This window comes from Glandiceps talaboti, chromosome 3 (assembly GCF_964340395.1).
Source record: "Glandiceps talaboti chromosome 3, keGlaTala1.1, whole genome shotgun sequence".
Classification (NCBI taxonomy): domain Eukaryota; kingdom Metazoa; phylum Hemichordata; class Enteropneusta; family Spengelidae; genus Glandiceps; species Glandiceps talaboti.
This window is the reverse complement of record NC_135551.1, coordinates 26481923-26554011: the sequence shown is the minus strand read 5'-3', so window position 1 is coordinate 26554011 and position 72089 is coordinate 26481923.

Genomic DNA, 72089 nt, shown 5'->3' with positions numbered 1-72089 from the left:
AAAGAACGAGCGAGCGAACAAATGAATGGATGAATGATTGAATGAAAATTTAGTTTCATATTCTTTAAAAATATAGCCATTACTCAAGGTGAACATGTCCTCGGCTCATAAACAGTTGAAAATAGCTATCATTCCAAGGAAAACATTTCTCTACAGTATTGCAGTTGAATTTATCTATCACTTTTTCAATGATTGTTTTAACCCTCGTAGAAGCTATGATTTGACTTAACATAATTCTATATTTGTATAATTTGAACATCTGAACTGTTCTTTAAAGCCTCACTAGCTGCTCTGGAACTTCAAAAAAATTGTTAGGTAAAATAACTTACGCTTAATATTGTACACTGAACAGTAGTGCATCAACTGTCGATAAACATATTTTTGTAGCTGTATACAAGATAAATCAAATCAAATTTATTTGTGGGTCCGCATCTAAAAATCAGCGTCCTCAACGGCGACTACGATTTCAACCTGTTTCTGTACTTGTTATGGATAACATTGACCACTGATTAATATGTACACTATGTCTAATTATTGGTACAGATTTTTCCGGGAATTGGAAAATTATGTTCCAGTTATATCATTACAGTTTTTAATACGGTGACAGATTCAAAACCAAGCTGTTGCTCAAGATTTACACTTGTCACTACACTACCCACAGATAATATTGACCACTAATTAACAGATATAATGTCTTTTTATATAAATAAGGACGACAATTTAGTGAATATACATTTGCTTATTTGATGAACAAAAATACCTCAGTTGCAGCTAGTGTCGGTTTAATATATGGACTCATTCTATATTTACTAGTATCAGTCAAAGTGGTACATGTAATTGTTGATGTATAATGACATATGCATGTAACGTCCTTTATGGCCTATTTCATGACAGTGGACGGCAAAATTGATGCTGGAGTCAATTGTCAGGAAATAGGTCTTTGAGAACATTATTTGTCTATAACATTATACTCCGATAATTACCAATTTGACGGAAAACTAGTAAATGCAGATTGGGTCCAATTATTACAGAGTAGTTCAAATGTTGTATTCCCCGACAGTTGACGACTCCAGCATCAACTTTGAATCCCCACTTCAACGCCGATGACAGACACAGCTGTTATAATTTTAGTGATACACGGTGAATGCACGTCGAGGTGTCACCCCTAGGTCAAATACAATGACCCATGAGCATTAAATGATGAACCTCCACCACATTGAACGCATCCTTGCAATAGGTGCTCCCATATTGATCAATTAACTCGAGATGCATTTTCCCGGCTTTTGGAGCATACACTAACTATCTCAAATATTCGAGCCTGTCTTAAGTGCAATGTCATCAAGGAATGTCTCACAGAAGCACATTTGGATTGAACTAAGGTACTTTTAGACTACTAGATAATAGCTTTATATGTCTTGTTGTTCGTTTTCTATGACAGCCTCAATAATTTGTAGTAATCACTTTGATATATGCTAGTGATTATAACGAAAACATTATCCAAATAATCCAAGTAAAGAAAGAGGTGATCGACACGCAAATTACCTTGTCCAGAAACCTCCTCATTCAAAAGGGATACAAATCAACGTTTTAATTACAAATTGCATAAGAAGACATTTCAAGCAAACTGAATATTATTAGTTAAAAATACATCAAGTAAGAAGAAAAGAACAATTATTACAGCCAACTTAAGAATAGTGAAACCAAGATCAGTTCATTGAAAACGAATCATGGTTTTCAAAAATGAATAAAAAAAGGAAAGAAGGTAAAAATGATAAAGAAAAAAGTAGTTAGCGTTTAATACCTGTTTGTATTCAATGTTTTAAATAAGAGTATTGATAGTTGTTTACCATTAGATGATTTCATATTCCAAAATGACAGTAGCAATGATATATTCTGGTGAAACATATCTTTCTCTACTTCAACGGTCAAAACACATCTCAGCGTATTGTTAAACCCTTGCACATCTATGCAATACAGTAACAGTATTGGGAAATCGTACTGCGGTGGTGCGTATACTCACAGAACTATTCTACGAATGGCATTCTGTTAGCCTTCCGGCTATTTACAAAATACCTTTCTGACACTCCCACGGGCTTAACACTTAATTCAAGCTATCTGGAACGTTCTGTCTTTTTGGGCATCCCAAGATAATATGATTATTCAGATTGGCTTCCGCATATTTTATGCCCGGAACTGCTTCATTGCGATGTCTGTTAGGTAACATATTATCGGGCAAGCCAAAGTCATAGATCTTTTCAGTTGTAACGTCAATGAAATATGGGAGTCATGTAGTGTCTGTACTGTTTAATTTCAAAGTATTTAAAATAGAAACATTTTAGCAGGTTCCAATAAATGTGAAATTAGGCCGATGTCAGCTGTCAAATTATATATTGTGTGTTACACAGGTCGTTCACACTGACACGTGCACTGTAACTACCAACAACATGTGTTCTTAGTACTTGAACAGGGTCAAGAACTTATTAATACTATGTTTTTTTAGACCCGGTGAATGTGTTTAAGAAAACCTGTGTACATGTCTTGCTGGAAGTGAAGACACGATTCGTATATTTGTAGATAGAACTAAATTTGCTCTCATTGAAAGATAAACCTATTGGTTGCATATACATCAGGGAGTTGTCATGCCATGTTGATTAATGTCACTTACATTGGCAATCTCCAGTATTGATAACACTGTTCCGTTTCTCATTAAATATTCAACACACTGTAAGCAAGTGCCTTTCTAAAACTTGTGAATTGCCACACCAAAAACAGAATGTATTCAAATTAATCATCCCCTTCCCCATACTTTGTGGTAAAACATTAGAGTAAATTATACTGAACTAATGTAAAGTTAATTGTTAATTATTGTGTTGCAACATACAGTAAATAGATCAATGTACATGGAAGTGGTTTACATCGATTTTCCTTCAAGAATGAGACATCATTCATCTTTATTGTCACTTTAAGATAACACTATACTTATACTCCATGTCTGAAATGAGAGGGATGTCATGCGCATTTACAGCCCCTTTTCAAGTTTCCATTTTGTATACGTCTAACCAGTACAGATTGACATTAAAATCGTACCTAGTTAAAATCATTAACATTCCCTCGTCATCTGTTTTTGTAGACATGTTGTTGATGCACGTTATTCATTTCTTATGAAAGTGATAGAAATAAAAGTGCAATATAATGCACTGGGAATCTGCATTTGTTTACAAACATGTTAAGGTGGAAAGAGAGTGGTGCAAGGACTGTGAAGAAAGATAAAGGTTATGGAACGTGTTTTCTTGTATATGTGTGTACACCACGCCACATAGCCCTCAAAATGTCGGTATAAGACTCCCAGGTGATTGACGATTTCGCTAGTAATTAATATACACCATGAGACTTTTATATTCTACTTCATTGATAACTTACAATATTTTACTAATATGAAATAGGTAAAATATGACATATTGCATATGAGAAGAAATGCTTACTAAATTAGCAAGGTGATCACTAGAAGTAATTTGCGTAAACGGCGACAATCATTACTATTGTTGTCAACGTTGTAAGTGTAAACCATGAACACATGTCTCAGCAAACCTCCTGAGAAAAACACGAACATTACGATGTTATTCTGTACAGATGTTACAGTGGCTGTAAGGTACGGAGAGAGAGAGAGAGAGAGAGAGAGAGAGAGAGAGAGAGAGAGAGAGAGAGAGAGAGAGAGAGAGAGAGAGAGAGAGAGAGAGAGAGAGAGAGAGAGAGAGAGAGAGAGAGAGAGAGAGAGAGAGAGAGAGAGAGAGAGAGAGAGAGAGAGAGAGAGAGAGAGAGAGAGAGAGAGAGAGAGAGAGAGAGAGAGAGAGAGAGAGAGAGAGACTGACTCTTCCGGATATGTAAGTATGGCAACTCTTTGTTGTAATATCAAACGAGTTAAATTAGTGACAGATCTATACCTTGCCCCGTATGGGCTCTGAAATTACGATATTCGATAGTTACGGTATATGGACAAACGATGTTCTGCTCTAAGAGTAAGATTGCGAGGTAATCAAAAACATATACATGTATATTTTCAACAACTCATTTACACAAAACTTTACAAACCTAAAAGCAGGGAAAGTTCATTCGATCATGACAACTTCACTCAAGAATATGTTCCAGAATCCTGTATACAAAACAGCCTAGTATGTTGAACATACTTCTTTTGGGCTTGGTGGAACTCCGCTGGCGACGCACCTAGTAGAAAGCATATGAGCTGACGTGTAGTGTTTGATGCTGTCATCTTCACGATTTGGGCGAAGCTTACAACAGTAGAACGCACGCTTGAATGCCTGTCTGTAAGTCGAACTCAAAATGTTATAAATAAATGGATTTACAGTCGAGTTTATTTCCAAGGCGTAGGAACTGATGTTGCTCAAACACACAACAGAATGAGAAAGAGAAATCGGGCCAGATGACGACTCTTCTATTACTAGGGCGAATGTTTGAATAACTACTGGTAGGCAGCACATAAAATGTGTGACGGCTGTAGCTAAACAGACACGGACGACTTGTCTCTCTTTGCGGCGGGCTACTGCAGAATGTGATGAGTTTTTCGCCGCCATGATGATTAACGTGTACATAATAAACACTACTATCATAAGGGTAAATACCGACAGAAGGAACAGAACTCGTCCAACCACTGCACGTGTATCTGTTGGAGCTAAGCAATCCACTACGGATTCTATTGAAAAGAGTGATGACAAAAACCAGATACAGAATATAATGAAACAAATAACGCGGCCGTTATGAATAATACTGTTTCTGTATATCATGGGTTTACACATCGCGAGGTAACGTTCTATGCTTAACACGGCGACTGTGAACAAGGAGACGTACTGGTAAAGCCGTGAAAAGAACATCAATGTGCAATATTCTTGGATACTGAGTGACTCCAAACCACCGTTGAAGTAGTTTATCCATATAGAACAGTGCCACATGAGATGATAGAGATCAGCTACCGCTAGGTTTACAAAGTATGCATTTAAGACTGTTCGCATCGTCTGAATCTGTCCCACGACGTACATGAAGGAAAGGTTAGCGATGATGCCGATAAAAGAGATGGTTAGCCCGATTGAATATTGTACATGCGGATCTATAAAACATACCCCAGTGTCGTTATTGTAATCTTGCAACGGGGATACGTTATATGAGGAGGCATTGCTTTGTAGAGATTCCATTGTAGCAATAGACAGGGATTCACTTTAGGCGATCCACGAGACGAGTTAGAAATGTTGTGTCAGAGTTCGTCCACAAAATACACGGAGATAAGAAACGATGAGTTGTATTGGTAATGTTCAGTAAGCGTTCTTTCCACAAATCCGCTGTCGTTGAACTAACGATAAACCAATCGCTAAAAAACAACTAACCACACTATGCAGTTGTGGTCAGCAGTCAATCTCGTATATATATCCCCGTGACGACACAACTCAACGCTTCCTAGTAACAATGCGCAAAGACTTTTCCTCTAGGTGTATTTATAACAAGTAGTTGTCATGACAACGAGTAGTACATGGCATATCAATCATGAACATGAATATTGATGGAAGGCTCCATTTTACAGCATAGATTAAACATCGAATTTGAATAGACCTCGTCATATCGTACACAGATACTAGAAAACCTAATCTGTTTAGCAGCTGTAGTAATGATAATGTTGGATATCAGTTGCTATTTCCAAAAATAAAACAAACGAACGGGTCAGAATGTATGCATGAAATTCATACAAAATTATACATGTCCTACAAGATTGTCGGACATTTTGAACACTGATTGCTAAGTAAGCAGCTGTGGTAAAGTTAAAATATAACTTTCGTCTAAACAATATGATCCGTCACTATAGCAGTAAAAATAGTTTGAAATCAGTTTCCTAAAATACTGATTTCAAACTATTTTTACACGTATTGTTTGTTCACTTCTGATTGATTATGAACCTTCACTTTTCAAAATAAATATCTGTTGGTCTCCCAGTATTGTTAATACATAATTGCGAGTGATGTCTCCGACGTGCATTCCCGATAACGTAACGTCTCTAGTTTGCATTGATATGTACACGATGACATGTTTGAAATGCACATAGGTCTATCGTCACTAAGATATATCCAATCGACCTCAAAACATCAACATTTAGAACTTGCGTTATGTTGGATGACAGTATTTGTGAAAGATAATTTATTATATTCTCAGAACGGTGGTGGATATGGAGAGGTGGCAGCTTGATTAATTGACACACTGTGACTGACAGATATAATATTCATCATACACTACATTACAAATTACATGTTTAATAACACGTAGTTTTATCGTTCTCTTCTACACAAATGATTTTTTATTTTGCACCACATTGTCCTTTCATTTCCACACGTGTACTATATTAAACACTAGGTGTATTGTCGATCCCGGAGTACTATCAATACATCATTGTCATAAACAATTACAATTTTTATTTGTTCACCTTAAAAAAAGGTGTCCTAAAAAATAAAGGTGATGTAGAATATTTACGATGGACACCTTACAGTGCTTGTCGTATGTTCAACGTGTCCCAGCTCCTACTTGGTCATATCGTCTATATCAACCGACTCGTTATATTTAACGCAAATTTCCTACTCACACAAATTGTAATTGTCACTATGAAAAGATAAGGACACTGCAGCTTTTGTCGGTGCCGGATAGATAAATGAATCTTTATCTACAACCCTTGAGTAAATGACATTTTCTATGTAGGTGGGTGACTGAAATCTCACCTCACTACGATGTTACCCTTGTTGTGACCAGACAGTTACCATCATGCCGTAAATCAAGCGTTAGTACACGTTCAACTGTATTGATGAGCAGATGTAGACTACAAAAAGCTATAGCACAGAGGGAAATAGCATACACCTTTTTCGGGAATAGTCAGAGGATAGTAGGCATTCAGTTGTTATGCTGTAAACTATAATGCCATCACAGAGTGTTAGCTGCAATGAAATTAAAGGTTTATGATAATGATACTAGTAAAGTAGAAAATGGAGGAAGATAAATAACACCCAAAGTAGCCTATATATTCAATCTGACGTCGTTTAGAAATTACAAAAGCGTGGATTTACGAGGAGAGAAAATACGGACAGAAAAACAAAAAAAGAACGGAAAGAGAACAGTGTTTGAGTTGATCCAATAGAAAGTTAGACAGATCGAGATAGTGCGCCTTTTATATTGAAAAAAACAATGCTATCGAATGTAAATACATAAACATTTATTCTAAAAATATTACTTAAAATATCAACGGATCGCTTGAGTTCGAACTATTGAAACGTCTCCTGCTGAAAGTATTCAAAGTACATTCAGTATCATTGGATTGTAATCTAATGAGTTACCATGTCTGATACACAAGAAAGAAAGTTATAAACAAAGGAAAACATTTGATTCGTGAAACTTTAACTGGTGACCGGGACTTCAATCACACTTATTACAAAAAGTAGAGGATTCTGTTTTAAGCAGATATATAAGCACTGTATATATATATATATATATATATATATATATATATATATATATATATATATATATATATATATATATATATATATATATATATATATATATATATATATATATATATATATATATATATATATATACATAAACATGAAAGAAGACGAGTCTGATATTACATAGTGGAATTACACTACGGACCGTTTCACCCGAAGGATCGTCAGGTGTAATAGTGTGGTTTAATAGTATTCGTTAGCTATACATCCTGCATTATGTACATAACTTGTGTGTGTTCACTGATGGCTGTGTGTACACAAAAAGATTGACAACAAAGGTTACGTATTATTAAGTAAGAACTTGTTAGCGTGCCGGCATTTACTGATTAATTCAGTTCTGCTGTTCAAGTTCGTTGATTTGTCGGCAGTTATAATAAAATATTTTTCCCAGAGGCATAGTTGACATCGTTTGGTAACGTTAGAGTATGAGGAAGCCTGCTTGAGAACTGACCAGTGTACGTCGTAATTAATGTTGCTGTCTTTTAGGTGCCAAATGTATTTACTGAGTGCAGTGTCTTTCTTCTTGTGATCAAGTTTAAATGAAGACTTGTGGTTGTTAAACCTGCTTTTGAATTCTGTGTCACTAACGCCTATGTATGATTTGTGATCTTGATTAGTGGTGACTGTTGCTTTGTAAACAACGCTTTTTATGAGGCATTTTCCTGCGAGAGGGCACTCCTTTGGTTTTCTGCAGTTACAGGCCTCATAAAAAGCGTTGTTTACAAAGCAACAGTCACCACTAATCAAGATCACAAATCATACATAGGCGTTAGTGACACAGAATTCAAAAGCAGGTTTAACAACCACAAGTCTTCATTTAAACTTGATCACAAGAAGAAAGACACTGCACTCAGTAAATACATTTGGCACCTAAAAGACAGCAACATTAATTACGACGTACACTGGTCAGTTCTCAAGCAGGCTTCCTCATACTCTAACGTTACCAAACGATGTCAACTATGCCTCTGGGAAAAATATTTTATTATAACTGCCGACATATCAACGAACTTGAACAGCAGAACTGAATTAATCAGTAAATGCCGGCACGCTAACAAGTTCTTACTTAATAATACGTAACCTTTGTTGTCAATCTTTTTGTGTACACACAGCCATCAGTGAACACACACAAGTTATGTACATAATGCAGGATGTATAGCTAACGAATACTATTAAACCACACTATTACACCTGACGATCCTTCGGGTGAAACGGTCCGTAGTGTAATTCCACTATGTAATATCAGACTCGTCTTCTTTCATGTTTATGTATGATAGCTCTCCAAGGTGATCGAGCACTCTACTTGGCGAAAGAAGAATGAAATTATATGTATTTATATATATATATATATATATATATATATATATATATATATATATATATATATATATATATATATATATATATATATATATATATATATATATAAACCCAGTATATGTAATATGTCTATACTGGTCAGGAGTAAACAGTGCTCAATACATATGTTGTAAGGGTATATATAACACAGTATTGGTAACGGCTCCTGTGTATCATACTTGATACTGTGAACCGAAATAGCTTATGCAAATGTATATATATAATATCATAACTAGGCAAAGCCCATAAGCTCGCGCAGGGTAGATTCATTTGTGACCGGCTGCCTGGGCCAGGGTTCGTACACTTGATTTGGGTCATTTCCCAGGGGTGTTGATCATCAAAATTTATTTTATTGAATGACATCTAATTCTCCGACACAGACGAGAAGTAAAGAAAGTCAACACTCTTGTTGGTTTCAAAAACCATCATAGCCGGCCATGATATTAATATTGTTCATTTTCAATCAGCCAACTTATCATAGACCCTCCACCAACGTTGGTCTTTGGACAAATGTTTTGTTGACATGTTGCCGAACATCACGATTTCTGAATTCAACTCGATGATTTAGGAATGTTACTGTACCAACAAACATAGGAAAGCAGTTATTCTTTTTAGAACATGTAAAATCAATTATCGACAATATAAATGTCAAAACCACACTTCCACAACCCGGAAATTCAACTGCGCTATGTCATCAGTGGTCCGTATCACGTACTGCCGTGTGTCAAACTTCCAAATAGTGTAACAGTTTCTCCTAGTGGTACAGCGATGCCTCGATACTCGTTACAATGTTATGATAATCGTGCCAACAGGCCTACTGTTACAATATTGCAATGCATGGCGATGTTATGTCGCCTATGATATATATATATATATATATATATATATATATATATATATATATATATATATATATATATAAGCTCTTTTGATTCAAGGACTACTCTTAGTTAAGTTATTTCTTTAAATACATATTTAATTAAATAAAAATTATAACTTGGACGTCACTGCTTTGTTAGAGAGATACATTTTGTAACCAAGAGTGAACCAGCTCAGAAGAGTTAGCGAAATCTGGCCTGGCATTGAACTCATCTACGATAGAAGGCAAATTACTCTACTACTTATTTGTATTGCTGGAGTGAAGAGAATTGATAGTCCTATTGATTAATTAAAAAGCCTGGTTAAAATAAATCAAATACAGTGCTTAATGTTGTCAAACATACAATCATTGTGTGTCTATGCTACAAACAGTATTATCTAGTCTTAAGGGTTCTAAAGTATCTTCTGTCGGGGTTAGACATGCATGGAAAAGGGGCATTTTAAGAGAGATGCATTGTAAACTAGGGAATAGTAATACATCCGAACCCCTTTACCTTACAAATAGCTTAATTAAGGAATCGATTGTTATACATGCTTTAATTATAACCTTCTTTCTTCTACCTGTGATTAATACGTCTATATACACTAGGTTGATTATAATGCAGCGGTGCCTGCTCATAAGTCTTTTACTTTGTTAAACTTTACAATTCCCTACTATAGCTAAAAGTATCGTAATCATGTATAACATGCATACTAGCTCTGTCTGTCTGTCTGTCTGTCTGTCTGTCTGTCTGTCTGTCTGTCTGTCTGTCTGTCTGTCACATGTCTGTGTGTCTGTCTGTCTGTCTCTCCCTCTTTATATATAGTATTTTATTTGCCACAAACTCAAAATCATATCAATATAACAAAAGAGAAAAAGTAAAAAAGACAGTGGAATAAATATTACACATAAACTGATGGATGAATACAGAGTTTATGGCTGGACCACAAAAATAGTTTGAAACAAACTAGTCAAGTTTGTGGCCCATACTACAATTGATTAAACAAAATAATCAAAGCAAAAACAAAAACAAATTTGAAATTAAAACAAAAACAAACAAAAAACAAACAAAACGCGTTCATCAAAAAATATATAACTGGCATTAAATGCAATGTAAGGTAGAAAAAGCTGAATTAATTTTGTAACAAATACTGTTTTAACTGAGATTTAAAAGTAGTCCTGGATTGTATTTTTTTCAATTCTTCAGGTAAGGAGTTCCAATGTTTTGCAGCTGCATACTGAAAATTGTGTTGCGTCAAAGTAAGATTTACTTTTGGAATGTAAAAGTTATCTCTCGCTGTATTCCGAGTGTGATACGTATTTGGTGGTGTGTTAAAGTAGTCGTTAACTGTTTGCGGGAAGTGACCGGCCCTCAAATCAAAAATAAATAAAGAAGTATTAAATTTGCATTGCTGGTGGACATTTAGAATTCCTAGTTGCTGAAAAAGAGGGGAGGAGGGAGCATCAATATTTGAAAAAGTTATAAAGCGAATAACTTTCTTTTGAAGGTTTAAGATAGGCTTGAGAAATGTATTGTATGTATTGCCCCATATCTCTATACAATATGAGATATGGGGCAAGATCATAGAGTTATACAACAGAAGAAGAGTAGATTTAGGTACGTAATAGCGAATTTTGGAAATTATGCCAATAATTGGAGAAATTGCTTTCCTAACTTTTTCAATGTGTGATGTCCAAAGCATATTTTGATCTAAACACACGCCGAGATAATTGGTTGACGTTACTTGTGAAATTTGTGAGCCATTGATGCCCAGACTTCCCTCCATTTTCACCAATCTTTGCGAAGTCTTAATAATCATGAAATTAGTTTTTTCTACATTGATAGTGAGCCTATTGGCGTCGCACCAGTCACATACTTTCCTGAAGTCGAAATGGAGTTGATCAAGCTGAATTATATTTGAGGGATTGTTGATAAATTGAAACAAGTTTGTGTCGTCGGCAAATAATCGAAATTCAAATGCATCAGTAGCGTTCACAATATCATTGATGTAAATCAGAAAGAGAAGGGGGCCTAAAATTGAGATAACTTTTAAACCAAAGTAAAGGCAAGCCTCTGACACCATAGTGACTCAGTTTCTGAAGAAGAATACTATGGTCTATTGTGTCAAAGGCTTTCCGCAAATCAATGAAAATACCACATGTCAGATAACCATTGTCCAGCTTATTAGCAATACCAGTGATCAGGTCAACCAGGGCAAGCTTAGTACTGTGTTTTTTCCTGAAACCAAACTGAGTTTTGATGAGGATGTTGTATTTTTCAAGATATTTAACAAGTTGATGATTGACAATAGATTCAAACACTTTACTGATTACGGGCAAAATTGAAATGGGGCGATAATTGCCAACATCGCATGGCGAACCTTTTTTTATAAATAGGTATTACCTTGGCAATCTTAAGAAGACTTGGAAAAATACCATTGTTGAGAGAACAGTTAATTATATGTGTGAGAGGGCATGCAATAATGTGAGCAGCGTGTATAACTAAGAGGGGATTAATTGTGTCCTGACCGGTAGCTTTGCGGGGATCAAGCTTGAATATTTCTCCCAGGACGTCTTCTTCAGACACGGGGTGAAAGAAAAAGGAGTTGAGGTAGTTCCCATCCAGGTATTGTCTAAAGTCTTTGTTGCTTGTAATCTTTTGAGCAAGATTGGGCCCAATACTAGTGAAATAATTATTGAATTCTTGAGCAATATCTCTTGTATCTGTTAAGCATGTGTTTCCAGGGTTGTTTGTAGTTAATTTATCGGGAGTACATTTGGTATGTGTTTTGTTCAACATCTCTTTAATAATAAGCCAAGTTTTGTTGGTGTTGCCAGAGGCATTTGAAATTTTATTGGTGTAGTAGTTTTTCTTAGCCAACCTAAGGAGCTTCGTCAATGTATTCCTGTACCTAGTATACTTATTTTTAATTTGGTTATTCCTTGGGTGATTTTTCATTTTCGAGAAAAGTTTATGTTTTGTATGTATGGATGCAAATAAGCCCTTTGTGATCCAGGGTCTTTTAATTGACTTTTGTGTTCTTGTAGATGTTTTTATTCGAAGATGTCTTCTGATAACAGTATGAAATAAATCATTAAAAATATTGTATGCTTCAGACGGGTCTTCGCACATGTGGACTGGTTGCCAGGATACATTGCTTAGGTCAGCTAAAAAGGCCTCTTTGTTGTAATTCCTGAAATCGTAGGTGTGTGTTTTGGTAACGTTTTCAAAAACGTGATGCAGACTTTTAATAATGCCGAAAATTGGATAGTGGTCTGAAATGTCTGTTTCAATTGTACCGGACTCAATAAAGTGGTCAGTAATATTTGTCACCAGGTGATCTATTACCGTGTGTGAGGTGTTAGTAACTCTGGTAGGGGTGTTAATTAATTGTGTCATATTGTATGTATTCAGGAGAGAATTGTAATGAGTAACGGGTGGGCTATCTAAAGATGTGTCAATATTCATATCGCCAAGGAGAATACAATCACGCCCGTTCACTGACACCTGATCAAGGCATGCTTCTAAACTGTCAATGAATTCATTAAAAGGTGTGTTGGGTCTTCTGTAGATAACGCCTATAACAATCTTTTTGTTGTTGATCATAGTTTCCCCAAAGATGGATTCGCAGTGATTAATTTTACATGTGTTAATGCGAGAGAAGGACAACGAGTTGTGAAAATACAGAGCGACTCCACCACCTTGTGAGGCTTCACGATTACAAGTAACGAAAGTATAGGAAGGCAAATCATAAAGACAGCAATTTGAATCGGGATGTAACCATGTTTCCGTTAGAGCTATAAAAGGAAAATTTTGATCTAACATGCTTAGAAAGTTAACAAAGCTATCGAAGTTTTTTGTAAGGGATCTGACATTGCAATGTAGGAAAGAACATGAACTGTGTAAAAGATTTCTATCAGAATTGAACTGGTTGACTGTGCAAGACTTGCAGCTGTATTTAACTATGAGTTCTTCGTTCATCATGAAATGGCTGACATACTTAGAGAATAAGTAATCGAAAAATAGTTACCCACTACTTTGAATATCTTCAATGAGACAAGTCTGATGATATTGTATTCAATAAAGAAATACATGTAATACGAGTATATTTAGTTAGACGATACGATCGAGATCTCTTATAGTTGCTACGATGATTGCTGGGTCGCCGACATTTTTCCGCACGTAGATTTTGCCATTGTGCGTCCAAATGAATTTCCAGTGTTTTTCGTTGCGTAGCTGATTTACCTGGAAGAAGAGTTGCTTATTAGTTGGTGTTAAGTTCTCGTTGATGTAAATACGATTGTTGCTTGTGACGCCAATGTTACGGGTAGTCTTGCCTTTAAGGTTTTTTCTTGATGAATACAGCTTATTTCGGAGGGAACGACGAACGAACTTGACGATGATTGTGGCTGGTTTACGCTGGCCATTACTTTGCCGGCTAGGTCTTTGAGGAAGACGATGTGATATATCAATATCATCAGGCGAAACATTGACACCGACGATCTCAGCTACTTTAACCACGATATTATCTGTGTCTTCATTTCCATCCTCAGGTATACCTGATATTTCTAAGGTGTTTCTTCTGTCTGTCTGTCTGTCTGTCTGTCTGTCTGTCTGTCTGTCTGTCTGTCTGTTTCTGTCTCTCTCCTGTATACCATCGATACAGTTGCACATCTGATGAGAATGTATTCCATAATTTTGACATCCTCATAAACCCATTCAATCGTATCTAAATCAATACAGACAACTAAAACACTACTTAGGAAACTTGCAATTCTGTAAAGAATGTGTTGGAATGAACCGGAAAGAAAATAACATTTAATTTTCTCGCTTGGAATAACAGAATATATAATATCTATGAGGCATTTCTCTATTCCAACTTAGATAAATGTCATGGAAATCTATTGCTTGAAGTAGAACTATCCACAACATATTGTAGATGTAAATAATAAGTAAATTTCAAATCATTACGCCTATTCATTTTAAGGAAACACAGATAAAATTAAAGACAGTCATCTTGATTTTTGACTTTTGTGTTTCAGTTTTTTGTTGCGTTTCGTATTTTCAAGGTCATATAAAAATAATTCACATTTGTTGGGAAAGTAGGACTCTTTATTATCCGCACGAATGATAATTTAGTACCAAAGATCGATATACAGCTGCAGAACAAAATCAAACAAAACGATAACAGTTTGGATAATGGTTTGTCTGTGATTGATTGATGTAATGCCTTATATTTTCAAATAAATATATAGGCAGGTAGTGATGGTATAGCTCGGATGAAATATGTTTTTTTCACTTAGCAATCATTTTTCAACAGTGATGTAAATTCTTTATTGTATCACTACAGGGAAAATGTATTATAGCATCTTACTATAGAAACACAGTTTCATGACCCTTATGGCTACACTAATAGAATAGTGCTATATATAAGGACCCTGGCATTAAATCATGAACATTTCAGAAAGATGTGAGTAAAATTTCTTTCTTTAATTGTCAAAGATGCTGTTATAGTAATGCTACAAATGAATGTACGTTGTAATTGACAGGGGCATCGCATTGCATTTTAGTAACTTTCGCATGTCAAAAGAATCATCAGAATTTCGAAAAAAAATACGTTTCGTCATATTTGTTTTGGGGTTGAAGGTTCAATTTGGATAACTGTTTGTGTAAATGAAATGTAACTCTGGATATACTCGTATTTATATATCTGCTAAAGTATCAAGTCATCAGGTATGCACATTCCTCAGATCAGAGATTTACTCTTTTTAGAGGAAAAGCTTCAGACTTATATACACTATCCATCGATTGCATATCATTCTCTTTGACGCAGAAGAACACATTTTGCTGGAAGTGAAATATATTCATTGTTGTAAAACTGACAGAAAAGCTACCACACTTTGGAGAGTTAAAATTCACGATGTTAAAATCAGGTTTTAAGTGTGAAAACGCTATTGCTGTGAAAAAATCGACAAATGTTTCCTTCCTAAAAAAGTGGACTTCCATGATAACATATTCAAATAAGTATTTATGAATAAATGTTTTTGACTGTTTTCTGTCGAACATCTGAAATGGGACAGAACATGTTTATTAATCTCTGTGCACCCAATACAAGTAATAAAACACACACACACACACACATACATACATACACACACAAACAAACACAAGAACGATGCAAACCTTTCCCTAGATCAGCATATAAACAAAGACATCTCGCGTAAACGCAATATATTGTTCATAAAAAGACCATTAATCACAGCCTACTAATTTGCTCTAATTCCAATGCTGATGATATACCCTTAACACTTATGACAAGTCGAGGTTCGAAATATCAGTAAGTACTTGTGTTTCAAATACCGTACTACTTCCCGTAAATATCATAGCCAATTGTTTCCATTTGCAACATTCCCAATTGAATATATGCCATAGGTAACTTGATCTCCTTGCATCAAATGCCGAGAGAATAAAATAGCTTTATCTAGACTTTATAACATATTCAAAATTTGTAGACAACCATCCCTTGTTGCTCATTAACAAGGTTGTATCCAATGTCAATTACTGAGTGAATTAGTTTGATAATGCCAAACGCATCTGCAATATTAGGGAACCAAGTTATTGTCTTTCCCATTACAACTCGTGACTGAAGGCTGTTCCATGAAATACAAGATGAAATTTTCCTGTACTGCCAACAGGAACGAAGTAATTGTAGGTGAAACTTTCAGAATTTGGACAACGTGTCACGGGAATATCTAGTAGACATCCGAGTAAAATTGATTTCTACTTTAAAATCGATTTTAAAGTAGAAATGTATTTTGTTATCGTTCGACACAAGGTTTGCGCTTTCTCAGTCTCCATTCAGATATGTTTCAAAAAACGGTAACGTGTTTGAAATAAAAGTTATGGAAACCTAAAAACGACCCGATTATTTTTTTTTAAATTACCACTCTAATTTAGACAAATATAACCTAGGAAAGAATGCGTCTTAGAGACCAATTTTTCTGATAATCAATTGTAACAAGGTTGAATTAACCAAGACTGTGCCATACAAAAGCTTATCTCTCGTTTCTTTTCAAATGAAAAAATAAATGTTGAATTCACCATCTTCTTTTTAAGAAATTTGACCAGCAAACGTTTATTTAATATAGACTGTATTCGCGGGTCATTTTATATTGTTAAATGGTTGGTATTGATATCAATTTAAATACAGTTTAAATACTTTATATGGTAAACCCTTGATTTAAACTGAGAAAAGAATAGGTTTTCTGAGCAATATAACAGTAATAATTTGAAATATATTTCCGATGCACGTCCTTTCTTAATCATGTTAACTTTAAAATGTGGTATTAGCTATATGTTATACACATAGATTATACTTCTAATGTATATTGACTCAGGATAAACAAGGTTGTTGTCACTGCAGAAAGTAAACCCATGTCCTATATTCTGTTTCAAAAGTAAATACTACATAGTCATGTAAACAGCATATGGTATTGATTGTCGAAGGTTTCATAAAGTAAATGTACAGGTACTGTCACTTTTGGAAAATATATGTAGAAAGTGTATTTAAATCCGACGCGTCATGGACTGTATTGTCAAAATATGGGTATTGAATTACATGTAAAAAGTGGAATAGTTGTCTTGAAACGTGATATTTATGGTATGTATGTATGTATGTATGTATGTATGTATGTATGTATGTATGTATGTATGTATGTATGTATGTATGTATGTATGTATGTATGTATGTATGTATGTATGTATGTATGTATGTATGTATGTATGTATGGTATGTATGTATGTATGTATGTATGTATGTATGTATGTATGTATGTATGTATGGTATGTATGTATGTATGTATGGTATGTATGTATGTATGTATGTATGTATGTATGTATGTATGTATGTATGTATGTATGTATGGTATGTATGTATGTATGTATGGTATGTATGTATGTATGTATGTATGTATGTATGTATGTATGTATGTATGTATGGTATGTATGTATGTATGTATGTATGTATGGTATGTATGTATGTATGTATGGTATGTATGTATGTATGTATGGTATGTATGGTATGTATGTATGTATGTATGTATGTATGGTATGTATGTATGTATGTATGTATGTATGGTATGTATGTATGTATGTATGGTATGTATGGTATGTATGTATGTATGTATGTATGTATGTATGGTATGTATGTATGTATGTATGTATGTATGGTATGTATGTATGTATGTATGGTATGTATGTATGTATGTATGGTATGTATGGTATGTATGTATGTATGTATGTATGTATGTATGTATGTATGTATGTATGGTATGTATGTATGTATGTATGTATGTATGTATGTATGTGTAGGCAGGTAGGTAGGCGGAGACCTGTGTGTTTGTAGTAAAAGTGAATGTATAATTACAATGGATATGTCATGATACAGTGTGGCCTAATTAACTCTCAATCCTTACACTTAATGCATTACAGGGTATCCTAAATGTCGGTACAACATTACAGTCAGGTGATCATTGCTTCTTGAAAACTACATTCATGTTGCGATGAAGGAAAGCAAGAAATTAAAATTCACTGTATCCATGTAATGATGACTGACAAAGTGTACTAATGAATTTGTTAATATACAGACAAATGTATACAAAATCTTTACCTGTTCGAGAAATTGTACATTTGATTCGGAACCCGTATTTTTTTCTTATATCACATGGTTGATATTATATACTAAAATGCTAAAGTTGTTTAAATTGACTCTTAGAGAACTCAAGTGGTGATTATTATGATAGCGAATCTGTAAAGCTGCGATAGGTCTTCTAATTATAATGTTTGTTTGATTCATGATACCTCATTATACATAGTGTTGTGATTTGTAGCGTAGTTTTCTGATACTATATTATTCATCCGGATGTATTCTTTCCAACTTCTAGAAAGTAAAAGAAACAATAATTCCGGATGTGATGCGGTTATATTGTAATATTTTCAATGTTGGTCTTTCAGATAAGATAAGAATTCAACAATATCGGCAAGATGAAAGATTATAATCTTGGCGGCAAGTGATGATATAATGATTTCAACCTTTGTTGTAACTTCCTGGTTTATACAACATCGGAATATATTAAGTCATTCAAAACAACACTTGCTTACCTTTGCCTTTTGAGCCATTTTAGTTCTCATCCTACAAAAATGATTTTACTTTGAATGGATCTGCTTTGTACCTTACAAATACAAATATTTCTAAAACAGGTCTTCAAATTGAGATACAGTAGAATTTTCGCTGTAAATAAATGGCACTAAAATAAAGTGTCAACGTGACAACACAACACTATTATTTCCTCACTACATACTAGCTTTGTATTCATAGCACTAAATACTACTACATACTGATTTGAAATTGATTGTGCTGTCCAAAACAGTTATCAATTTTGGCGGCTCTAGTTAAAGGGGGGGGGGTAGAGTGGGATGGTTGGGGTTGGGGGTCTTAGGCCTAACTAAAAGAATGTAGATTCTTTTCCTACATTGAACTATTGATCTTGCCTCTTATTCATTGGATGCAGACATGACCTTATTCATAGGGGCTGGCGTGACCCCTATAGTACATTCTACTAGTTTGATTTATGTAGCCGGAGGAATACCTGATATGATCATCTGATATAAAAGGTAATGAGGAAGTAGAGTGTAGTAGCGAATAGATATGCTTTGATTAGAATGATCCTTTAGATATACATACTGATGTGGCAAATGACAAAACGTGTAAAATCTGTTTGACCTTGACTTATACAGGTTGTAACGCACAAATCAGTCTGACTGTTTGACTTTATTTTTCACGCCTTGTAATAACTTATTGTAGTTTGACCTCAATATTATATATTATGCCAGCGAGTGCAATATCACAATTTAGAGTGCCTACACAAAGGTTGCCACCCTTTACCAAACTTTTGATGATGCCCTCGCCGAAAATAGTTCCGGGCAACAGTCTCCGCGCGGACAATACTCTATTTAAATAAGGTAATGTGTTTCGATTCTGACCAATGACAGCTCATAGTGCACGAATGTTGCGGCGTAATAAGGTTAGCTAATATTTGTGCATTGTTACGAGAAGTTACTTTTTCTCTTCAAAGTCGGTCATATATTTCTAGGTCTGATATTTACAGGCATGATGATGAATCCCAAAAAACGCGGTGTAATAAAGTGTTCATTTACTTAGATGTAACATCAAAATAAAGAGCAATTTACATGAAGATCGCATTCCTTACAGACCCCTAGACATTTACGGAAACGTAGTTATACAAAGTCGACCGAAACTTTACAAATCACTTGTAGTTCTAGGGTCATAATCTTGAATCCAGTCCACAGAGAAAACAGTAACCGAATTACCCACGATAATGTAAAATGCCTGAACATACGATCTATTGGGAACATTTGGAAAGCAGTATATATCATTAGTGATTGAAAATTACATTGTCCATATTACTATGCCATTACCCAGGAGTTGAGAATTAAGGCAATTTGATAAAGCAGAAGAGGAAGACAGAACAGATTGTATCAATAAGTCAAACTCACATTATTATAAACCAGTTCACATGGGCTGTTCACTTTGAACGCGATATCTGGTGATCTGTATCTTCTGCTAATCTTTAGGCTCTCTTTTGTCCGTGACTGCTTCATTGTCATTGGTTGGAAACAAAATAACACTTATTTTCTGCATTAAATAACATATTGCAATTTTCAGTTTGTAAACAAAAATAAAGATGAACGGAATATCTGGTGATCTATATCTTCTGCTAATCTCTAAGCTCTTTTTTGTTTGTGTTAGCTGGAAACAAAATAATACTTATTGTCCGCACTTAATAACATATTGCAACTTTCAGTGAATAAACAAAAAAGCATGATGAACGCGATATCTGTATCTGTATCTTCTATTAATCTCTAGGATGTCATTGTTTGTGACTGTTTATTTTGCTAGCTGGAAACAAAATAATACTTATTGCAACTTTCAATGAGTAAACAAAAAATAAATAAAACACTTGTTAGTCTCTCATTTTATTCATTGTAGTCAATGATTGTTTGACATTCTAGGGATGCCATTGGCAGGATACATTCGTACTCTCTATCTGGCATAATGATTTGATAGCATACTGCGCCGTCATTCACTGTATGATTTGACTCGATTGTGCATTGAATATCAGAGAACTCAATATAAAAATATAAAAATATATAATTGTTTATAGAAGATAAATAACAAATATGGAAGCAAATTCTATTTTCTTATGTTTTGGGCTTCATATCATTACCACGCCTGTTTTTTTACTTATATTTACTTTAAGTCTCATATTATAGCCCATATTTAATACACCAGGGATATCAATTTAATTACAAGGACCTCTTGTATAATGTAACATCGCAATAGAGATTGAAGCCGCTAGCCTTTTCGTAAAATGTAATCTGAAAATATCCTTCCGAGTGTGATATTTGAGTACACATATAAATGGATACAATATATTGACGAATCTAGACCTTCGAGGCTAATGTATTAATTGGTTATGTAAATCATACTAGACGTAGAAGAAGCTGTTCTTAAATGATATGTAAGGAATAGACTTTATTTAGTATGCATGCCATATCATTAAAGTTGCACGTTTTCTTTGGCACAACATAATGATTCTCTAATTGGGTAACATGTTACAAGTTATGTCGTTTGAATAAAATGTACTGATTTACGGCTGTTTCAAAATCAATGCTTTACTTTATCTGCTCGGGGCAAACATTGAAAGTTCGGTAAGAAATTTAAAAGTAATCATATTGTTTAGAAAACAAGTTAATCAGCAAGTCCCTATTGTGTTAATCTTCATTTGTAAAGTCATCATTGTGTAACTATATGTACTTTCATTTTGCACACTATATGTTACGGACACAGCATATTATGGACACTACATGTTTTAGACACGACAGATCACCACGTCACTAGGGATTAGAGTCTGAGGCGCATATACTAGATTCAAGTGTCTTTTATACATACTAGGTATGGGCACCCAACGTTTCCTATTACATATACCAAAGCGACTTTACTATACCTGGCATGGTAGTGGCTACTGTACCAGTTTTACTGACATTACCATTTTTGTGTGATCTGCCAGGGTAATATTTTGGGACCATTCGATGTTCACCATACACTAGGTTCGAAAGTTGTTTTGTTTCATTACCTTTCTGTATCAATTTATAAAAATAACCATAGTTTCTTCTGAACTCTTGCCTAACCTTATATGTGGCATCGTACCATCTCATGGGTACTACATTCATAAATCCGATAATGATAGGCCTATAATGATAAACTCTGATCATGAAAACTATTCTCCACTTGGTTATGGATTATAGAAATAGACACATTTAGAAAATGTCTCTACGACCATAACGAGTGATATACTACCGCAAAAACCCATACATGTTGAGTGTACCAATATAATGTTCAAAATGAGCATTTTCGGACTTATGTTTGTTGGCTACACAGTGTGGTGTCGTAAACAAACGAGGATGACACCTATCCGTCTTGTAGAATTAACTATTATATCATAGGGGAAACCGAATAAAATTTATTACTAAGTTATGTTTAATTTGTGGAGATATAGCCATAAGAATGCATAAGTAGAAATAAAGCAATGTGCAAAATATCCGTTAGTATAATTTAGGATTAGGATAGGATATGATCCTATTAATTCTGGCTATAATCAAAGTATATTACATTGTGTATAATCAGGTGATCTAGTCTCGTGATTAGCAATGGTACAAAATAGACAGATTAGTGATAGTCTACCTTGTTTTTGAACATGATTAAGCTTGTTGACATTATCTATTTGGACTTTGCCAGGGCATTTGATAAAGTGCCATACAGCAGGTTTATCAAGAAACTACAACTTGCAAGGACAAAGTATAGAAGGAGACATTGCTGGAGGATTACAGAATGGCTTGACAGCAGAAGACAACGTATTGTGCGATACATGGTAAAGGTTCAGACAGGAAACCAGTAATCAGTGGAGCGCCGTACGGATCTGTTCTTCGGCCTGTATTGTTTCTTATTTTTATTAATTACATGGCAATCGACTCTACAGAAGGATCTCAAACACATCAGTGACTGGTCAGATAAATGGATGATGCAATTCAATATTCGTACATGCAAAGTTATGCAAGATGTTGAAGAAGCAAAGGATGTTGGTGTCATGATACATAACAGTTTAAAACCAAGTAAGCAGTGTTCTGAAGCTGTTCTAAGAGCAGCCAGGATCATTGGCGTGATTAAAAGAAGGCTCACACTCCATACTAAGGAAATGATTATGTATTTATACAAGTAATTTGTCACAACACATATAGATTATGCATCTCAAACCTGGGCTCCACGGTTGAAAAAAAAACTTTTCTTCCGACGAAAACGTTCAACAATGTGTTATTAAGTTAATAACAAAATGTCATGGCAAAATATACACTGAAAGGCTTGATTTGCTTAGACTTACAACATGGAAACTCGGCGCATCATATCAGAAGGGACATGATGCAGGTTTTCAAGGTATTGAACAACACTGATAACTGCTCAGTTACAGTGACAAGGGGTTTGTATACAAGAATAACAGGACACAATGATAAACTTCAATACTACGCCCTCAATTAGGTAACACATTTTTGGCATGTGGAAATATTGGAATTAGAATCTTGACATTGCCGTGTTATGCAACATTCATATTGTATGACGCTGTCTTCATTTTTTTCAATGTTTGATTTAACCCTTAATATATCTAATATTTGTAGTTAACGTGCAAACAGTTGAACAAAGCCATATTTTTCCAAATGCACGAGAAATAATGTTTGGTGAATTTAACTTCTTACGATGATAGTGTATATTAATACACAACTGTCGTTGTTGTAGAAGAGTAACAGTGCAATGCATAGCAGTGTTTTGAAACTTCTGTGTAGGAATCGAGAGATATACAGTCTCGGGCATTAACTTTGGAAATGTTTTGCAAACGTTTTCATTGTTTGTAGGGATAAGAGGTTCATAACATGTTTCATTGAAAGATGTTTCAAGCAAACTACACCCATTTATATGGCTGCTAATAGTGTCACGTTAGCACATGTGTAGTAGGCACATACCCAAGTTGAAGTTTTGGAACCTGATTATATACCCCAGAATGTTTGCCTTTTGTTATTAAATGAATTATTTGTATATTGTGTACAAAACTATAATAGACGTGACGCCATGTTACTGATATTGAACTTTCTGTTACCAATATGCATTGTGACCTTGAACTTCAATTTAGTATCCGTGAAGGGTTACCTCATGTATAGCACAAACTGTATATACTATTGAAGCCAAGTGTGCTTAAACTTCCAAAATCATTATCAACCAGAATTTTCATGCTATGAATGAAATGTCGCATTTGCTACTGCTCATGCCATGTTCTACTACTGTATATAAATGTGTACACCTATATTATCTGGCTAAAACATTTCAATCAATAAATAGAGTCTTTCATCTTGATTGTCACAAGTTGATATTAACCTAACAGTGTATAATATTCTACTTAATACATAAAGCTTGACAACACTGTATTTTACCTACTTAGCTCCAGTGACAGTCGAATGAACTGATAGAACCTTTTAAACTAAACTAGATATATCCGTACTTTAATCTAAGAAATTGTATCAATTTAAAAGGTCTGTCGTCAATAAGTCGCGAAGTTTATTAAACACGTTATTCTCGCTTCAACCGGAGGAAAAGAAAACATCTCCTTGAAAGTGAAACTATTGAAATATTGCATCCACAAGACTCTTTCACACCGTCTTGAAATTACATTTCAGGGGGCAGATCACAAACATGTCGAAGCCGATACGTAATCTTGATTGGATCTTGAATTGAATCCATTCTTATTAACAAGTGTGTGTAATCAACACGCCAGTTCCACACTCCCAGTCAAATGAACACTTGTAAGCCGTCAATACCCTTGAACAAGTCACAAAATTCTAGAAGACGAATTAAATTTATTGAAGCGTCTCAAAAGTGTGCTTAATGAAGAGTCGAAATGGGGAATCCATTCCTCCGTCTACGTGAGATGCTCAAAGCAACAACAAATCGATACCGTGTCTATCTTGCATTATTTTATGTATTCCGCCTACGATTCCTCTCAAACTTTGTCCATCATGTCATATCTTTCTAGGTCATCATATTCCCACTTTGCACACAATAGTCATTTCTTCAAAACATGCAGCTATACAATTTATCAAGTTAGTAAATGACATGCATAATACAAACGACTTGCGAGGAATGCCATCGATAACAGGATAATATTGATCCTGCGACCCTTTTCTCCTGAATTTTGCCTTGTACTGCTATAAAACTATATTTGCTATTAAAGCTAAGAAATGCATCAAACGTTAATCTTAGCCAATGGCTATACACAGTGTAATACAGTTCTACCCTGTGTTGCTATGAAGAATTGATCTATCGCTAATGGGAAATATATCAAATTTGCATACATATATCATGATATTACATCAATTGTGCCCACTTGGGTATCGTTTGCAATTAAGTCCAGATGCTAGGGGGGAAACAGTAGAATAAAAAGATATCTATCTTATATATTTTGGTAATCCCTATACAGCAGAAAACCGTAAAGAATACAGATTCAAACCAGGTGTGGGTGATATTGTCTTAGCTAGTAATGAACGTAGTGATTTGAGAAAGTTATTGATGGGCTTCATTTCGTTCATATCGCAGTCTACTTAGCCCATATATGTCTACATAATTGTTGCATGTTGTATACAATTTCCTTACACCTTGAATATTGAATGACGATAACGATATATAACTAATCATATGATCCTTAATAATTCTTATTCTATCGATCTGACAACATTCAACATTTTTGATGGCTTCAAAACACACATTCAGAAAATAACGTCTATACAATTAACCTGTGTTTTGAAAATAATAGTTCACGTTTTTGATAACATGGTTTGATATTTACTAATGCTACACATTTGAGAAATTGTTTTTGAAACAAGTTCTTCTGAATACATGACCAGACATAAGGATTTCTAAATATTCACCAATTACCGAGTTTACGCATTAATACACTTTTTCAGTATAAGATATAGTTTTATTACGTGTATTATGTGTTTCAAACTGTCTAATTCATCAACTGCCTTAGTCTTTCTTTAAGACTTACTAGCAACAAATTAGGTAGTAGAAGAGCGAGCAATTCAGCCTGATATAAATACAGTATTCTGCAGCTTACTTTTTACTTGCTGTTTAGAAACCATATACATTTACGAAACTTGCCACTGAATTGCTCGCTAACGAAGGCGTCATTTACAATAGAATCACGCCGATCATACCTTCAGGGAAATGAAATACACATACAATATTAATACGACGCCAAAATCATACCTTGGGAAACCCTATTCCTAACAACTTTGATACCAAAATTAACACAATTGAAATGTTACCTATTAGCATGCCTTAGAGAGATCTTTCAGCAAACAGTTGATACCTTGATGAAAATGTGTACCATTAGTATTTCTGAAAGAGCGAATCTTTGCGTCTACTACAAAACACACACTATAGAATTTAAAAATAAATAAATGTTACAGATTTTTACTATCCAAATGACTGTCATTCATATAATTTTCGCCTACATTTCGTTCCTGAAGAGACGATTATATCAGTAACATCAAAAGATGAATTTATGATATTGTTCATGATTTGAAACGCAGGTAGCCGAGGGGGAGTAATGAAAAATTGCATACACATCAGAATACATGATAATTACCGAATTGTATGAAATGGGTTTCTTTGTGTGTGTTGCTGTTCGTGATCAAACGCGATGAGATTGCAATTTTCGTTATTATATTTCAGAGGGCGGGGTGATCAAATATATATATATGTAAATATATAATATGGTGTTATCGTGGATGTAATATGGTAACTATGTATATATATATATATATAAATATATAAATATATATATATATATATATATATACATATATATATAGATACGCACATAGTATATATATATATATATATATATATATATATATATATATATATATATATATATATATATATATATATATATATATATGTTATATATATATATATATATGTTACACACAATCCGTGAAAATGCCCAATTCATTAAATGTGCATATAACTTTGCCCAGTTCATGAAATAGTCAACCTTATGCAAATGAGAGTATAGGTTATGATCTAAAAGGAGCGAAATTAAATTTTTTGGGAAGAGTTTTGAACTGGGGTGTTAATTATCGAACTCTATTAAAAACACAAGCTACACTGAATTATTATAAAATAAGAATTGTGAAGTGATGAGTTTGTAAACACATGACAATAAAGTTGTTTGATTCTTATTCTTTTTTGTGTGTGTCCTATAAAAGATGCTCATTTCATGTACTGGGCATATCTTACCATACCCACTTCATAACCTGGGCAACACGATTAACTATTTCATAAACTGGGCACAGTTACCTACCCACTTCATGAATTGGGCAATTTCACAGATTGAGTGTAACACACACACACACACACACACACACACATTCACATATATATATATTATATATAAATATATATATATATATATATATATATATATATATATATATATATATATATATATATATATATATATATATTGCTTACAAAACAAAACCATTGGATATGTACGATTTTTTTTGAATTGCCTAGGATAGTCAATTACCGTTCCAATTAATATATCATGATTAGTTTATATTTTTTATATTGAAAATGCTTATCTCTCTCTCGAGGCACATTTAATAAAAACAATCTGGGGAGAAGGCTTGCGTGATACGATCATATATCTTGACAAAGGAGAACATTTCGCTAATAATTACAGCATTCAGGTATAGGTATCACATAAGATTAATCTCCATCGGTGACAAATGAATGACGTATGATTGGTGATCACGTTACCTCACATGTGACGAAAGTATTAGCTAGAAGGTATGGGATAATATCACCCTTTATAACTTTATGTAATTACCTATATGGACCAGTCATTATTCATAGAATTTGAATAGTTAACGTATATGGGGTTTGAATGGCATTGATGTCACGACCGATCTCTAGTGACAAAAAAACCGTTAAATTCCTTGAAAGCTATTTCTCAGGGGATATGACATTTCCTGTGTTAACAGGCGGATTTACAACTATGTACCATAAGTGGAGGACGAGTGTTTGAAGGATTATTTAATCATAGTTACACTTTCTCAACAGATTCAAAATACGCAGCGGCAATTTTCAAACATCTCAGTACTTACTGCTGTTGTTGAAAGACTTGAAAAATCTTGCCTTATTCTACTATTTTAGCATTGTTCAATGTTTCAGTTCGGGCGCTTTACTATTATGTAGTTGTTCACGATTCGTTAATAGTGTATACTCTCTTGGGCACCATTATCAAAATGATAGCATGGTTCCAAATACCGTTTTTTTATAACACTACCTTCTAACGACTGTGTAAATAGCAGATTGAAGGAGCAGTTTATAGTGTGCAAATTAAAACAATGTCATTTTACACCAGAATTGGAACTTATGCATACGTACAATAACAACAGAAAGAATTATTTTTCACTGCGTGACATCATCAAAAAACTGTAGTGTTTTCACAGCAATATGGCAACATAACTGGTTTACCCACCTGCCACAATATCATCAGTGACAAAGTCGAATGAACACAGAAAGAAATCGGAAATGAATAAATAAATGTACGTCATTCAGGTCACGTAGTCACCGTATCACTAATAATGACAGGTTAAAATATATGTTAACAAACCAACATTTCTAGTAGTTGATGACTGGAAGAAAGATTTGTCGAGTTTGATACTACGTTCTAATGCCTAATTTTAGAGTTCGATAATGGCTTTTAGATGTGATTTTGGATGTATTAAAATTACAATTTACTCTCCATATCATTCACCAGTAATGTCATTTAGTCATCGATAGCATTGGCGTTCATCAGATAAAAACTACTCAATCATGTTCCTTCACAAGTAAATATGTATGTATGAAATGAATCGTCCCTAGAACAGAATATAACACAGTAAGTCATGGTCAAGAGTATTCTCTTTTCCATTCTGTGTATTAAGATAGACAGTGCCTTGATGACGAATTTCACTGGAAATAAAATTTCTTAGAATCTCTCTCTTCTTTGCCAAAGGGAAGCTTTCGTAGTTTTTGTCCCTCGTTTAAAATAATAAGAGAAAATTGCAGTCAATCGTTCGGTTTTAAAAAGTAATCTTTTATTTTCCAATAGAGAGAATATAATATTCGGCTATGTACCATAATGGATTCTGAAATGGCTAAATTTTGATAACATTTGACCTCTATTACAAAAATATGTACGGTTACTCTTCATTGTTATTATACCAAAGCATACTTATGCATATACGACTAAGAACAGTTAGAATATTAACATACTTTGGTGCTATCTTCTCCTGCAGTCCATATTTCTGCAGTTCGAAAGAAATATATGGCAGTTAGACCTTTGACTATTAGTGTCTGGGGATGCACTTAAACAAGAGAAGTTTCAGATAACGTAAATTAATTGTCATACTCTTGAGAAATTCACTAAAGTCCTTTGTAAATCATCTAAAGGTTCAAGGTTACAACTAGAAGCAGATTTCTAAAGTGTCATTGATTTGCGAATAGATTTAATGTCGTATAATCACAATGGTCTTTAAATAGCAAAAAAATCGTAAATCACTAGAATGCGGGGTTGAACTCATCTATTGACACGGTGATACGCTGAACCATGTTAGTTGTATTGCTGATTACGAGGACGGTGACTGATTAATATTTAGGTGTCACCCTAAAAGGTTGAATTGCAATTATTATTATTATAATGAAACCGTGTGATAACAAGAAATATAGACGGTCATACTGTGCTATAATCTATAGCACATGATTATTATGGAAAGGGTTTATCAGCTCACACATATAGTGTCATGGACGGAATCGAATGGTGAGTAACATACCTTAATAAAGTATTGATTCGGCTTTGTAAGAAATGTTAAGCATTAGTGACATCAATGTCATAATTTACAATAGTTGTCACGCACGGCAATGAATTTACGGTAGTTGTTACCCCAGTAAAGCATGTTGTGAACTGTAATATCAGTCTAAAACAGTACACAAAATTGAAATGGCTTATTCATGTCTATGCCTATAAAGGCTTTCCTTCCTGTCTGCCATGATTAAGTAGCTACTCTGTAATCACCGCGATGTTAAATTGCGTTAAATCACTTGGAATAATAATTGTTTGTGTACCCTACCTAGTAAATCTTCTATTTTTAGTTGACTATATCATGTAATAGTATTGGTGATATGTTCATTTTATTTTACGTATACCATTACCGTTCTTTATGTGATTATCAACCTCTTTTTACAGACATGGAACTCATATTCTGAATTTTAATTGAAGTGGCCATATGGATGAGGACTGGGAACTTAATATATATTTTTAAAATCATTCTTAATAGAATGTTATCATGGCTTAATACTTGGAAAATCTGTTACAGTTTGCAGTTCAATACATTGTAAACAGCTAAACAAAATGTGTAAAGTTTGTTAGTGTTCGTATAATAAAAAAAATTTTTTACACTAGAATTATTAATTTCGCAATTCATTCAGGGTCCAGGAAGGACGTCCGATTTTGTTTAACATTTAATTCTTCAAGTAGGAAACCATCATGATAAAATAATTGTTTTAGAAATCGAAAATCCAATTTGAAAATAGATACCCAATACTCATCCATATGGCCACTTTAATTGCACGAAGGTATTGTACGACATCTGCTTTCAATATGTAATATTTTTCCTTCTTCAAATTACTTAATGGGTAATAAGTAATTCATAATCTATACAATGTTTACAATCTGCAAGAGGCGTGGGGCATGGTAGCTATGACACTAAATTGTAATATTGCCCGAGCGCATGCGTGTCATTAATTTTACTACACCGTCCACCCATTCAAGTGTTCACTCGTCGTTTATCTGAATCCGTCATCAACAAAAAGTTCCTTTTCAAGGTGCATTTCCAAATTCTACCTAAGGCCTCTAGATAACGTATCCCTCGAAATAACTGCCTTGGGCAATAGTGCAGGGTAATAGTCTCTGCACAGGCGGGCAATATCACCGCGCGGGCATGCGCAACAGTCTATTTATAAATTTTAGAAGATCATGTGAATCTATTCTGACCAATAACAGCTTGTGTGAGAACGTTGAGGTGTAATAACAATTTTTATACTTTGCCAAATACGATGAGAACATAACAGAAAAAAAGGGGAATGTAGGAATACTCAACAGTACATTATAAGAACCGTTAACTCCTGTAATGTTAAACCCGTCCAGATTTTGACGGACTGAAACTTATTACACGGAAATGAAGACAGCGCTTCCTGCCGTATCAAGGTCACTTCTGGCTATTCAATTTCAACGCACACCCTGGAACTTTTTTTTTTAGAAGTTTATAGAAGAGCGCCATTGGATGTCACGAAGGTAAACATTCGGTGACAGTAATTGATCTGTTATTGTCAAGAAACATTGACATTTTGAAAGCGTTTGTCATTTTGTCAGGGCTCAGACTTTAACGTAAATACGATGTCAAATACAGTGGTAACCACTGACCGTGATGGATGAGACTTGAGAAAATGATGCATCATTTCCTTCTGCCTTGGTTCTCAACAACATTTACTCATTTGTGTTTCAGTCCACTTTGCGGGCGATGAACTTGTGTTCAATGATGAATGTCTTCATATAAGTGATCGCGAGCAGACACATGTGTTCAGGGGATGGATAGGATTCTGCGAACACCGTCTTTTTTGACAGTGTTGAATGGTTTAAAACCATTACTGTCTATACTGGAATGCACTTTAAATGCTCATTTGGAGAGTTTTAGAGTGTTGTGAAAGCCAACACAAGTGATTTTAAAATTAAGAATAGGAAACGTAAATAAGTCGCGTATGTATTCGTACTTAAAGTACAAGCGGTAACTCATTCGATAGGCCATTTCTCGACAAGGTTCTGACATCACGTTTGTGTTGTCACGACATTTGCGTTTATAACCGTTACGGTTTCCTAAGTTACAAGAAGAGAACGCCACACATGGGACAAATACTACTTTCATAGAAAACGACAATATCTCCCACTAATGTATGCCGTTCAAATTTAATATGCTTATTAACAATGTTAAAAATCTGTAATGGTGAAGGCTAGAGAAATTGTTTCCATATTAAACGACAACTTACAAACCCAAGTCTTAGCCGGTACGTCTTGTTAAATTTTAAAACAACATTCAGCGAAGATTGTAGCAAAACAGAAAAGACTAGTTCTGACCAACCCATTACTACATATCATTGATCCTTATTTGTTATCTTTCTTAGATAAATGCACTATAAGCAGTTTCATTTGAACATATAGACTAAGCAGTTAAGTGTTTCTGGCCAGGACGTTTCGCTCAGGCTTCGCAGAGCTGCTTCAGTAGGCCCAGTCCATCATCCCAATTATCGCTTTGTTTGATAAACATATACAGTTCCTTTTTTTAATCTGGTAAACTGACAATTCAATTAAAGTTGGAAAAGGGACATATTGCACTGAATTGAAACAACATTACTCTTCATTTTATCATTGAGTCAATATGCACAACATACATAAGATAAAAGTCACTTTTTTTTCAAATTGCCCTCTAAATATCGAAATTTTTATTTCCTGTATTTGAATTTAATTTTCTTTATTGATACCCTGTTCTTGAATGAAATTACAAGAAACGAAAACCAAATAACTTCCATTACATAAATCTGGAGTACGTTATGCATTGTAAATTGCTATTCTGATGTTAGAAGTAGCCGCGCGCAACGCCATTTTAATGTTAGCATATTTATATCGTACTATAGCTGAACTGTTCATTGACGTTGCGAATTCCTTAATTTATTCAAATACTCATATTTCCACTATTACCCTAGATCTGATCTAAATATTACTAATCAGACCTTAAAAATAATAATCAATCGGAAAAATCTGATTAGTTTTTGAAATTGAGATCTTGATTAATAGCAGTGATTCTGGTGGCTATCTTGATAAGACGGAATCGTTGGAGATGGCGCCAAGTATATTCAAACCACAACGTTTGGTTCAACGAAGGAAAACACAGGCCATCTGCGATAGAGGGGTTGTGGTGAACGTAGGAAATTAACATGGTCCCGGCCACTGTCAAATGACTCCGAAGGTTTCTAGCGGTAATATGCAAAGTGTGCTGAATGTGCATGTCTAACATTTCAATGGCCAGTACATATTATGACAGAACCCCACACCCTCACAATAGATGGTGGGGCATACAGAAGTTATTTTTACGAGTGATTCAGTTTATTCTGCCACCGTATTATCACGAGCGATAGCGAGCAGAATAAACCGAATCACTAGTTTGTAGTGAATTTACTTGTTTGCAGTGAAAATACCTAACTAATTTGCATAGTCATTTGATACTTCAAAACTTGCGGTGGTCGCGAAAAATAGTGAAAAACTTTATGAACCAACAAAAAATTGTTCAAAAAGTGTGTAACAACAGGAAAGACGCGTATGTGCTTAAAAACAAATACATTTATTTGCTTATTTTCATTTTTTGCTTTACAATCCATTTTATCTCAATTTATCTCATTTGCATAGCCAACAGTGAAAATACCGGTTGTAATTCTGACTGTACATCAACATACACAGTGGTACATATGTAATGATGTTCATTATTTCTTGTGAAACTCTGTACTTCCCTTACTTCCAGGACAAACACGATAGAGACGTCGACGATAGAGGTGGAAAAGCTTAGATCTGATGCGGTAATGGGCAAATGAGGTAATGTAGGCTTTTGTATTGTATTGTATTGTATTGTATTGTATTGTATTGTATTGTATTGTATTGTTTTCCCTAATTTATGAATATTTTGTTTTCCCTAAGTTATGAATAATAAAACCGTACACTTACAGACACTAAAGTTACAATAGTGAAGGACATGACAAATAGCTCTAACAGAGATAATGAGACGTCTTGCCCCGCCACTTGATTAAATATTACCTCAATACAGTTTTAAGCTAATTATGTAAAACTTACAAATCTTACTTAAAATTTTCGTAGAGTATTATGTGTATACGAAACTAGTAACGCTGTTTAAGCATGTTCTTTTGACCTTCATGCATACAGGACGTTGGAAGACAGCTATATAAATAGCAAGAAACATTTGGTAACCATACAGTTTTCCACTTGAGTTGTTCGTACATTTTAGATAAACATGGTCATGGCCATTCATTAGAAGTGTCACGCTTTCAGAATCAATTAAGGAAACTATGCATGCTTCACTACATCATTTTGCATTTGAACAACACAATTTATAACCTGACATGCCATGATATCATTTTCAGCTTCAAATTCGTTTAGAACATGATTTCATTTTTCTATGAGAGATAAGCCATGTATACAATGGAAACCATTTGAATCGAAAGAAAATGTCGTCTGTAAGTTCCATTGTCTTGTCATGACACAAATCTTACCAAAATGCTGCATTTTATTCATGTAATCATTATCAAATAATATTCAATGAAACAATATACACAGACACACACACATACATACACACACACACTTACTACCAGGATTAGGAGGTCTTAAGCAATAACTCAGAGTTTCACCATCATGAGATGGCTAAATCGAAGCTTGATACTCCGAGTTATGGCTTAAGAACTCCTAATTCCTACAATTAAGTATATTACGCTCTGCTACTAATATTACATTCGGCACTGTTCTGTCCATAGAGACGCCTTTATTATAATATATATATATATATATATATATATATATATATATATATATATATATATATATATATATATATATATATATATATATATATATATATATATATATATATATAAGATATTCAGTGGGTCATAATGTAATAATTGTACTTTTCGTCAAGTAAGATGATAAAATACAGCAATTTTAATTAGATGGCTGTCAAGCCAGATGATGTTTTGTTTCTAGTAAACTGGATTCTGTTGTAAGCATCCACTCGGACAACGATGAGGTCGTTTCATCTAGCAATGTTATCAATTTTACTTTCTTTCAAATGACTGACAATATCTTGAATAAGAAATCGTTATCATTGCCATGGTAACATTGATTAGCACTGCAGGATTTACCTTTAGCGCATGTAACACATGATTGCGAATTTAGTAAGAGCTTTAAGGAATTTTCCATTTGAACAAAGTGTGATCAATTTATCAATGCGTTGTATTATTTCTGTAAATCGCAAATACACATTATCTGGTTCACAAAAATTGTGATTCGTGCTTTGTTATATATAATTGAAACGCAAGCTGTTACTATGGCAAGATAAAAATGTGATTTTTAAAAAAAATGAATTTAATTATTTAAAATAACAAAGAATAGTTTTTACAAGAGTGGCAAACGTTCATAAAACAACAAACACATAATTATACTTTCGTCTATTCTTGCGTGACTAGAAACAGTCATACCAGACTAATGTCTCATTACTTCAATTAAATTTAGATTCATGTTACTGCCCAAACTAGAAACACTCATATTGCCACTGTCAGTTTTATTGACTTTCGAATGGTTTTCGACAGGATAGATTTCTGGAAAAGGTTATCCCTAGGCGATAGACACGCAAGTATTGAACAATCTTACTATAGTCAGTCGCAGCTAGTTCTAAAGGCTTGGTAGATTAGAATCTAACTTTTTCATGAGGGAGAAATGACATGACATGACATGACATTTCGTGATCATATCTAATGTTTTCCAACATGAGGTGAATAGTCTGTAATCATCTTCTTTTACAATTAAATGTAATCAAATGTGTTAACTTGTCAAATGAATTATAGACGGATATGAAGACGCCGGCTATCAGAACAAGTGATGGTTTTTTGATCAATCACTATTCTTTTAAATACTCAACTGATATTTAGTATCTAACTAAAAGGGGTCGACGTTTTATTTACTACTGTCGCGCGTCTACCTCTAATGTTATCACATTATTTCTCTACATCATTTTAGAAATAACCACGGAGCAGATCAAAACTTCTTATCTAGACCTAATTGTCTACTTCAATTCAGTTTGCTCTCTTCTAAAGTGATTCTATACTTTTAGTCCAACTTTAATTTTTTTTTTATAAATCTATAACTTCTATTATAGTCAATTGATTGGATGATAAAATTACCAAACACCATAAATGAATAACAAAAGAGTGTCGTTGCCTTAATTTCAGCCACAGAATATGAAAAATATGCACGGTACCTAAACTATTTGATCCAGCCATGTTCTTCCAACTGCCATATAGTTCCTCATTTTTTAAATTAACGGTCTTTAATGTTGTCATCTAAGAAGAATACTATTTGCGAAATGCAAACATTGTTCTGAGTATTAATTGAGGGCAGCTGCGAGTGTACTGTGACTTTCCGTCACTCATCAAAACCTAGCTTAAATCTAATTAATCATAAGACATAAAATGGAAAGTCACGAATATCGGAAATGTATGTTCTGTCATCCCTGACAATTATAATGAGTAGTACAGCAAAATGCATACGGTCCATTTGTTTTTGGAATTCATGCTTCGGACATGACCGTTCTTGTTTGTAAATAGTATGCAAGTGTGATCAGTTTAATAAATGGTACCATGTAAATGGTAACTACAGCTGATATGTAAATCACTAGACTTTCACTTCATTATTTTCATAAAACTATCGACACTATCAATGATATTGGAAATATACAAGATTGGTATGTATAGTGATGCCACTACTATCGAACTCGTTATCTTGACACAATGGTCTTGTGGCGCCTAGAGAACTTGTATTGGGACACTTTGATGAGCTAGTATTAGGTAACAGGTATTTTTGCGCATGTCTTCCCATGACACGTATAGTCGGTTTTCATTTTGACATGAAACAGAGATGACATACTGGGCATATTAAATTATCACAGTTTACAAGTTAGTGTCTTATTTTGGAGTATTTAGAGGTTAATTTGTGACTTATAAAAATCCACAAAGTATCTTCAAGTGAATGTGAACTAGGGGATGTGTCTTCAATGGAGACTTTTCCTGTCTAATGTAAGTCTTTCAACAAGCACATTGAATAAATGATAAATATGGATAGAGATGCACGAACATATACATGCTTTAGACGCGGATGTTATCAGTCAACGTTGACCTCGTTGCCTGGCCGAGGGCTAAGATCAATCAAAGTCACTGTCTGCAATATAACGACAGGGCAAATTGCACTTACCTCGTCTAGAGGAAAGCCATGTATGTGAATGGATAATCACAACTTTTCGTCATTTGACAACTGAAGTCGATGCACGTGTTTCCTTGTATGACTCATCTGAATAGGTATTTTCCTCAGGAAGGTCTACGTCAACACACGTGTACATCAATACAAGTGCTTTTTATATAGGCGTGGGTACATACAAATCTGTAATGTAAGTGCACACTTTAACATTACATTGTTAAATCAACCGAAAAATGGTTCTTTATTCACGTCTTAACTACGATAATGTTTGCTAAAAAATTCTTACCGATCATAATCGATTTTATATTTCATTTCGTTGATATGTATTAATGGTACGCTATATATCACTTTCGTGATACCCACCTTGAACGAAAGCAGTTGCTTTGCATTATGTACTATGATTAGTTTGTATCCGGGACGTGTTGCATAGGCACAAATTAAGATCACAGACTAAACATAGTGGTAGCGTTAACCACTGCCTCAAATACTGCAAATGTACACATTTCTTTATTCTGTGTCATTAGCAATATGTCAAGCTCAATTCCATGATTGGAGTACATGTGCAGGTAGGACAACGTGACGAGTTTGCAAGTGGAAGAGTAGATCGGTAGATTATCTTTTTTTTCTAAAACTTGATATCGATATTGAGTTTTATTTGACGCATTGTAGTCGAATTTCAAACTCTCTAAAATGTTAATAATGAAAACGTTATCATTTTATTCAGTGAAGTACACATACATTACGTTTTTTATACCTAGTACCCTCTTATCAGATATAAAATATTGACGGGTGGCTTTCATAGGTATAATGTTGACTATTTTATCTCTTTGTATAATCAGGGTTGTCATGGTGTTAGTAGGAAGAGGAAACCACCAGTGCGTGCTTTGATTACATAATCTTTGGAATTGATAATCAAACATTTCTCCTATTACAGAGATTATTGAATATCCAACAATGTTTCATATATACATTCTAGTGACATTAAAAACACATTTCACTGATGTTTCCATGTTTCATTCTTTGGAGTCGAACATGAATTGTTTAATGTGTTCAAATCACTGCGAATACAAACCAGACTAGATTACCTGCCAACAGGTACATCTAGCCGTGTGAATTAGGCATGCAGTAACCCACACACGTTATCGAGGTCTTCATCTAGAAATAGGTCCCTAAGCTCAGTACTGTATTACCAGTATCCATACTGGAGTTAAGCGATTTTTACAAAAATAAACTATACTATTGAATATTTAAGAAAAAAATGTATGTGGAATCCACTAGTCACAAAACTTGCTACTTTGTTTCAGAAAACAGTATTTGGCATTCTTTTTCAAGATAACAGGAGGATGCTAAATACAGAATATAGCCCACAACCCGGTGGTATTTACACTTGATAAAACAGTGTTTGTTTGTCATAACTTTTTTCTTGCATAAAGTATAAACATATGTAAGTAGGACAATTTCCTGTAATTATATTCTCACTATTGTAAATCGGTGAAGGAACTAGTCTTGTTCTTGACAATGCATTGTATCGAATGTCCTTTGTAATGTAAATATGAAATTCGTTAAATTCAATATTTTATCATCCTTAAACTAAAAAGAGAATATTCGTTGTTCTGCTCCACGTATATATTTTAATCACAGATCGTGTATCAACAATTCATTCCTCAAATTGCACGGACATACAACACGGGGAATTTAGCCAAGAACAGGCTCCTATAAACTTATATATATATATATATATATATATATATATATATATATATATATACAAACATGCATGCATGCATGCATGCACACACACACATACATACATACATACATACATACATACATACATACATACATACATACATACATACATACATACATACATATGGGAGGCTTCACATATTCCTGTATGATTATGATCATTGATGCCATTTCACAAAAAATTACTTACCAACAGGTTTTCAGTCGCCTTTGTAAACAACAAAACATTTTGACAGACATCTTATCCGTTTGCAGTGCTTATCTGTAGATTCTTTATAGCCACTTGGCGCCAGAAATAAACTTTGATCTAGCCGATGTAAGATGTCCTTGATAAATCTAGATGTATATCTTGACTGGATCTTGTGTTATTAATGTGAAATCACTCTCGAGTAAGATTTTACGAGGATTGCTGTCGTTGATATTCGAGTGGAAAAAATCCTACCCCCCAGGATAATGACTAAGCTTGCGTATATATTTCTAGACGTTATCATTATCAGTGCGGACTTATGGTTTGTTTTTCATGAGCTGAGTTGGCCTAGAAGAATATATATATATATATATATGTATATATACTAATCCTTGTGAAAAAGAGAGTTCACAATTCTGGTATTTTTCGTCCTTTTGTTTCCAAATGAAATGTTACTTATGTTTTATTTTTACTCGTCACTGCCACTTGTGTAAGTAGTCACTAGCAAACTTGTCGCTGTATTAACTGTCATGATACTGTATTCTCATGCTATATGCAAAATTAACGTCATTTTATTAGACTAAAAGTATCACACCATTTTATACGGTACAAGTTTTTGCTAGTGGCTGCTGGTTTTGGGACAAGTGTTACTTAATGGTAAAATACAAGCCAAGCAATCTTTGATTTAGAAACAAAAATGACGAAAAGTATTCAGGAGTTGCTGACCATGTCCATTTAAACATTTTTATATTTAATGATATTCCGTTTATGTTTCTTTCTTCTTTTTTTTTAGAATAAAGGACCCACCAAATGGGAATTAAAAATGACCTCAATTATATACAATAATTATTTCCATAAGTTGAACAATACTCTATATCATCCCATCTCTCATTCTAAATGTCATCCTGATATTAAAAGATATTATTATATTTCGATTATCAGTGTTCTCAATAATAACTTTTGAATTCGTTGTCACTATGGGAGATGACAAATGTAAAGTAGTTGATGAATTCCGCCCTATAGTATATGACCATAGTATATTCAGTTATTAGGGAAATCTATTACGTTAGTTAGGCAATTCAAGTTTTCACTTTATTGATATATTTTGTCACCTACAATGGATTTGTGTCAACATGTACTTGACTTGAAAACCGTTGGTCTCTAAAAAATAATTACCTTGTATAAATGTACAGTAGGTGTTAGTTATTAGGTCAATTATTTTTACTGTAAATCTTAAACGCGGAGACAGAATATCTGTAAATGTTCACTCAAGTGTTGTATAATTATAATCTTTTCCCGTTTGACTACGGTACTGAAAAATCGAACTGTAATAAGACGCTGTATGAAACGTTATGAAATGTATATATGAAATACGATTCGTTGACGACACCTGGCTAGATTGTGATTACAGTCCATCAGCCTACACAGTAATGCTTTGTAGGTTTACAATATCTTTCTCAATATTCTCAATATAACGAAAAAGGTTAACAGAGGTTTTGAAGTCAGAACTAAAGGTAAGCAATGCAATGGAAAAATATTGCCACGAGACGTATAATTGCACAAGTCTGCGAATAGGTTAGTATATCATAAGTGATCTTCCAACAAGCCGCTTCTCTTTGATAGCCGCAGTGACTTTTGAAGTGACGTTCTGCATTTCGAGTTATTATCTAAAAACATTTCTTCAATGGACATAGTGTAAGATTACTTCATCCTGTCACAAATTATCCACTTAAACGAAATATACCAATTGCACAGTGTATGCTGTATACGATGTGTGTCTATCGTTAACATAACAGATAAAAGTGTGTATTTTATTGACGACTTTGTATGCATTGGAGGCCGGTTCCAGGTTATTTATTTTGAGCATTTAATTCATACGTAGACACATACATACATACATACATACATACATACATACATACATACATACATACATACATACATACATACATACATACATACATACGTAGACACATACATACATACATACATACATACATACATACATACATACATACACACACACACGTACGTACGTACGTACGTACGTACATACTTACATACATACATACATACATACATACACACACACGCGTACGTACGTACGTACGTACATACATACATACATGCATGCATGCATGCATGCATGCATGCATGCACACACACACATACATACATACATACATACATACATACATACATACATACATACATACATACATGCATGCATACATACATGAATGCATGCATGCATGCATGCACACACATACATACATACATACATACATACATACATACATACATACATACATACATACATACATTTATTATGTTCTACCGAGCTCTTTGTCTACTGTGGTATGTGTTTTGAGGTCATCATGGCCTTTCATTATGTAACCCCAAGAATAATTACACCATAAACTTTTATAACCCTTTATAAAAAAGTACATAATAGGTAATTGTCTCTCGTGCTTTCCAATCTCCTCAAAGTCTACTTAGAGTTATAGAAATTGTAGAGATAAGCAATGAATGCAAAGTCTGATCTATTTTGCAATTTTGACAAACTGATCCAAATTAGATAACATGTACGTTGATTGGAATTTGATAAATTTTCAGTAAAAACCAATGTCGTAAAATCTCGTCTTCTTAGACAAGGATTATCAGGAACAGGGTGCGTCAGATGAGTTATAAAATACTCCGTAATATATTTTAACAACACACAGATGAACTATGAATGTTATGTCTCCCTCGGCTGAGAGTATTAAATATTACACAAATTAGTCCCAGTGGACGTCATGCAATTTCTATTGCCAAGAGTAAAGCTCAAGATCGGTCATATCGAACAAAGACGTTTTTTAATGACAGTTAGTTTGAGTATCTTCAGTTGAACTCCTACCGGAGAAGTCCCCTTTAAACTGAACAAGTTCTTGTGTCTCAAACTTAAACTAGTCTTAGCAGAGCGTACTTAAAAGTCAACCAGATTCAGACAAATGCCGAGACAGAATTAGAATCGCAGACGTCTGTAACTATATATGTTAGAATCTCATAATGAAATGTTACAAGACGCCTGTATCCTTCCTTCGTTCTTTCCCACCTACCTACCTACCTACCTATATAATTGCCTATTATATTCACTTATGTATGCTATATTGCTATCTCTCAATTTTGGTGCCTTTGTTTGTTGACATTCATTATCTTTGTCAAAGATACTTGTTCATTGTAATCTCATCATGGAGTACAAAAGTAAAAACGTGATTTAAAAACGTGATAGTAATGACGTGATTTATAAATTCGCATAAATATCTTATTAGGGTCATGTGTCCGCTAGGTCACGTGTACCTCAGATAAAATAGCGGGTCAATCTATTGACAAAGAGGTAAATTTTCAAGTTGTGTTTGGAACAAAAGTTCAAATTAAATACTATGGTTTACTAACATAGATGAATTTCCATTTCAAGATATCTTATTACATTGGCGTATATCAGCTCTGCATGGATGCACATGACGAAGTGTGTAATAATAATAAGGAGAGAAAAGTGAGTTATATAATCACACACGCTTATTTAATAAGTAAATACACTCTAAGAATAAATCCTAGTAATCTAACACCTTTGGGCTTCAATGACTTTAAGAATTGTAATTCCTTTGATGACGTTTATCAATCACAAGTTGGATTCTCTTAACTCCATCGAATACGGTTATAAAAGTAATTTCTTTAGGTCACACATATTTAGATTAAATGTCAGTTTGGTTGTTATTTTTATCTATAAATGCTAGAATTATGTATTGAATTATATTGTTTTTGGAGTCGATTGTTTTTGCAAGTCAAATTAACCCGTAACCTCTCTGAATGGGGTCTGGCCACTGATTAGCTTCATTTTTCGCTATTTGTAAGCTCCAGAAATGTACCGTGTATCGTATTTTTCTTATTTTATGATTTTGTGTATTTATGTCGTGGTTGCATATGGCGTCTTTAGTGAGTGACGAATAAAATGACGGAATAACTTAATTATCTATGCTATTTGATCTGGTCATTAGTTCCCACGTTTATCTAAAACGTAATAACATTAAAACTCGGAATTTCACTGTTCAGTTTATGAAAATGGATGCATTTTGATAGATAACGGCTGTGAGATAATAACAGAGTTATCAGTTTCACAATTTACAATGTTAATATATTTGATATGGTACATGTAGCTACTACGATATTTATCACTACCCTTTATTATTGTTTGGGCCTATCTATTTTCCACATGTAGCCATCTATATAATGTATAAGGTGACATTTATGTACAGTGTAAACTCTCTTTATACCCAGAGTCGTCTAATGAGGAATAATATATTGTTTATAGTTTGCTTGGTCTTATTCATAGTGGTGTCTGAATTTATTCTCAGCAAATATAGACTACGCTCTGTCTCCGATGGCACTCTTTACAAACAAACACAATTCAATTAGCAACTTATTAGTTTCAGGCTATTGCATGCTAGATATACGCAATACCAAACCCCGTTATCTTGATAGAAGATCTGATACTATGCAGCTGCACAAACACACACAAACATACACACACAATTCCCTATCTTCTTACCTATCTACCTGTCTACCTACCTACCTACCTACCTACATATCTACCTAACTACTTGTTTACTTTCACACATACCAACCTACCTACCTGCACGCACGCACGCACGCACGCACACACACGCATGTTCGCATGTATGCGAACATAACCATTTCCCATAACACTGACAGAACATTCCGTGCATATTTAAGTGAAATCATTTTTTTTATCAGATTTCGTCAAAAGGTGATACAGAACAAAGGACACACACCTACGTACCATGTTCTTGATTACATCACTTCTTTCTGTAGCTACACGGGTACTTCAATCATCTGTCCGTATATTATTAGATATGACCTTTCTGTAAGTATCTTTATATTTGACCCTGAATTTATCTTCTAATTTTCACATACAAAAAAAATCAATTTCCTCAGTATGTCACACGTATGTCAAGTATTTCAAGGGAGTATACATGTAGCTTCAGGAAGACTTTTTCCAATGTGTTTCTCGGCCTCGTGAGAACGAGGATAAAACATTACTCTATAAGCCATAACATGCACTACGTCATTTGACTGATATGTAAATATTGCATCGTTGACATATGCAGGAAAAGAGCTTAGTAGCTGACGACTAGGAATATGCAAACGTCCAATATTTGTCGAATTTATGAGTAATGATATTGTTGTTCATTTGATTTTATGGAAATCCATATTGAAAACAGTGCACTTTACTTACTGGAGTAGAATACATATGAAACACGATACCGCTCTCGTCGTAAAGGTATATTTTTATGACGTCATGTCTTCCATTGTGTATTTCGCCCCGCAATTTTTGGAATTCAGCGTAAAATTACAATGGGACAATGGGACATACCAGGATATTTTGTTCAAAATATATACTCGGACATGCGAACTAGTTTTGTTCAAGTGCTTAACGGCGTATATGAAAATATGTTCTTTTATGTACATATTTGGAACAAAAGGTACTGTTTAGTAAATTCAACGCTTAGATATAAAGCTTATAGTTTCATATAACAAAAAAATGGTTTCAAAGAAGTTGTTTAACATGATATCAAGAGTTGAGATTGAGATACTGTATAGCTGAAAAATTCCGAAATAATATCCCTGTTTTAGCCTCCTACATATATCACGTTTTCTCAGCTTCTGCACCATGGCAAAGGTAAGATGCTAATGTGTTTGTAAGTAGGACGGAGAAAGGGTTTGGATTAATGTATACCCACGTAGAAAACAAGCTGCTAAGGATATTTTTTCCACTAAAAGGGTTTACTCTTTAATTTGTCTACGTGAGCAAGGACTTCGACTGTCTAGACTTTTATCTTGAGGCAGGATTCGGACGACATTTACAAAAGATTGTAAACAGAGATTTACTACGATACAAGTTAAATGTGTATACCCATTTGCTAAATCAGTGAACGTTGAGAAATAAACTGAGCGTTAATAACATATTCATATAACTGACACGTAATGGGATGTTTTCTCACAGAACTTCAATACGATTGTTTGTTATGAATACACCAATGACGTGGTTGTAAACGTGTAACAAATAATACATTCCATTTTTAAAATATACCCAGATACACAGATATATATAAATATAAATATAAGTAACCTGATCTATTGTGATAACTTGTGATGATGATACGTATTCACTGTGAAATGAATATTTCATGCCAGTGTCTCGAGGACATTAAAAAAACTAGAAATAGTATTCAATATCCCGCTCATTATAGTTTATTGTGGATGTGTAAATCTGGAATGTGTTTTTATGTGTTTATTTAGCATAATTTTTCCTGTTTCATCTATTAATCACGCTGTTAAAATCGTGCATATAAAAAGCCATTTCTATGTTATGCTCTTAAAGAGACACAGGCTTTTAAATTTGCTTTTAGGGACTATCTGACTATAATTTATTTGATGTCGATTCATCTTTCACATCAAAGCTTTGGTACATAAATACAGTGTGACATGTGACCTTTAAATCAACTATGAGTGAATCAGATAAGTTGTTTGCAATGTTTACGACCTAACACATCAGGCAGCTGTTTTTCACAAGGATATTCATTCTTTTTTCAATGAAACCAAGTCTTCATAGATAACACACTCCGTCACCTAATTGAAAAGAAATCATTATTGAAAAGAAATTGATGGAAACAAATATATACTAAAAATGTGTGCTATGCAGGAAATGACTGAATTTTGATAAGTGGTCCTGAATGCCAAATTCAAAGTATCAAAAGAAAGTTTACACCTGATGATATGGGGGTAGACACTTGAATGAGTTTCCATGTATTATATAATTTGAGGTATACAGTAAATGTTGATTATTAATTACAAATATGACCGCCTTTTGGTCAAATTTGTATAGGCAATTATGTTAATGTTAGCTTTAACCAGACTGCATAAAGAAATAGGATATTGCATGCACATATTATAATTACGGATGGACGGACGGTTGGAGGGATGCATGGACAGAGGCCATAGTAAAAGTCGTTCTAAAACAAATTGTGTATGTTTTCAGCCGTTCATAATTCAGTAAATGAATCTTTCGTGTCCTTTTTCACTTACACATAAAAGTAGACATTCATAATGAATGCAAAAGTAATGAGTCGAACAGTCCTGATAAATAAATTTAATCCTGACGTTTCGAATCAATATTCTTTTAAAAAAGGATACCAATTGAAAGGCAAGATATCAGTAGGTCACCACATAATATTGTTTCTTTGTGTAATGACATAGAACACACACACAGGCAGACAGACACAGATAGACAGACAGACACACACGCACGCACACACGCACATATATGTATGGTAAGACATGATCATGAGGCTTTATTTCACTGAAAGAACAATGGAGGTAAACAAAGTTTTAATATGTTGTTTTTTGGTACCGCAGTGAAAACTATATGTTGTGAAATCATAATGACTATCCAGAACCCAAAGTTTATATTTTTTGGAGTGCCGTACCCCTTTAATAATCAATCAGTCAACCAACCAAATAACCAACCAACCAACAAGCCAGCCAGCCAACCAGCCAACCAAGTCTTCTCCGGAGTAAAACGTTGTTTTGGTGGTCAGAGCTCTGATGGTTGTGTATTTGAATTGATATGTGTTACAGGTCTCTAGAGGTAGTATAGGTCATTTTTTTTCAATGAATGCTTTGCATGCAACAGTTATTCTAGAAATTTTCGCCCGTTTTATAATAATTTTCCCAATTTAGTTTTATAAACATTGCTGTAATACTGTTCGATTTGCTCTAGCTGAACTAGCAGAGTAAACCTGGCACATTCTCCAAGCTCCATTTCATTATCATATCTACCTCTTTTAATTGATGATATACCGATTATCATGTCCTTTACATCGAGCCGAACGATGCCCTTAATTTGTAACTAATTAACTGAATTCAGCTAATAGCTATAATTTCCCTTATTCATTGTGATGATGATATATCAGTTATTAATTTCATAAATGCATTAATAACCAGCAGTACAACTAAGCAACTATCAGGTCATGTGAAAGTTCATATGCGAAATGATGAACTACTTCCCAGTAATGTCCTTTAGTAAATTAATTTCCTTTCTAGACTTGGTTTAGCAGCAGCAGAAGTTGATGTTAGCTCTAAGTAATGTATTAGAATGTTATGAATTATTAAGAATGTATCTCATATTTTTAGCGCTAGAGTAATAGTGCCGAAATCATTTCAAAGACATGTTGAATGTACCATGGAGACTACATCTGTTCAAACATATTGTTTTGAATGTATAGTCTTCTCTGGCATAAACAAACAAAATTGTCTGTGTATCATTAAATTGTAAAGGTGTCATAAAACGATACGATACCTCAATGCAGAGATACTTGTAAGCAAAGTGAACCTTCTGGTATACACAGAGACACAGTTGATATGTATGTATGTATGTATGTATGTATGTATGTATGTATGTATGTATGTATGTATGTATGTATGCATGCATGCATGCATGTATGCCTGCCAGCCTCCTACCTACCTGCATGAATGCATGGATGCATGCATACATACTTACATACATACATACATACATACATGCATGCATGCATGCATGCACGCACGCACGCACGCACGCACACACACACACACACACACACACATTATGTATGCATGCATTCATGCAGGTAGGTAGGAGGCTGGCAGGCATACATGCATGCATGCATGCATACATACATACATACATACATACATACATACATACATACACACACATACATACATACATACATACATACATACATACATACATACATACATACATACATACAATTGTTCATATAGACACAGAAAACTTAAGCGAAGAGCATGACACTATTTCGTTCACAACATTAAGTTAGTAGTGTATTGTTGAACAAATAATCATTTACATCACAGACGTCCTTGAGGTGCATCTTCATATCTATGCAATAGATTAACAATGGCAGATTTACTGTGAGACTTATCTGTGAGACCTAGTTACAGCTTGAAATCTTAAAACACGACACATACTAATATAACGTGTATAGAATCCGTGCTCGAAATAAAATTGCCATATTAATTTTCTGTAGTAGACTTTAATGATAAATCAATCTTTGTATAAAAAATAAATCTTTAAATACGTCTGCAAACATGATTTAATTTGTCCGATCATTTTATCTACTACACCAAAAATAAGAACTAAAGATTAACATTCCGGTGAAACCTCTTCCAATTACTATCAATTTTCTTATGGGAACGTTTATTATGTATATTTTAATATCAACATTAGTGAATATTAAAAATTGCTTAAACTATCCAACCTTTGAATGACCCAACTGTAGAGCAATTATGTCGTACCCTAGACAACTCAAATCTTACGCGATTAGTGCAGCCGGGTAGCTTTTTTCAGGCATGTATACTGATAACGGGCAGACACGCTTTTGTCCTGTCTCCTTTTGATTCAGCACAAGTACCATATGCTACAACCATTTGACAACCGGCTGAAAATCCAGCGACATAACGGCGCTCTTCTTAACTTGTGTAATCTTTTTAATCCGACTCTGGTTGTACTCAAAATATAAGAAATAACTTCAGGCGATAAACAGTCATGCTTAAAACCATGTTATTACTTCGATAATCTGACTGTTTTTTTTTCTGTTTTTAAATATGATCAGAAAATAGTCAGCTGCCGATCGCTCGCATGGTCCCATAAGGATCAAACACTACACCTGATGAGAGCTTAATAGAAAGAAAGACATATTCAACATATACAATGAACAAATATGAAGGGATTAAATAAAAGAAAGCTACACCTTGAGGACCATTTAAGTCCAAAGAATATGACTGACAGCAGATTCAGTGCACTGAAATCTGAATTACTCTGTGAGCTATAATTCTACAAACGCCCTTTGCACTGTAATACAAAGAATGATACATAGCTATTCTAAATCTATACACGTAGAGATCCACAATATATCATTCATTGATATATGTTGTGAAAAGAAAGATATAACTTTGTGAATGCTTGCATTTAAAAAGAAAAAAAGATATGTTATCGATTATTGAAATTAGTATAACTTTATCTGCACACACCTGTCAGGCTAGATAGATGTATAATCATATTAGTACCATGGTGCATATAACTCATCACTAATTTGGTAAACTATCTGACATTTTGCACATTGTTTGAATTTGATTCGAATTTATGTTTTAAAAGGTTGAGAATAAGAACCTCCATGGATGTTTTATTTAATCGTCTTCAGGATTTCCATTTATATTTTAATGACGTTCGTCTCCATGGAAAGCAATATGTTGGAGATTGATTATCAACAAAAAAAATAAGATCGATAGGAGACACATTCAGCCGAGTGGGCTCAACAAAACTATGGTTACAAGTTGCCGATGTAGATTTGACTACGACTTGAACCTAACGTATCTAACCATTTATCATTCAAAGCAATAAACGGTAAATATAAACAAACCAAATCCCAGAACATTAATTAAAGAAAACACCGTTTTGAGCAACGGTGGCAGGTCACAGACACTTTTTATGGTCTACGTCACACAACTGAATGTGGTTGATATCGACATGATTGTCCTTGAGAGAGCGTTGCAATGGCAGTATCAGACGTTTAAAACATGGAAGATGAATGAAAAACACAACATTCGTAATTCGAGTTTAAATGGGATAAACTATCTTTATAGACTATCAATATGATTTTAGTGACATTAAACTATTACGTTTGCAGTGCTTGCTTTATTGAAGTTATGTTAACGACATTAGCGAATTGAAGGCGAGTTGCACATCATCATTGAATGCTTGGTTGAATTACTCAAATGAGACGTCGGTCAAAAAAGTTTGAAGGAGATCATGCTGACATCAGGGCGTCACCTAGTCTCACTGCCAGACTCGTGACTATCGTCCCTAATCTTTGTATGTATGCCGAGCAGCTTAGCCGCGAGAAAAGAGGGACTTGTCGAAGCCGCTTGGCATACATACAAAGATTAGGGACGATAGTCACGAGTCTGGCAGCGAGACTAGGCGTCACCATACCTGTAACACCTGTGGGAATTTGGTGAAGTACAAAGCAGCCAGCAGCCATTCAACACAGGCAACATGTAGATGACAGTGGTCCACTTCAACAACGCCCCGTCGTCGACTAATAGCGTCAGAGGGGAAACAGTGTCCGAATAACGACGTGTTGTCAGAACCGAGGTTTTGCTGTGGTACTCTACTCGTACATGCTTTATGTGGGTTATTAATTTGCTTAATTGGATTAATACAAATCATCATTTAATCATTTATAAGTTTCGTATTTTGTCTTTTAGGGGCGAAATGGCCGATTAAAGCACGTATTGTACAGTAGACCACTATGTTTATGAAATGGATGGATGGCTTCGTTGATGGTAGTCTCCCAAATAGGTTTGGCGTTAACGCTCAGCCTACCGACTCAGTATTTCAATCACATTAGTTTCCTCGGATACCATGAGCAGAAGCTGATTGATTGAATGAGTCACATGGTGCCAATTAGTTGTGTTGTGTTGTTGTGATGTGACCTAGTTTGGCCGTGTGTGGAATGTGACTTCTGTACAAATGTCAACAGGTGACATATTAATCTTACGCTGAACTTTCCTCATAGTTATCAGCTGCAGATAAGAAGGTGTGGCCAAATTACTGAAATTGATAAAACAAAGTTTGCGGGCTGGATGGAGAGAATGACCTCTCAACTTATCAGGGAGGCTACATAGAAGATACTAGATGAAACAACGTGTGGGACTGGACCCAAGATGATATTTGGCATTTATGCTCATATTAGACAGAATAAGGCTGTATATGACGGCTGTAGTTATAGAGACATTGTGTGTAGGATGATCTCTGACTGTGTTTGAGGCTGCTGGATGTACGTATACCTGTAGAGCAGCCTTAGGATGTCAACATGGCTTGCCTACCCAAGAAATCTTGCCAATGGCTTCTTTTTGTACAGCGATTGCGCACCCTTAGAGACAACGTCTCGGGTGAAAAAAAACTTGTCGTCAATCCAGCTCGCAACAGACTTCGCTATGATCGAGCCACCCGTACTACATTCATTGTAAACATTCATTCATTGGCTATATTATAATTTTGACTTCGTCTGAATCCGGTATCAATCGGATTTTTGGTCATACTCCGTATATTGCAACAAATGAACTGAGAGCTTGTCTAGTAGTATGAGTAGTATATAGGTCAATGAACTACTCAGCATTTGTAAATTGAATATTGTTTACACTTATATGCTATGTTTATCTTAAAACATGAAATCAACATGTTAAGGGTCGAACGCTGACGAAAACATGTTCAAACCATCTCAATTTGATAAAAAACATAATTAAAAACCCAATTTTCGAATAATTTAATATATTTAATTTTATCAATATATGTAATACAGATGTAAGGTTTTGAGAATAAAGAGTGTTGATCTCCATTATGGTGTCTGGTTTAGCTGTTATGACTGTGATTTAAAGGAACTATGTTTTGTGCGGAGTGACAGAAAACACACAAAGTAAAGACGTCCTTGGTGTTGTTATTTCAAAGAGTAATAACCTGGTTTTAACTTGTTTTCCTACCAGAAAAAAATAGACACGAGAAAAGAATCCCACACACCAATGGGCTAAGAGGGAATTAATGTCTCACACTCTCATGCGTCTCATGTGAGATATTCCGTCGCAGCCCATTGGGGTGTGGAATTCTATTAATCCTGTCTGAAGTTCTACAAATTGTATGAAAATTGCTAAGAGTACTGAAGCATTTGACTTCAACATGTACACTAAACAAGTGATTTCTGGTCTAGTCTTATTTTGTTGTCTAATGTTAAACTAAAATCACTTAAATTTCAACATTGTAAAATTAGTATATGACTCTTAACCCAATCACTGTGTTGGCAAAGGCCAGCATCGTACAATGATATATAAATCTTATATATCTTCTCGAGAACATTAATTCCTAGCATTTCTGTTACTTTGATTGTGACTAATCTTTCAAAATCCTAACAATCGTATTGAAAATTAACATGTCAATGAGAAAAGTTCTTAGCCTTAATGTCTCTGTAAGGCAGCTTTAACTTTAAAAGCACAACAAGTTAATAATACTATTATATATGCGTCTCCTGTAACACCTGTATGTTGGAGGTAAACTTTGGACATTAAGCATTGTAGTGGTTATACCACTGACAGCAACAATGTTAAATTACATGCTTGTCACATTTCAGTGTAAATTCTCTATAATAAGCGTATTTCACTACTTCAACAGTATGAAATAACCCTACTAAAATATTATTAACTATTTAAGAATAAATTGTCAACGTGGATTTATGATCAATATAATAACGCTATCGGTTATAATCATTTTCCAACTCTGCTTTATACAAAAGATTTCATAGTACTTGATAAAATGTCGAAATCTTTAAATTTTCAATTATTAAGTTGTGAACAAAGGAGTCTTGAGTAACTAACAAGGCATCTCATTTCTAAGAATTCATCATGTAAAGGAACAGTACTTGTAGTAATTTTCACAATTTAATAATCATAAACATTGACGATTGGCATAACTTGAATAATTGAAACATGTGGATTAGAGATGTATAGAAAGATACACAGGTCTCTCTGACTTGTCTGTGTAAAGCCTAACAACAAAGTTTATGCACCCATTACAGACTTGTGGACATGGTCCACAATTATTTTCTTTCTTCTTATTTTGAGTCAAATGGCTAATTTATGTGACCCGTAATTCGTTACTGTATATATGCTTTTACTCCTTTTGCTTTTGACGTTTCTCGATACGGTATCAATGAATTCCCGTCACTTGGCAGTGTAGAAACGAGTATACATTTCTGTGAAAAGCTAATAGATGGGAAAACATGCATGAACTAAAGGATGTTGGTATAGAATTATGTGATACCAATTTATTTGTAAGCTAAATTGGCAGTACTCAGAAAGATGTCAATAACTAATTATGCTTCAAACAGTCGGTTTTGAGATTTATCAGTACATCTATTGCCGTCTTCTGCATTAAGTGATTGATAGTTTGTTCAAAACGCTTAAAAGTTAATCCATGCATCAAAGATATCTATATGTCACGAAACAACGACTATTAAGAGAGATTACTTTCGATCAGTGGAAAATAACAAAGGTTACATTGATGGCCAACCCTGTCATGTGAACACTGTACCAGCTGGGAGACAGACAGTGTCGTAATGAACCTCCACAATTAAATGTTCAGGCATTATCATCATTCATACCGATAGAAGGGGGATAATAGCTTCAACGATATGCATGCATCAAATACATTTTTAATTGAAAAGTTTACAGTGCTAAACAAGAGGATAACTATTTGCAAAATCCGTGATACACCTTTTCTGGTCATGTTTATACTCTGATCTTAACCTTTGACCTATGGACCCGATCAGATAATTAGTTTTTCAAGTTCTTTCCAGATATAGAAAGATTTTTCAGAATCAATCATATTTAATAATCACTGTATTTAGAAAAAAAATAACCTGAATAACTTATACTCGTAAATCATAAAGGATTGACAACACCTTACTCTCTGTTGTGGAGCATTACGCCATATGTTGCGAACTGGAGAAGTCTGTTGAACAGAGTTTAATATGAAGATATACGTTACGTAGAGATAATCAGAATAATATCCAGTCATGTATGTCTAATGGATATCTTTATTTAGGAGAGTCATCTTCCAGAAAATAAAGTTTATAATAGTCACACCATAGTTTTAATGAATCGCTGCTTAGTATAGACCACAATAGGTTACTTACGCGTAAACATTAACACCGCACTTTCTTTACCCTGACATTTAAGGATGAAGGTAGTTAAACCATGGACCCTTTCGTGTAGGATCTATGATTAAACTTATCAACCAATTTTAATTAAGTGCCGACCCTTTCCACTAAGTTTTGTGTAATGGTGAACGTATGCATAAATGTGGTTATGAGGTCGTCAAGAGAGTTGCACACAGTGAAAATGTGTATGGTGATTGTATTTACTCATGCATGTACCCCAACTCTCTTCAATGTATCCAATCGAGAAATACTTTATATTGACCTTTTTTTTCTCCTCATCAATTTGAAGCTGCTTTGTTTTGTTATAGTTTTTTGTCTATGTATGATATTTATATTATCTTTTTTTCAAATTGACTGGAGCTGGATTAAAATGTTAAATAGATCAAATACACATAACAAATCCCCCCCCAAAATGTAACACAACTAAATTCTTCGAATCTAAATCTTGCATAGTTACAACAAATACACACGAATAGCTTCAATTACCCACTTTATATCTGTACACCGTTAATATTAAGAATGTAAACAAACAGCTTATAAAGTCCGCTAAGTTATATCTTCCGATTGAATATGGTGAAATGCATGACTTTTGTGTCATAGCACGTGTGAATATATTTGATACCCCTTTTATGCCCATGGCAACGATAGTTAATTTATGTGGTATGTGTGTGGGGTGTGGGGGGTGGGGGGTGTTAATGTGTAATGTGTAATCGTACTTCTCATACTGCATGTCATTCTGAACTATATAGAAATGTCTTAAGCTAAACATGTGAATATAGCTGTACATATTCGTACGACTGTTGAAAATGACATTTACTGGCATCTGAATAACGAGTATCACAAGCGTATCACAACACGACCTTTCAAATATTTATTACGACGTTGTACCTGTTTGAATCACTTGTAACTATACCGATGTCTACATTATCACTCATTATGCAACCCATATCTGTTGATGTATGTAGATGGTCAATTAATTACTTTTTCAGTACACGTGCTTAATAATCGGATATGATAGTTCAGCAAACACATTAGTAGTAACGTCTCACAGTGAACTATGCTCTACATGTTTTAAGTGTCACTTCAACTTCAGCATGTACATAGACAGTAGGACAGATTGTGCTGTAAGGATATCCATACATGCCTTAGTCCTAACACAAAAACTGTAAAAACGACCCCTCCCCGAATTTCACGACATCCAGCTTTTTATTCATGGAGATTTTACTTTTAACATCAGAAACAAATTGCTTCAGTTAGACATCTTTATGCTTCCTGCCTATTCCTTTATATGTCATTACATCCCTTAATTCATATATTTTACACAAACTCACTTCCAATGCCACACAATCAACGTGGGGAAAGTGCGTTGACGGACACGTATCCTTGATAAGGTCTGTTATATATCTGTTATGTCAGCGTTTCCCCAAAACACATGGACATAAAATTGACACACACTTGCGCGCACGCACATAAGCACACAGACACACACACATTGTTGCCACCTTCAGTAACGCTACGACCACAGATAGCACCGTCGCTACTATAGCCAATGCCTTCGCCACGCTACGCCAGCATGATGAACCATCTGCTGTAACGCAGCCTGGCAACGCCACATCACCACTAGTAACAAACAAGACTATAGATGCAAAAACATACACAAACAAGAGAGACCCGTAGACATAGAAATACATACAAGTGTTTCATAGCCGCCAGCACCACCACCACCACCACCACCACCACCACCACAATCATCATAGCCATCACCACTGCTACTACAACTACTGTAACAGTCCCTGTCACCACGTGCAGAACATCCCCATAATCACCACTAAAAACTACCGACCACCGACGACAGTGAAATGAAACAATACAATTCAGCCCGCCAGTCTGTTAAAACCTATTAGGCGAAAGGCACAGAATGTAATGAATACATGTACAGAAGGTACGAAATTACGTCGCTGAAATAACCCCTTCTTAGCAGGTCATATAGTTTAGATGCAATTTAAATCTATGTCACTAAATATGCGTCTGTTAGCGCAAGAAGTTCCGACTGTCTCGTCGGATATCAACACTTGTATTTTATATCCGTGAGCATTTTCTTTTCTTAAATTTGACATGTAGATAGTCATATCAGCAAGGAATGTTCAGAAGTAGATCCCTCAAATACAGCTGCTGAAACGGATTGAGATTATTTGTGTACAAGGGGAAATATTTCAAATGCTTCAGTAGGCGTTGATGTTTAATCTATGCTTTGTAATGGAGCCAGCCATCAATATTCATGTTCATGATTGATACGCCACCCAACATTCGTTGCCACGGCAACTACTTGTTATAAATAAACCCGACCAGAAATCTCGTCGCTGTGTGGTACGAGAGAACATGACTGCGTGGCTATTGGGATACGAGAGCAGGCTTCATTGCTGATCTGACTTTGGTAATTGTGTACGGTTTATTTTTACAAACGTTTTCGTTAGCCCACGTAGGCAGTTTATGAAGTACGTGTACTCAACAAGGCCAATACATATCACAGTTTCCTGCCTCCGTAAGCCCTACTACATACCGACTCTGACTGTCCGAACACAGTGGAATAGTTTAAACATAACCTGAAGTGTACCCTGTCGTTCGCTACAATGGAGTCCCTACAACTGAGTGCCTCATCACATAACGTATCCCCGTCGCTGGATTACAACGAGACGAGGGTAATATGTTTCATAGATCGTCGTGTCCAATACTCTATCGGCCTATCGATCTCGTTGATCGGCATCATCGCCAACCTTGCATTCATGTACGTCGTGGGACAGATCCCAACCATGCGAACAGTCTTGAATGCATATCTCGTGAACTTAGCCGTGTCAGATCTGTTCCATTTAACATGGCACTGTTCGATATGGATAAACTATCTAACTGGAGGGATGCTATCGCTGAGTGACCAAGAGTATTGCACAATGATGTTCTTTTCACGGCTTTACCAATACGTGTCGTTGTTCACAGTCGCCGTCTTAAGCATAGAACGTTACCTCGCCATGTGTAAACCCATGATATACAGAGACAGTATCATTCACAACAAGCGTTTTATTTCTTTCATTATCTTTTGTGTCTGGTTCCTCTCCTCCCTCCTCTCAATAGAGTCTGTGGTGGATTGTTTAGAACCAACAAAAGCACGTGCATTACTTGGGCGAATAATGTTTCTTCTTTCGGTGTTCTCCCTGATGATAGTAGTATTCACCATGTACTGCTTGATCATTATGGCGGCTAAAAACTCTTCGCGTCCAGTCCTTGCCCGCCGAAAAGAGCGTCAAATTATCGGTGTGTGTCTGGCAACGGCCGTTACACATTTTATGTGCTGCCTGCCATTAGTTATTCAAACTGTAGCATTAACGGTAGAGGAGAATACAGATAATTCAAACTCTTTTTCTCATCATGTTGCATGTCTGAACAATATTAATACATTTGCCTTGGAAATAAACTCTGCAGTTAATCCATTTATCTATAACATTCTGAGTTCGACCTACAGGCAAGCATTTAAACGTGCATTCTACTGTCAGGGAAGACGTCCTGGCCGTGAAAATGGCAGTTTAAAACATTTCACGTCAGCCCGTACATATTCCACAAGAAGCGCCGCCAGCACTGTGCTTTCACCCAACTCAAAAGATGTATGTTCTATGTAACTAGCTTAACAGTGAAAAATTGAGTGAACACTAACGAGACATTATCCCGTCTACAATGAATCGACAACCTTGCCTGTTTGTTTGTCGGAACCTTTTGAAGAACAACAATCCCTAAGCCAACGTCTAATATAGGAAAAGCACTAGAACGTGTCCGGTCGGAACAACAATGAACGAATCTTCGGATATATTGAATTTCATCAATGCAAGAAAACCCAGGAACTTGATGAACAACTATGATGACTCGTTACATAAAGTGCAGACGACGGAAAGTGATGGATTGAAAGCTTGTGTCTAAATACAATTCACCCTTTCCCTACTGTTTGCTGTTTAAATGTAAATCACGGTAAAAGATTCTTCTAATTATAATCTAATAATTTAACAGACAATCATTTGCAAAGGTTTTCCCAGCGTACTTTGCGTTTCAGACCTTCAATTCAGCTTGCAAAAAGAAAAGACCTTTACATGTTTTTCATTCAGGATTATACATTTGGCATTATAGTTTGGAAGCAGGTGACTGATAATATCGCTCTCTGAGATATCAAGGTACCAATTTGAAACAATCTGCGTAAAAACTAACAACCTTGTTAATTGTTTATATTCGAATGATTGTAACTTTTATTTTTCTTTCGATTGAATACGTTTATTCGTGGAAAAAAATAAGTGACCATTACTGAAAAAATAATTCGCATATTTAAAACTTATTTCTTTATTTTATTTATTTAAAACGTTTGATTTGCGTTACATATATTCGAAAGGACAATACTCTTAAAACGACGCAAGATTAGCAAAATGGTCTGTTTCGACATACTATTACAAACGTGGTACACGCGAGGCGCCGTGGACAAATATCATTAGAATGTAATGGAGATTACTTTCCGTAAATAAGCTATATCGCTGCAATGCATGTATGTGTATTCGTCATCTTTACCTTATTTAACCGATTGATTTAGATTCGATTAGAGATATCTGGTATTTGGCGCCAACAGCAAACAAAGAGCAAAGCAAGTAAATGACAAAAATTGAACAAGATTGAAACAGCTGATAAACAAACTTTCCTGTGAAAACAACTAAATTTGTTTTTGGCGAAAAAGGGTAAAACATATATACCAAGGGCAAATCACTAAAATGTATTTAATAAAGTTATCGGTAATGTAGTCATGACTTCACTTGCTGGTTTATACCGGAGGCTTGCTATTATCTCATTGAAGTGAATTCACAAAATATACCCTAGTGGCGTGATTTTCAGAAATTCTTTTTAAATGTATGGTGTAAAGGGAAATGGGTGAGTGTAGCTTGGAGACCTTAGTCAGTACACAAAGCACTGCTACAAGGGATTCGACAGATGAGTTACTGCGAATAAACATATTAAAATAATGTTTAAAGTTTGTGTAAACTCATCTTCTATTCTCCACTAAAAGGAGTCAGATAGTAAGCCTAGGTCTTCGAGTGTCGTTTTTATGTTTTATTCCACCGCAAAATTAGGAACAGTGTCATCACATTACATGGCTGTTCATATCGGTTTACTTGATAACTTTGTATAACCACTGAGGCAAGTATCATATCTATGTAATTAGGTAAAACAACACTGCTTCATGTAGCTATCTTACCTACAAGGTAATTTTCCTGGCTACATGTCAAATTCTCATCAAAGTGCTAACATCGCATATGCTCACGAATAAGTCTGTCGAAGCATAAATTCAATGACGTCCTTTTTTATAGAGTATGTACAAGATATCGAAGGTTAGAACTATGGTGAATCATTGAACTGACATTCATGTAAATTAATGAAACTAATATCATTGAAAACAATTAATTCGCAATGCCAATGCTCTTTATTTATTTTCAATTATGAAATTGCAAAAGTTGATTTATTGACTAATAATGTCTATGTGTAGAGCAAAATGTTGTTTATTAAATTATGCATGGCGAACCCATGCAATATAGAGATGTAATTGATATGCAAGTAATACGAATTGAATATAATCTAATTATGAATTAATATGTTTAAGATCAAATGAAATATGGTTGGGTTTGTTTTCAATCATTTTTATTTGGCTTAGTAACTAGTGGCGTGAAGCCTGCAATTATTATAAAGACAATTCGATTGTCACAAAAAACTGTTTAACCTTTAGCAGACGTCGATAATTCTAATCGACTGTCTCTCAGTAAACATCTGTTAGTCTATTTGGTACAGTGTGTATTGATACTGACAGTAAGGCTGCGAGTTTATGTATTTCTTTTGAAAAATACAGAAATTCTACAAAAATTTTTAAAAAAAACACGTTTGTTTGATTTCTTCTGGCATAGACTAATTTCTGTGTTGTGGAGGTTCAATTAACATTTTAATCAAACATACACATGGTCAGACTATATATAATACCATGCAAACTGCCGTTGGATACTCTCTGAAAAAACAGAGTACAGTGCAGCCCTTCGGTTTTCAAGAATACTTTAAACCTTTAGAATGAATTTAGCTGTAGTGTAGTGTAGTAATACATTTTAACTTATTGATGTCGTTAATTGGTTTTACGATATATTATGTATTTCCAATTAAAAATGTCGCCTTGTTCAAGCTGTTTCAGTGCATATTGCATGTGGAAGACTACCAACCTTTCCAATGTAAGAAGTGTAAAATTTGCTTTTAAGGTCTTGCACATTAATAATATTTCTTTAAAATTATGAATAAATCAAATACAAATATTTTGATGACTAGAACTGTTAATTACTTACTAGACATTCATTAATCGTGTTTAGTGTTCGACTCCCCGCCAGGAGGTTTACCAGTGTAGAACTAAATCATTTTTTATGAAAATTAACACATTATTCATGCTATTCATCATTAACCTCTGTGTATAATAACAATTTTAAAAAGGGTATACAGTACGAGATGCCAGTTTTTAATTCGGCATCAGTCATTCGCCGTGCTTGCTATCCAATTAATGGCCACAATATTACCATTACCTGAATTAAAATCGACTTTTAAATTTTAAAAGAAAAGACTTTTATATTTCAATTTTATTGCATAATCATATAGTTAAGAGGTCCATTCACTTTTGTATGTATTAATGCTAAATACTAATTAACATTGTATAGCTTTATCTACAGAATGTCTGTGTTTCTATGGAAATGGCTTGATTTAAGATTGAGATTGTATTTTGACAAATTAAATGTACAGTGATTGAATAGACGTGTTATTGTATTCAAACTTTGCTAAAGTGATATGGTTGTGAAGATTAATTTACAAGAAGCAAGTCCAGTGAAAATGTACTGTGCTACGTCACGTACAAGGTTTAATGCCAATAATTATGAATATTTTAAAACATCACCAAGAAGAAAAATAAAACAGTTGCACATTCAATCATACATCTGTGCTAAGGTTGCTTTTTTATATAGTTTGTGTGCTCTGATGGATAAAGGTTTCATTCAGTATCCCTCCGGAAAGTCGCAAATGAAAAACGTTCTCGCTGCGAATTGAATATTGGCTGAGACTTGAATGTGCTAGTGTCACAGTTGTTCCATGTTTGATCAAGGCGATTCATCAACCTTACGCTCGAAATGTAACACCTTGAAAAAAGGCAATATGTCTAATTTGATACCGACTCGCACCTGAGCTGAACTTCGTTGATCATTAACGTCTCCTACAAAGTGAAAAAACGTACATTAGCTTGTTACTTTGTTGTCGTCTATTGAAGTACGCAACAGATGTATATTACCGTAATGTCACACCTTCAGTTTGCGGGAACACACTTGAATTCCCAATTTGATTGGCCTCGAAGAGACAAAAACACCTTTGTGCTAATACGTTCCTGTCGCGCTATGTAATATTGGCAAGATTAATTTGTTAAAATACACGTCTACCCCGTTTGGTGTAAATTGACAGCTATTCTACGGTGTGCTGCATATTAACTCACACCTCGTTATCATAATAAAAAAAGAAGCCCAATTTTCACCACTCTATACTAAAACGTCGTGACGCTCCTTGTAGAATGATATCAGCATTGCATCAATATCTTGGTTAAAGATTTTTAGCATCGTTTTTCGCTTTGAGATTATACAATGTGATTGCCCTGGCTATAGACCGCGTTCAATTTTCTTTCGAATAAAAAAACACACATCAGTTTTCCACGTTAACCTTCCAACTTGTTTTCAGATAAATCTAATACTAGCCATATGTTTTAAGTCAGAAATTTTCAGTAAACTGAACAAAACAAAACATTAACAAATAAACTTAATAATGTCTTTGTCATGACCAATGACATTCGATCATTGGTAGCTTAAGTGAGCATTGGTTGTAAATGTAGATCTATAATTTGATCTGAACCAACTGCAACCGACAGACAGAACTAAGTATATAACACAGCTGACGAACTCTATACTTTAATGGTAGTGTATTGATCCATACATAATTAATAAGAGAGGTAAAACTTCCCTATTACACTTTACATCTTCTACAGAAGTCGTGCGTGTCATTTGTATCAGTAGCTAATGTAACGTGTCTTAATCGCATTATGCCCAGAGTGGTTTCCAGACTTGATGGAAATTTAACTCACTTATGTGATGTTTCGGAATATAAATCACACATGTTGCCGCGTATTACTTTACAATCGAGGACTGCCAGTGTGTTTCTATTACAGTAATGTTGTTACTGAAATTACACAGTTGAATCAACTCCATCCCACCAACTCTTCAAAGTCAGTGCTCTTCCTCCATATCGACAAGGCGGAATTATCAATATCAAAAAAGTCATATGTATGGGTTTATCTAACAAATATGCACGTTGCATCTGAGCATTTTAGCCCGTCATTGCATGAGCAGATTAAACGAAGATAAGAAAAGCACGGAACAGTATTATGAAAATATCTTATCGAAATATGTTATGCTAATATGGTGTTTTCATGAAATCTCATGCAATGGCAAGTGTCATTAAAACGTACAGTCGGTTCTTTTCATAGCAATATGGAAACTGGAAAAATGTCAAAAGCGCAACATACTATTAGTGACTTTTTAGCTTTTGTTCGTCATGCTCGACTCTCTACATAACTTAACGCAAACGTTGATCTTGTTACAGATATTAAATTATCCCCTATCCAACTTCTCCTTAAGATTCGTGAAATCTATAATAAAAAAATATTTAGAGGGGTTAACCGTTGGTTGGGGGCATTGCTTTTGTATTCGGAAATGATACATGAACATTTCAGCGTTTTTTATAGTTTTTTCACGCCGATCCTAAAATTAGTTTTTACGTATTCGACAAAAAATTTATACAGTGGCGAAAATATTGAAATCTCGCAAGAAATACTAGATGTGGAAACTGACATCAACTTAAAAAGACAGCTGGTCTTTCAATATGTAATGGCTGTACATCTGATGAGATGAAACAATAACATAGAGACCACATGGAAAACAACGGAAAATATAGCTACATGGTATCTACATTGTTTGCGTCATTCGAGGAATAGTTGCGTTGGGTGGGGGGGGGGGGGCAGATAAAAGTTGAGAAACTTTACACGATTCGTTGTGTGTAACTAACTTGTGAATTTTATTACTGTTCTTAAATGTCAAAAGAGGAACCTTAGTAAAATGCATGCAGCGCCCAGAGTTAATTACCATAGATAATCGATCGGAAAATAGTTAACGATAAAGAGGGATTGCAGTAAAAGCCATGACAAGACAAGACAGGAGATTTAAACACTTTTTAACGATTGAATTAATATCTCAGGGTTTGAGACAAAACTTACCAACAACATTGATATTAATTACAAGATTGAATTTAGAATCACGAACTGTACAGATGGCACCTACAATACGATAAGGAAACATTTTTTAAGTCTTTCAATGTTCACAGTAATACCATCGTTTAGCAAAAACTTACCAACAGCAGTAAGTACTGTTTAACTTTTCGAGATATTGAACATTTGCCGCTGCATACTTCTGTTGAGAAGGTGTATGATTAAATATCCTTCAAACACTCGTCGTCCATTTCGGGTAATAGTTGTAAATCCCCTTGTTAACACAGGAAATGTTCTATCCCTTGGGAGTTAGGGTTCAAGGATTTTAAAGGTGTTTTGATTTTCCAGCTTGCAAAACAACACTTAATTGTCGTCATGCTGTCCACCTTTATTAAGCTTATAAACCAAGCTTGATGGTCAATCTATTTGTCTACGTGGAATAATTATCATTTGATTGTTGTCAACTAGTTAAAACTCTAAAAGAGATGGAGAGAAAGAAGTATAGGAAGAGATAGATAGAATTATATATTCTTACAAAAACGTATGTATGTATGTATGTATGTATGTATGTATGTATGTATGTATGTATGTATGTAGGTAGGTGTGTATGTATGTAGGTGGGTGTGTATGTATGTAGGTAGGTATGTCTAGGTATGTATGTATGTATGTATTTATGTAGCTAGATGCAGGTGGCATAGGTAGTTAGGTACTACGTACGTATGGACAGAGTGACGGCAAAACGAACGAACGGACGTCAAATGGATAGATGGATGGATCTATCTATTCACAGACTGCATACCCTTTGGATGTTTGCTGCTCTGCCGTTTTTCTTCGAACCCATGCTTGCTGAACATCGTTACCGTTGGAAAACCATCTCTTTAGCTTGCTTACTAGCAATTTACAGTTGATATAGGTTGTATAGACAGATAAAATAATAAAATCAGATCCCCTATTCGGAAACTAAAGGTATCAATATGGGTGGGGAGAGAATCCATACCAGAAAACACAAAATATGCTTTGTACAAAAACATATCTTTTGTTTGGTGCGTTGTCGCCACAGACTGAGTGATGTTATCCATTCTCGACAATATATATAGATATTGTTTATTTTACCTGATAAAACAAACATATACTGTCAAATTCATAATGTTGTAATAACAATTGTGACCGAATAACATAAGACTTAACAAAACAAATGTAGATTTCATATCTGTCACTCATATATTCAATAGACGTGTCAATCAATGTAATACTTCGAATTCGATACTATTTTTAATATTTGAAAGATTTAATGATCGAGAAATATGACAATGACAACATCATTAAATCATAAGCAAACACCTGGCAGGCTATGCATCGTTCATTTCATCATTGTGATTGGCATTGGATATTGTTTTTGTACAACCTTTCCATCGGTATTATTACACTGAAATAAACACCCAATTGATTTTCATACACAACAATACATGATGTAGCTTCATAATTAAAAAAAGAATATTAAAATAAGCATAGTTTCGTCATCTGTATCTGTCGCCGTTAATAATCTATTTCAGTTGATTTGCTTATGGACACTGCCGTGATGGATAACTGTCATGGTGACAGAATACGTGTTGTTGATTTTTTTCTAGCCCAATACTGATAGGAAGGTGATATGAATTTAAATTCTACAATTCTGCAAATAATTTTTAAGAATAATGAAAACAGCCATTGACTGTGAATTTTCAATATGTTAACGTCCTCAACAATAATCTTTACGGCGCAGCTATGGATTTTGAGAATCAAGGTTCTACAGCAGAAGGGCCCCGACTTTAGGCTCTTACGTTACTACCGAGACCCGCAAAAAACCCATATCCGGAACGTAAAGATTGTATAATGTATCATATGTAGAGGCACGGAAACATAATTTAAATCACATAACAACATACATTGATAGTAAAACGTTATTTTACGCTTAAAAATGTACATATATTCTGAAAAAAATCAAAACAGAATTACTGAGGGAACTATTATCGACGAACGCGCTACTTACCATATTTGGACATGGGTGTGACACAGAAAATTATTGCTCGGGTTTGGTGCGCTCGCTCTCCACTGAATTACATAGGAAGAGATATTGGGTATATGATATGAACAAAATACATATAAACGATCAGAATGCCGGATGAATATTTCTAAGACTTACATTCTGTTCATGCCACAAACAATTGTTCTCAATGAGTGGGGGTTGTGCGTATTTTTTAGTTCACTGCATATACCTAGATGCAAAGTGTATCATTCAGCCATGTCTGTTATTATCAACTGCTTTTTTGCAGAGGGTTAATTAAAACACCCGTCACAGTTGTGTCAATCAGTCAATCTGCCAGTCAATCTGCAGTCACAGGCGTTGCAAGTGAAGGTTTACTAACGTGACAACACTTGCGTGACTAGACCTGTCTTTGTCAACCTTTTAATGGACAGCAAATTTCAACTGCAAGCTTTCTTTTCAACTTACCAAGTAGAAAGTCCAAATAACGCTTAACATTTCAGAAATGACATATAAGAGTTGAAAGAATTAGCTTAAGACTGGTCCCTTCAAGGAAAGTTTTGAATAATCACGAATCTAGTTTTCCGGTGGCGTCATAAAAAGGTAAAATAAGGACAATCTTCAGTAGAATAATATCATTTATCGAACCCAAATAATCATTTTATTGCAAGTCTTAACTTTGCTTCATGAGCGTCTTACTTTATCTTCCCTTCAGAAAAGAATCAATGAGTCGACATCGTCTTACTCAAGCTTTCTTATCTTGCTTATTCATTGGACGATTTGCTATTTCGTTTCGTTTAGCGTAGAAGTAAAGGAGCGAGAACATTAATCCATACTCTTTTTTTTTCTAGGCGAAGGCATAACGACATTTTACAGGTTCAGTTATATTCATCAAATTCCATAAAAAGTCAGAAACCAGAATTCAATCACATTTATGAATGCAATAAACTAACCGTTTGTTATCGATACTTTCCTGTGTTTGGGATGGTAATAGGTTATAAAACCAACCCTTGTCAGAAAGAATCAACTCTCTCTTAGATGCAATTGCTTATTCATTTGCAGCTTTATTGGCTAGCAGCAAGGGGGCCTCTATACGACTTGCGTAGGCGTTATCAGCGACATATCTAAAGAAAATCGTAATTGTTTGTGAAACCGTCGGTAGTAGCAAGGATTTCCTAAATTAGAGGCGGTACTCTTTTGTTTCTCTTTTCGCAACTAGATTTCATCCACGTCTTCGTTTCCCAGCATATTTTAATGCCTTTAACGACCATATCCCATCAATATATCCCGCAATAAGTGATCCGCACCAAAGTGTAGAAATATCTAACGATTTTATTGCATCGTAAGATTTAATTGTGCTATCGGCATGGGACTTGTATAAACCGTTCAATTAATGTGTATAGTTATAATCGAAGTGATAACGAACACATCGTTTTATAGGGAGAACAATGAGGTTGATGAAATAAATGTGCTGGCACGTATCGTTCAGTCAACCCCCCCCCCCCCCAACCTGTTGTTTATTATATGTGAGAAAATGGACGAACGGAAAATAAATGATGTGTTTAGCAGTGAAAACTGTTACGTCATTTTGTTTTTCAAACGACGGTTCCTTTCATTGTTGACCATTAAAACAGTAAAACTTAAGGATCAATGAGAAATACACACATTTTAAAATAACTACGCCCAGTTTTCATCTTTTAACCATATATATATATATATATATATATATATATATATATATATATATATATATATATATATATATATATATATATTGTCTGTCTGTCTGTCTGTCTGTCTGTCTGTCTGTCTGTGTATGTGTGTGTGTGTATGTGACACTTGAAGATAGGTAGATAAGTAGGTAGGTCGACATGTAGGTGTATGTAGGTGTGTGTAAGTGGGGGTGATTGGTGGGTGGTTGCATGGAAAGGTAGACAGGTACTATCGGTTAGTTGGATAGTGAGTAGGGCATCTTTGGTGGGATTCTATCACGTTCTCTCCAAATTAAAACATCATATTTACGCTCCAAATTACGTTCTGTGCCAGATTAAAAAGGTATAATGTTACGAATTGCAATTTTCTTTATAATACGTTTGCGGTAGATAAACCTAGACTATCGAAAACACGATCACTGCAAAAATCCAATTCTCTGTTGTTTACACCTAAATGTTGTGAGTCTGGGAAAATGATACGAAAAATGTGTACTATTCCATACCTCTATTCACGACGAAACATGTAATGCTGCGATTAATATGGCATTTTAGATTAGAATATACCTTTAGATGTATTGATGAAAAGGTTATTTGAATGGTTATTAGCTGAAGGCATGATACTGCCGATGATTTGGGCGTCAACACAACTGAACAGACACATTGAAAGTGTGTATTGTAAGCTCAACTGAACGTGATTCTAATCCCTAATGACTGCGATTTCCCCCCAAAAATACATACAATTTAACTTCCATTGTTGCTTTACGACTTTAAATTCCATCCGTACGTGCGATTTTTTATAGAACTTTCAAGGTGATTGAAATGCGCTAACGAGTTATGCCTTGTACTCCTACTCGGATTACATATGACTCTTTTCGGCACATGCGTAGTGGGTTATTATATGATGTATCTATGTGTTGGTAGTAGTAGTAGTAATAGTTGTTGTTGTATCTTTAATGTACCAGTACATTAATAACATTAAAGTCACTATAATTATACAAAATTGATTTTTTTTCCTGAAACACCTGCTTATCTGTTACGGCGTTTGCTCATTTCAGTATCAAATTTGATGTGTCCCTATTCACGAATTAGCAAAGATGCAGGTTATTATAGGTATTTAAAACCCTTTCGTTTGAAGTAAAATTTATTTTTATCACATGATATCATATGATATCATATCATAGCTATTTCAAGGATTTAAAGACATAAGTACAACGGTTACCTAAAATAGATTAACGAGTTCATTAAGTATGTGACATGCATCAGGATGCAATAGGGACCGATGGTTCAGTTAACTGTTTATTTTAGAACCGCAAAAATAGCTTCATATGAAAATATACAACATATTGATCAACTGCCCCTGTCATTCACCATCTCCATACTTTGAAATTACAGCATTCAATTGCTATTGGAACAAAGAAACAAACAACCATCAGTATGCTCGTAACAATGTACGAGTTGTACATTTCGTGACGGTGTGTGTCAATTTACGTTTTAATGAAGTTCATTATGGTATTTTTGGTAAATGATACCTGTATATCAATATTTGTACTTTTCTCACCGATCGCCATGATGCTGAACAAAATAGGAGCTGACCGGAATGTTTCCGTAAGATAATTTCAGAAAGGTACGCACTACATTTTTTTTATTTCGTGACCGCACATACATGTATTTATCAAAATATCCCTTTTTTACTTGTTGGTGTTTTTGTTCTTTCCGATTACGTTTATCCAACTACTTCCATATCATTTGATTGTTGGCTTCTTAACAGGTAATTGTGTGAGTTGGTTAAATATCAACTATTGCATATTATTATAGTTTCTCTAATTTTTAAACTTTCATTCCTCAGGCCTGAAAAAAAATTGTTTGGTTCCCGGGTTACCCGACCCCACCTAGCTTTTCACGCCGATCCTAAAAATTTTTTTGACATATTCGAGAAAAAAAATGAGAAATTGTGAAATCTTGCAAGAAATAGTAGATGCGGAAAACTGATATCAACTTAAAATATAATATAAAACTGTTCTTCCAATCTGTAATGGCTGTACATCTGATGAGAAGAAACCAATAACACAGAGACCATATGGAAAACATAACTACCTGAACTACACACTCACATACAAAAAAAAGATATTAACAATAAAATAAAAAATCTTCCTACCTCACCTATTTTTTCTAAAATTGGGCGTAATTGGAACCACGCAATTTCTTTTTGTTAGGCCTCACAAGTGCATGGAAATTATTCTTCTTGTAATAATTGTTTGATGTAATGTTAATAATTTTTATTAACTTGAATTCCTACTATTGTTGTATTGTCAAAGCACAGGATTAGTTTAACTTGGCCATTTTGGTTATATATATTTGTATAGATTGGATATACTAACTACACTAGTACGAAATATATAAAATTGTGTATCATTCATTGGTTATGACTATGACCTATGGAATGATAGCCTATCTACCCCCTGGACCTGTGACTCATTAACTTCAAACTTCACTGTCCAGGTTGTCCTGGCAACAGCTTCAACCCGATAAGCTCGAGTTATATTTCGTGAAACAGAAAACTGGTGTCATGAAGTGTTTAAGATGTTCTCTGTAACTACTGATGAAGCAACTGCAGTATTATTTATGCTGGGAATCCGAATTAATTGTAAAAACTAAGAAGTTAAGAAAAGATATTACTGGAAAAGAATATGTATAATTACGGAAATGTCCCGTGCCAAAATGGTCCATAATGGCTCTTAATTTAGACTGGGCATACTCCCACTCAAACAGAAACAGGAAGATTGTATGGTCTTGAATTCGAAGACAGGAAATATGACTTTTGCCAAAATCCAAATGTTTTGTTGTAGTCTATACATGGACGCGTTCCATTAAATAAATAAATATATCCTTTGTATGACAGGGACCCTACGCAGCAGTACCTGTACCATTCAGATGTAACGAAAAGGAACCAACTTTTTTCATGTTGACTGATCCATTAACAGGTAACATTTAAAATTAATTACAAATACTAGCTCTGGGAAATATAGAAAGTCAAAGATATAGATCTTGTTCATTAATTGTCTTGTTCAGTAGTCAACATTTCTATCTATCTATCTATCTATCTATCTATCTATCTATCTATCTATCTATCTATCTATCTATCTATCTATCTATCTATCTATCTATCTATCTATCTATCTATCTATCTATCTATCTATGTGTCTGTCTGTCTGTCTGTCTGGCTGTCTGTCTGTCTGTCTGTCTGTCTATCTATCTATCTATCTATCTATCTATCTATCTATCTATCTATATCTGTCTGTCTGTCTGTCTGTCTGTCTGTCTGTCTGTCTGTCTATCTGGTTAGTTAGTTAGTCAGTTAGTTAGTTAGTTAGTTAATTAGTTAGTTAGTTAGTTAGTTAGTTAGTTAGTTAGTTAGTTGGTATTCTTTATGTTCTATAAACCAAAAGGCTAGATGTGGCCTTTTCTTTGTAAATTTTATTTAAGTACCGTTTAATTTGATAAGTATACATAGGACAGCTTGATAAACAATAATAAAAACAATACAATTCACAATAATTACACTTTCCATGTTGGAACAGAGACATGTGAGTCTTCACTCCGCAACTAGTGTGATAATGTACATATAATGAAAATATGTAAATTATGCATACAAGCATTCTAATGACCAGGATTCAGTGTGTCTCAAACAAGGATTGTGTGTGTCTCAAACACCCAAATGCTAAGCGTTTATGACAAAGAATGCAATAAGTAACTCCTCTGGACTGATGAAGTCGTATTATCTATGGCATCAGGTCAGCGGGACGCCAGTTTAGCATTTTTAATGACATGTAATCTGTATACATGTACAATCTGGAGAACGATCCTATCATCCTGACTGCAGGGGAAGTAGTGAATTAACTTTTCGGTTTATTGCTTCTACTACTATGCCTGGCCCTTACCAATTCTTATATACTCGTAAGGATGTATTCTGAACTCGAGGAAATGCTTGTAGCATCTTTAGTGTCATGTTCCTTATTCCATAATATAGTTTACTAATGTAATTTTATCATTGGAGTAAAGATATCAGTAAATCATCTACAATCAGGAACATATATACTTGTGTGTTTGCATTACTTGGGCATCACAATGCGGCAATATCTGGTCGTACTTCATCTCTCCCATCTCACGAGTGAGTGAGTGAGTGAGTGAGTGAGAGTGAGTGAGTGAGTGAGTGAGTGAGTGAGTGAGTGAGTGAGTGAGTGAGTGAGTGAGTGGGTGAGTGAGTGAGTGGGTGAGTAAGAGCGAGAGAGAGAGACAGAGACAGAGAGACAGACAGACAGACAGACAGACAGACATACAGACAGACAGACAGACAGACAAAAACAGAAGGTACTGAATTCTAAACTGTAAGAATCTTTCAACAATCAAACGAATCTGATATTGATCTTGTACAGTAGCCCTAATAACGTCACCAGTAAGGCAGTCGGCATTTAACCACTATTTCAAACAAATGTCTTATTTTCTACAGATTGTGTTAAGTTTTGAATGAATATTAAACATGTTTAGTAAATCGTCCACACGACGGCTTTTTCAAACACACTTGTATGCATGTCAGAGATTGAATAAAACTCAAAGATGCATAAACTACTTTCGTAAGTACTTCTTTGAGAGACACGCTGACAAGTGGTACCTCAGAGGCAAGGAGACCCTTTGAAGTGCCGGCTCCTGAACGATTTTACTTTCATCACTGGGAGCAGCATTCGACTGAAGCAATTATTCCAAGTCTTTCAAAGCAAATGAAATGGTAAATTCCCCATCCCTTTCCATCAGACTTCCCATATGCATTAGATGCTTTAGCCGATGATCTTTATTTCATCTGATTGTACTTAACGTTTTGTCCTTTATAGACGTTGTTGCCGAAGATAAATGAAACCGTTGAAAATTACTACATATTGATTTGACCTCAATGGTCACTCTCGGCTCATGTAATAAAGGAGCA